General features: G+C 38.8%; 3 protein-coding genes across 3 annotated transcripts; 1 reads left to right on the forward strand and 2 right to left on the reverse strand.

The window, feature by feature from the left end:
- Window positions 1-3506: 3506 nt before the first annotated feature.
- fgb (fibrinogen beta chain) lies at window positions 3507-9987 on the forward strand (the record flags this gene model as incomplete). The annotated part of the gene is made up of 12 exons (XM_080892561.1): window positions 3507-3656; window positions 5351-5469; window positions 5728-5830; window positions 6778-6846; window positions 7061-7175; window positions 7535-7641; window positions 7803-7917; window positions 8043-8162; window positions 8252-8374; window positions 8479-8573; window positions 8916-9106; window positions 9448-9987. 12 exons carry the CDS (start codon window positions 3507-3509, stop codon window positions 9677-9679), a joined length of 1539 nt encoding a protein of 512 aa, XP_080748687.1. The 3' UTR covers window positions 9680-9987.
- A 5690-nt stretch (window positions 9988-15677) lies between these two features.
- Window positions 15678-23660, reverse strand: fga (fibrinogen alpha chain). The gene is made up of 8 exons (XM_080897230.1): window positions 23417-23660; window positions 21614-21715; window positions 20914-21097; window positions 20381-20526; window positions 19507-19605; window positions 18490-18651; window positions 17032-17668; window positions 15678-16583 (listed from the first exon to the last, which is right to left on the reverse strand). Exons 1-8 carry the CDS (start codon window positions 23567-23569, stop codon window positions 15883-15885), a joined length of 2184 nt encoding a protein of 727 aa, XP_080753356.1. The 5' UTR covers window positions 23570-23660; the 3' UTR covers window positions 15678-15882.
- Window positions 23661-29124: 5464 nt separating this feature from the next.
- On the reverse strand, window positions 29125-36037 carry LOC308404924 (uncharacterized protein). The gene is made up of 4 exons (XM_080895222.1): window positions 35798-36037; window positions 34347-34467; window positions 32729-33265; window positions 29125-30819 (listed from the first exon to the last, which is right to left on the reverse strand). The coding sequence occupies exons 2-4, from the start codon at window positions 34447-34449 to the stop codon at window positions 29492-29494; spliced, it is 1968 nt and encodes a 655-aa protein (XP_080751348.1). The 5' UTR covers window positions 34450-34467; window positions 35798-36037; the 3' UTR covers window positions 29125-29491.
- Between the last annotated feature and the right edge of the window lie 36052 nt (window positions 36038-72089).

Here is a 72089-nt window from a genome sequence, read left to right on the forward strand (position 1 = left end):
TCTACCGGGTACTGTTGGTGCGTTGACATCATGAGTGGAAAGAAGATACCGAATACAACAACACCACCTGATACCCCACCTGTTAACTGCAGTGAGTGGCTTTAGCAATGTGTACCCACATTACACTAAGTCATTCAAAAGCAGAAACCTGTACAAGACAAGTAAAAACGTACAATATAATGAACAGATCTAGCACACAAAATGTTAAAACATAAGTATAACTGTGCTTTTTTAATTTTGTTGATTTGGACTTTGTTTCTTTTTAAAAAATTGTTTGTTTTTTAAGTGATAGGGGACTCAGACTGCCCAGATGGCTGGTCTCGATTTGGTGACCAGTGTTTCAACTATATCAGCACCCCAAAGACATGGACTGAAGCTCAGGTGAGCTCTCATAGAGATGATGAATACAACATACTATTCATTCAATTGTTCATATGTATTGTAATGAATACAAAATGGCTCCCACCAGATTTTTTGTCAGTTCGATGGCGGCAACCTGGCATCCATTCACAGTTATGAGGAAAACCACTTTGTCCAGTCTTTGACCAGAGGGGACACCGACAACTTCCCAGAAACCTGGGCTGGTGCCACTAGCGCCGTCCATGTATGGATATATTTTTTTTAAATCAGTGTTATATAATCCATGCCTGTACACTTAGTCAGGATTGAAATCTGACAACTTCAGTGGAAATTAAATAGTTGCAAACTTAAACACTACCAAAATCCCACCTAAGATATAACTATGCAAGTTAACTATCTGTATTTATGTATGTTTGTGTCTGTCCATAGCCTGGTTTTTGGATGTGGATTGATGGCTCCAAGTTTTACTATGAAGACTGGTGCGATGATGACGATCATGATGATACAAGTGAAGAAGACAGCCATGACAACACAAGTGAACAAGACAGCCATGGTAAATCCAGTAAGAAGCACAGTCATGACGATACAAGTAAGGAAGACAGCCATGGCAAATCCAGCAAGAAAGACAGCCATGACGATACAAGTGAGGAAGACAGCCATGGCAAATCCAGTAAGAAGGACAGCCATGACGATACCAGTGAGCAGGACAGTGAAGATGACGATGATGACGACCATGACAACACCAAGAAGACAGCTAGCATCTGCATGAAGATAAATTGTCATTGTAATGCTATAAACACACATAAATACACAGACATGTACACATACCAACAAACTAATACGAATACAGATAAAGTTAGCCTGCTGTTATTCTTACTTATGTTCTAAGTGGAGATAAAAATGTCAAGGTGGGTTTTACATTACTTTACAAACTACAGTTTACAAAAGAGTGTAACTAGATAAAGGTGTTCATTTAGTACACCTATATTGGGGGAAAACTAGCCAGTAAGTACACATGCATTGCTGGGACAGTTAGCACACATATATTATGAGTAGACTAGTCAAAAAGCACATCTGTATTATAGTGACACGAGTTAGCACATGTGGTCAGTTAAGATATCTACATCTCAAATACACTGATCACTTAGAACATATACACAGCAAGGACAATATATGGATTGGCTTTACCATTAATGTATTTTATTTACACACTTTTTGTACTTTAATATCCTAAAGGAAAATCAAAGCCATTCACATCCTTTGAGTAGGTCTAAGGTTGAAGTTTTTAGAAACATTTGGAAAATAGCTCGGTCAGATTCACCTTTGCCAATGTATTGACATAAGAGCAGCCACATATTCAGTCACAAAGAGTCTACAAAATGAGCCTGACTGATAGTAGGATCAGCTAAAACACACAATTTATAATTCCAGTTTGAAATTCTTAAATTCACATGTGTTTTTCTTGTTTTTGCAGATAATCTGAAGTGGTGCACTGCAACCTGCAATGACGCCTTCCCATTTGTTTGTTCGAAAAGGATCTGAACTCAGACCAGATTATGAAAAACCAAGAGTCTTGACTATACACACTACACGTGACAGCCCCACAAAATTTGTTTCTTACTCGTTTTATGTTTTTAAACGTAATCAATAGGTATTAAAAACATCTTTAGGGTAGTTTTTGTTGTTCAACCAGTTGTTTACTGAATTTGGCTCAGTTCTAGATATAAATCCAAATCATTTGTGCATGTGAACTTGGATCAAATTCTTCTAATAATCTATTTTTGTATAATCAAGCATGTTTCAATTACTCTAAGTATAAAAAACACAATAAAAACAAAGCAACACAAATGAATTGTATTTATTGTCACACAATAGAAATTTGGTCCAACTAAACCTAATGTCTTTGAAAACCTACATTTTAGGGACATACATTGATCAGAAAATCTGCACTCTGAGGACACTATTTGATTGACATTCCTACATCATACATACACTGATTACACCTATATTGTGTCAGAAAAAATCTTTTCATACAGTGATATGTTACCATATTTGTTTATTTGGTTAAGACACAAACCATTCAGTTAACACACTAACATCATGGAGATATCTATTAATTCCCAAGCCTACTGTGTGGGGATGCTGATCAGTCTCACCCAGCAGCTACTATAAAACCACCTGTTTACAATAATAATAACTTTAAAATAACTTAGATTTCTATAGCACCTTTCAAGAAACCCAAGGATTCTTTGCACAAGAGTATCTAGTAGTTAAAAAGGCTCGAGGTTAAGTTTTGTTTTGATGAAGAGGTGAGTTTTGAGAAGTTTCTTGAACGACTCCAGTGAGTCTTCCAAGAAAGGTATTGTGACTCTTATATGGGAGAGTTGCAGTGGGTGGGGGCTGCCACACTTTAGTACAAAGTAACTACTACTAAAAATTAGGTTAAAGAACAAAGGTTTTTAATACATTATACTTTGTCCAGCAGCACACATTTGTGCACGCATGACTCTGTGTTGATTTTAGTGATTTCATAACATTGTACAATGTACCCTTTTGGATTTAAACAAATATCAGTTGTTTCAACATCCTAACCTCCAATCAATGCATGACTCACTGCAGGTTCTTCGGGAAAACCGTAAAACTGTTCTCACTGTACATTTTCTGCATTTTCCTAATGAAAACAACAAAAGTAAACAGGAATCAAGGAGCGCTGGAGACAGTTCCCAACACTAAACACTCTTCACACTTCAAAGAATACGTTATATAATTTCTCCTCTTTAATATTATGTTTTTGATATTAAAGGACAGTTAAGGCCACTACGTTTCTAACCAATCTGCCACTCCTGAAACTAAGAATTTCAAATGTTATTTTAAAGCAATGATGCTTTTGCTGCTATCATAACATTGTTCTGAAAAAGTTTCACTAGATAGAAACAGCTTTTTAAAAACACAAGTTACCACATTTTGTGGCATTCTGCCTTTCGGCCCCTTTGCCCTTTTGTTCATTGACATTCCCCAGACTTACCTAGTGTGGCAGTGACTAAGATTGGGTAAACTGTCCCAACAGTTACGGAACAGATCAATACAAGTGGGGGAGGACGCCTACGCATGTGCAGAGATGGAGGATAAATATGTGGTAAAATCAAATGTCTGGGAGAGAAAAGGCAGTTTGGACAGTGTGTGACAAGACTAACTTCATAAAGTACACCATGAAGATACTGCTGTTGGTTTATCTGTGTGTGTATGTCGCCTGGGCACAGGACCTTGAGTTTGATAACGAAGAGGATGATGACTTGGTGAGTATGTGTCTAAAGCGGAAACGTTTTTATATCACACATTTTTTTGATTAATTCCTTTGATGAAAGGACATAGTCAATAAAATATATTAAACTTACTTTCATGGTGTATCAGTTAGTTTTTAAAAGAGTGTACACTGTGTAAAGAACTATGTTTAAAATTTCAGCTGTGTTATTATCAAAATATCTACCTGTCTATCTGTTATGTTATTTTATGAAATACATTTCTTCACAGATTGGGTCTATTTTTACTGAGAAATGCTAGACTTGAAAAAAAATGCATTGCTTGTTTTGTTTTATTTTTATTCATGTATCTATTTTGATTGGGTTTATCTTTTATTTGATTTGCACATATGAGAACTTCTCAATTCTAATTCTCAATGGACAAATGGTGCTAAAACATAGATTACACATAATTTAAAAAAAATAAGATCTACGTTAGGAGCTAAATTTGTTTGGGAGAAATTGAAACATGTTTTTGAAATAATTTCAAGTTTTACTTTTTAAATACAGTTCTTACCAAATTTGTCTGACCACCACCGAATGTTTTGAGGTTTTATGCCAGTTCTGCCCTAAATTAAGAGTAGTAGTACTGGTAATTACCAGAATCAGAATTTTTATGTTTATCGTATGATTAATCCACCAGTATGCGTAAAATCTCTAATCAAAATTGTGTTGTTAATGCTAAGATATATATTTTTGGAAAACAATATTGTCGATAGTAATATTGACATCCATGAGTTTTCCAATTTACTGTTTTAGAAAACAAAATATAAGGCACACTGTTATTTTATGATCAAGGTGACAAGTTACATTTATATACTTACAATACTGAAAAGAGAGCACTCTATATGCCATAAAAAGAATGGCATAAACAAGTTTTTGATGTATTTATAAAATATTTTGGTCAGAGGGCCCGGTGGCGCCAGTGTCCAGCAGCCTCGCCTCTCTCAGTGCGCCCCAGGGCGACTGTAGCTACACTGTAGCTTGCCATCACCAGTGTGTGAATGTAGTAAAGCGTTATAAAAATACAGACCATTTATTTGTGCTTCCTCATTTTTGTGACGTGGTCTAATAAATGTAGCATTTTTTTTAACATGATTTAATTAGCACGGTGGCACGGTGGTTAGCACTGTTGCCGCACAGCAAGAAGGTCCTGAGTTCAATTCCTCCATCAGGCCTGGGTCTTTCTGTGTGGAGTTTGTATGTTCTCCCCGTGTTTGCGTGGGTTCCCTCCGGGTACTCCGGCTTCCTCCCACCGTCCAAAGACATGCAGCTTGTGGGGATAGGTTAATTGATTAATCTAAATTGTCACTAGGTGTGAATGTGAGTGTGAATGGTTGTCTGTCCCTATGTGTTAGCCCTGCGACAGACTGGCGACCTGTCCAGGGTGTACCCCGCCTTTCGCCCTATGACAGCTGGGATAGGCTCCAGCGCCCCCCACGACCCTGAAAAGGATAAGCGGAAGCGAATGGATGGATGGTTTAATTAACCCAGATCTGTAACAATTTGAAATAAATAATCATATATGTTTATGGAATACATTGTTTCTTTAATTTTAATATTTTGGTTGTCCAGCATAGTTTTATAGTATTCTCACTGCCATGATTTAATTTGAAATATGTCTTTAAAACAACATTTATGAAATGAGAGGAAATTTGTTACTCACAGCAGTTTCTTAAAATCTTCCACAGGCAACACCGGAATCAAATGGAACAGCTGTAGATGCTCGTGGTCACCGCCCACTACAAAAAGGCAGGGAGACCTTCACTGGAAATAGATATGCCCCTCCTCCTGTCAGCAGTGGTAGCAGGTAAGGCTTTTTTTTTTTAATAAATGAAATAAAAACAGTGAAAAGAAACAAAATCTAACGCAGCCATCCTTATGATATAGATGAAATGAAATGAAATCTTATAGTATAAAATTGGCAATAAAATTTCGTTAATAATAAAATTTTGTGAAATACAGCAAAGTGTCATGATGTGGTCTGCGGTGCCACTGTAGGGGATACAAATAACAAATAATCGCCGGTATATTTGTGTGTGTTTTTTAAATTATTTTTTTCATTAAGGTATCGTGGGCGCCCCACTCCTGCTCCAGTTGGTGGCCGACAGATGCAGGAGAAAGTTGAGCAGCCCGAGGCAGGAGGATGTACACATGCTTCAGAGGAGATGGTAAAAAAAAAAAAAAAAAAAAAAAAGATAATAGTAACACACATACAATTAAATACAGGCCAGTGGTCTTAGGTGATGTCAGGACCAGAATACTTTCCAAGAGGAAATTATGTGGTCACAGTTGCTCCAGTACAGCAAGAAAAGTTCCTAACTAAACACAATTGATTAACACAATATATTGCGTAGTTACAAAATGTAACAAAATAGGTTTAATGGATACAAATAGCTCTAATATGAATATCCCAGTATATTGCACAACTATATAGACATTAAATCAAATCAAATTCAAATTTTATTTGTCACGTACACAGTCATACACAGTACGATATGTAGTGAAATGCTTGGACAACTGCTCGTGACCTAAAGAAAACAAAAAAGGAAAGGCTATGAATAAGATAGGAAATAAATATGAAAAATTAAAAAGGGTAAAGGGTAAATTAAAAAGGGTAAATAAGGTGCCCTTATTATTTTACTGTCATACTGTACTTTGATATTTTCTCTGTAGAGGATGTGCAGATAGTGAGGATATGCAACTATTTGGTCCAACTAGTTACTACAATGAAAAGTAAAATGAAAAGTAAAAAGTGCAAATTTTAGTGTTCAGTTTATTATGAATGTACAAATAAAATGCAAAGTCTGCCACAATTAGTTGATCAATGTTTGCTTCCATGCAAGCTATGGGATAACCGCAGAAAGAAAGCACCATATGCCTATTTGTGACCAGGTTCACCTAGCTGAAAACAAGCAGTTTCCATCAAAATCAATTGGTCTGTGACTGGGGTGTTCTTGGGAAACCTTTAATTGCTGATGTTAACTGTAGTTTTTTATTGCCTTTAAGTTACATTAATAAGCTACTTTGAAGTCAGAAAATTAGAACAAAGTCAAAGAACATGTATTTTAGTGACACAAGATAAGTTAGCTTAACTTGTTTTGCTTTTGTCCATCAGGGTGTTTTGTGTCCCACTGGCTGCGATCTAAAGACCACGTTGCTGAAGCAAGAGAGAAATGTCAAGAGGGTAAATCAAACTTGTGCAATCATTTAAAGGGCGGTAGTCATCATCTTTGAGATCTTTCCAAGCAAACATTAGCAAAAATGTTTGCTGCTATGATTAGCAGAATAAGGTTTGGTTTGGATATGAGTTTAAACCAACTATGGGAAATCATTACTTTGTGAAAAGACTAAGTTCAACCTCCTGTATTTGTTTTATTTTTTGCAACTGTTTTACACAGAGCATTGACGAACTCAAGCCTCAGGTGAATGATTTGTCCCAGTCCTCCAACACTGTCTTCAACTACGTCAATGGCATTTCCAACTCGCTGAGGGAGAGGCAAAGACTATCCAACGGTGCGAAAGAAATTTGCAATATAACACTGAAAATGTAAAAAAAAAACCAACCCAAAGATTATTTATAACTATGGCCTGATTAAATTTATTTGTACTGACATTACAATATATCAATTATAACTAATTGCCAGTAATTCTGTGAGTGTTACAAGTTAATAAATAAAACAAATACAATGAAATACAGTGAATCACATCTAATTAAATACAAAATTTTTAGAAAGCAAGCAAAAAAAGTTTCTATGGTAACCATTAAACACTGTTGGTTTATAATAGTTGTTTCATTAAAAACGCCTGCCTTAAAATAATATCTGAAAATGTGAAATGCTGAACATGTTTTTTCTGTTTTCTTGTGCTCTTAGACAACAGTAGGGTAGTTAGTCAGTACACCGACCGAGTGGAGGAGCAGCACACCTACATCAAAGAGATAGTGGATACTGTGTTCCCTTCCAATATCAGATTATTGCAGGTAAATACAAAGTGACATAGTAGTATACATATAATAGTATAATTATAATGATACAGTGTGTCTTTCAAGTTTAGGAACCATGTAGAATTTATATGATAGAAAATGAGAACAAAAACAGTACAATCAGCCTTGTTCTAATTTATAACATGTCATGACTCCAGGGGGTCCTGGACAAGATCAAGCTGAAGATACAGAAGCTGGAGAAGGCCATCCAGGCCCAGAGGGATGAGTGCAAGACGCCATGCAAGACTAAATGTCCCATACCAGTAGTTTCTGGTAAGAAATGACAAAAAAAGCTAGAGAGAGGCTACTTGCTGTGAACTCAAACACTTAAGACTATCATGACCTGAATGACTTAGAAGCTCCACAGATGTTAAAGCTTTTTCTTTTGTTTGTTTTAGGTAAAGAGTGTGAGGACATCTTCCGTCGGGGAGGAGTAGATTCCCAGATGTATATGATCCAGCCTGATGCCTTTTACCCTCCATACAAGGTTTTCTGTGATCAGGCCTCCCAGAATGGAGGTGAGACTTTTCTTTGATCATTACTGTGATTTAATGGTTTTCAGTTAAGGTTTGTCTTTTTTACATTTCCTTTTTAAATTTGTTCCCAGGATGGCTTCTTATCCAGAATAGGCTTGATGGCAGTGTTGACTTTGGTCGACGCTGGGACGAATATCGCCGTGGATTTGGAAATATTGCCTTTGATTCTGGCAAGGGTCACTGTGCGACTCCTGGTAAGAGAGTTAAAACACAAGACAAAAATGTACTGTAACCCTTTCTTAATGGTTACACTTATTTCTGGTCAGCTACTGTAATATACCTTCTTACATGCCTACAGGTGAATACTGGCTGGGTAATGACCGTATCAGTCAGCTGACTAAGATGGGCCCAACTGAGGTTCTCATCGAGATGGAGGACTGGACAGGAGCCAAGGTGAGTTTTTAAAGGGATTGGCAGGTCCAAGAAATTATCATAGGACTAGTGAAAAAGTTTAAGCTTGATAATTGTAGACTCCTGTGAATTTTAAATGTAGAAATTTGTTTATTTGATAATAAAGCAAATTGTGTACAGTTTTGAATAGTTGATCTAAAAAAAAGAAGCAATTTCAAAAAAAGTTTTTTTGAATTTAGGAAATTGTAATTTGCATTAATGGTTAGGGTCTAATAGTTAATTATCAGGAAGACATGAATGCAATATTACAGTGTTTTCACCTACTCCTTCTAATGACTATGTCAGTTAGGAATTCAATTAAAACTGGTTTCTGCTTTTAATCAGGTCCATGCCCAGTACAACCAGTTCACTGTCCAATCAGAGACATCCAACTACGTGCTTGCTGTTGGTGGTTATTCTGGTAATGCTGGCAACTGTTTCCTGGAAGGATCTCTTGAGCTCTTTGGTGAAAACCGTACTATGACCATTCACAATGGCATGATGTTCAGTACCTACGACAGAGACAACGACAACTGGTAGGTATCCTAAAAAAAGTAAATAATAAATTATTACTTAAAATATAAATACTAGAATACTAGCTGTAACAGCTAATTATCATGTTACTAAAATGTAAAGAAATCAAGCCCATCTTAGCATTTTGGATGACCCACAAGTTTACTCAGTCTGTTAAATATGTTCAAAAGGATTTTGACTTTGGCTTTAACACCCCTCTATAAACTAAATGTGGCAGTAGTTAATACATCTACCAGCATCTAAATGTAATGTTATGTAATAAATGTAAATGGTAATAACTCAGATTTAGAATTTTTCAGAAATTTCACATTTTAACTTTACTCTTCTTGTCCGTACCAATCAGGACCCCTGGTAATCCCACCAAACAGTGCTCCAAGGAGGATGGAGGTGGCTGGTGGTACAATCGCTGCCACTCAGCCAATCCCAATGGGCGGTACTACATTGGAGGAGCCTACACACGACAGATGGCCAAGCATGGCACAGATGATGGTGTGGTGTGGATGAACTGGAAGGGCAGCTGGTACTCGCTCAAGGCTATTAGCATGAAGATCAGGCCTTACTTTGCCTCCAGATAATCCAAGAGTGTCGATGCACATAACATATAAAAGAAGGTGCCAAACTAAATGGTATATGACATGCAGATTTACAAATAACTAACACTAAGTGTCAACAAACTGTAACGAGAACTAAAAAAACAAGGCTAAAGTAATGCAGGAGCAATGCAAGTATTAAAAATATGTTGGGGATGTCAGATAAACTTGTTACCAACAAAAGTAAGAGAAAAAAACCTAATTAGTTGTGAGTAAATATGCTGCGATCTGTCCTTTTTTGTTATGTGTGACAACTATAAGGATGAGTTGATGCAAACTGTCCTCGACTACTCAATAAACACATTGAGGAACATATTATATTGTTTGTGTTGGTTATTTCACCTAAGAAACAAAAATGTCTTTGCTATTTAAATGTTCTTTTGCTTAAACACTATGAGCACTTCTGTGACATAAATAAGACAAATCTGGTACCACTGGAATCACCTGTTCATTTTTGCTGCATACCAAGAAAACTATTAAAGGATTTATGTGACAATGAATTAAATGTAAAAACATTGATTATTTAATTTTTTGCAAGTTTTGGAGTTTAAAGTTTTGATTATAATTGACAGGGATGATATCCAGTCATCCAGTAAACTCAAGTAAACATAAATATAAAACAAAATTGGTTATCAGAAACTATTTAATAAAACAGAATAAGGATACAATGGATAGCAACTTGTAACCATTCAGACAGCATTTTCACTTACACAAATAAAATTTAGTAAGTTGCATAAAGCAATGACTGCACAGCGAGGGTAAAGTAATAGTTTTATTGCCTAATCATGGAGTTTGTGAGGTAAATAACAGATGACCAAACAGGAGTGCATTGTCTGGATAATGAATGGAGGTAACAGGAGAATTTCTCAGGTGCATTGATAAGGCACAGAATTAGTAATACTGTCTACTCCCATCATCCTTTGAAAAAAGCACAGTCCACCTCTTCAATGTAATAACACAAGCTAGCTTTTGCTTGTGGGGTCTATTCTCTTGCCTGACAAAGCAGATGCTGTAAGGCAGTTCCACTGCCAAAAGTGGGAGTGTACTGTGGGTGTGTTTAGGGAGATGTCACAGTAACATCCACTAATACCTTGACTCAAAGTTTCCCAGCAGAACACAGACTGCATCATTAACGTTAGTAGTTTAACTATATTTAAATTCACCAAAAGGCTTTTTCCCCCCATTGTTTTTAATCAAAAATGCCCCTGGATTGAACTGTAAAACAGCATGTCATAAATCAGAGTTATTCTTCATGTTATCTCATCTATTCAAATGACATACCACCGAAAAATATGGAAAAGACTAGCCCACAAACTACTCACATTGCTGATCCAAATATAAACTGAAACGATAGCTAAACTTTGCAGATGAAACAAAATAATGGTTATTTAAGTAACAAGATTACAATGTGCTTCCTTGTTTTCTGTCAGCCCCATATTTAATTAAACCTTTCTACATGATTGTGATCATTTACATCCTCTAACTCCTCCAGTGGCTCCTCCAAAATGATCTGATTCTGTTCAATGTCCTCAAATTGGGTCAGTAGTTCTTTCTGGACTGTCGGGATCGTCTTGTATCCTTCAGCTGGTTCTGGGACTATGTCTATAGGCTGGAGCTTAATATGTGGGATGCCTGCAGGAGGTAAAGGTGCTTTGGCTCTTCTGTTTAGAGTCTTGTCCATGTCTTCCATGTGAGTTCGAAGGATGTGATAGTCGGGATGATCAATTTCAAATGGCAGCACAGACTGGCAAGACCCACGACAGGCTCGTAGCTTCATGTCAATGTCCACCTGGCAACAAAAACAAGTTGAATAAGCAGTTATTCAAGCAACAAACACCATAAAGAACAAAAAACAAAGTAAGAAAAAGTATTACAAAAAATATAAATGTATCAGGTTGAACATAACTTGTCTGAAATGTGTTTCTTTGCAATAGAGGACAATAACGCCATTTATGAAATGGCATTCCATAAATACTAACTACACTGAGTTGTTTAACGTGTCAAATATAAAATAAAATGTTTTAGGGCATTAATTTAAAACATTGCAGCAATCAGTGTCAGAAGAATAAGGTAATCAACAAGTCTTAAATGTAAATACAGTCAAACAATTGCACAATCGACCAATCAATAGTATTTGTTTATGTCTTACCTCTGTTCGATATAGCTCCTCTGTCTGTTTCTGCAGTTTGCTAATCAGTTTTTTTTATCTGTTGGGACAGACTGCTTGATCGTTTCTGTAGCGTTGTGAAATTTCTGCCCAATTCTTCTGCTTGTTCCACGAATTTCAGCTTAAACACTAGAGATGAAATTCTGCATTAGTAACTCAGCATTACTTTAGTAAGTATTTACGAATTATTTTATCCACAACCACAAATCCAAACATCCCCAAAGAGTCTTAACTGTATCTGTTGATGATGACTCGCCGGTTAAAGTTGTATATGTGAGTCATTGTAGTCATGGACTTCTCTGTTGCATCTTCATACATCTCTGCTGTTTTACACACCTCCCGCAGTTTTCTTTCCACTTTGTTTTCCATCTGTGAGATCAAACCTTGGAGTCTGCAGCCAGACGGGCATTTAGAAAACTTTGGAGAAGGACAAGAGAACAGGTCAGGTTGGCAGTGCATCATAGTAACAGGTCATTCTGAGTTATCATGCATCATAACAACAAAAAAACCCCATCTTATTTACACTTTGCGTTTTAGATTTTTCAGAGTAATGCTAGTAAAGTGGTAGCACGGTGCTGGGTTGAAATAATTCAAATAATTAGACAACTGCTAATTAAGCCATGTTGTAGGACTGTCCTTCATAACAATCAATTGTTATCAGTGGTGCCAGAGTATTCATGAATTATACTGATAACACTTAGTTCACGAGTAACTATTTATTTTAAGACAGATTACAAAGAAAAAATTGAAACGTTAAAGAAATCTTTCCAAATTCTTTACCAACTTTGAAATTTAGTCTACATCTTGCCAGCTGTTGGATGTGTGTCAGTGCATGGGTTACAGATAAAATAAACTGGAATTGATTGAAACAATTACATTATTGACATTTTTCTCAAATTAACTGGCTTAATGGTTAATGTGGTTATGTCCTTTTTTGGGAAGAAGAGGGGGTGTTTTGTTTTTATTCTAGGATGTGTAACTGTAATGATAACCCCACTGATCTCAAACAGGGAAGGATATCAGAACAGATGTAGTTACTGCTTAAACAGCTTAAACCTTTTGACTGATGTATTTTAGATTGCGATCCCTGACAAATAAAAGCAAGATAAAAAGTACTTTAGGTGTGCTAGTTTAAGTTTTCAAGCAATTGTGTAATAATACGTAAGTCGACTGAAAATGTTTAAATTCTACCAGTTATCAAGAGCAAATCCTGGATTCAATTCAAAGTTTTTGTAGATGTCATCTGTGCGCTTTGCACTTCAGCTAAAGGTGGCTGCTTGTGTAAGGTGATTTTCTGCCTATTGGTTTATGAGACTGAGCAAGTCAATAAATGCTGGTTTGCTGGTTTTCTAACATAGTGACCTCTTTCAGTATGGCTGGTCACCTTTGGCTAAAGCTGACGTGTGGTGGTCAAGAGTACTGGACACCAAAACCCAAGTGCCCTCTTCCTCTCAAAGAGAGCACTTAAGTTGGTTTCCCTCATGTTTTCTGTGAATTTCTTTTAATTTAAGCTCAAGAAACTCAAATTATTTTCACATCCTGATATTACAATGGTTTAAACTAGCAAATGATTTTCTTTATAGTACTCATCAATAGAGTTGTATTTATGTGCTTGGATGCTTCTTACCCAGTCATCATCTAAACACAGCGGGGTCTCTAGTTTTGCTTCACATTGCTGCTTCCTGTACATCTGGGTTGCACTGGGGGACGGTCGGCCATCTTCATTCTGCTGTTTGAACCTGATACACACTGCAGAGAGGGAAAAAAAAGTCCACCTTCAACTGTGCTCTAATTCAAATAGGACAGTACAAACGAAATGTGATTTGCGTGCACTGTCTTGTGTTTATTTTGTGTCACTGATGGAACTTGTGGACTGTACAAAGATCAGTAACTTCGGGGTTGTTATTTAACATTTCCACATGAAAAACAAGCACAAAATCAATAATAGTTATGAAACTGTGAGGTGAAAATGGGCTCTATGGATAAAAAGCATAAAAGATAACTTTCCAATGTCCTTATCACCAGGCCAGAGATAAAAACAATGACCATAAAAACTTATTACATAAAAAACACAAGGATGTTACAGTTAAAATGTAATCTTTATGTAGATCCTGTTGTTATGTTGCATACTAATCTGCGCTAGACCACATTGGTGCTTTTATTTTTAATGCCCTCTATGGGTTATATACAGTATCACAGGTATTGCTAGTCACAGTTGGTATTTAAATAGTTGATTCTTATAGAGAGCTTTTCTACTCTCTTGGAGCACTCAAAGCACATTTTCATTTAAATCAATTCAAATAAATTGTATCCTAAGAGTGCCTTGGTAACTTTTACAGTTGTATGTCTCATTTAATTGTTATTTATAGGCAAATAAACTGAATGTGCCATTTTTATACTGAAATTTGAGCTTTCACACTGAACAAAAACGAATTAACTGACATTGAAGAACCATTTTTTTTTTTTTTTGTTCATGTTCGTAAGTAAAATAACTGCTATCTGGCATCTTAATCATAATCTAAAGATGCGCTTTATTATATGGTAAAAAATACATTTTAATAAATAATAAAATGCATTTTAAAAATGATGGATAATAATAGTTATATTTTAGCATTAGAAATATAATTTTGATTAGAGTTTGCACACACTGATGGATTAACCATTAAAGATTCTCGTTATTATAAATACTTTTAATTTAGGACAGCTTTACCTTACAATGTGAAGTGCCTTGAGGCAACTGCTGTGTTATTTGGTGTTATATATATATTATATATAAATAAAACTGAACTGAATTGAATTTAACAAAAAAAATACATTAAGTGACAGCCTAATAAATGTATTAGGTCATCTATATGTGAGATTTTTTGTTATTTCTTTTAAATGAAAACAACGACTTTGTTCCTTTAGAAATCTGAGGACTCTTAACTCAGTATTTTGAAGCACAGATCAAAGAATGTGATACTGTTATAAGTTTCAGGGTTTAAAACAAAGGGATACTCAGATCTCCTTTATAGAATGACTTGTGCATAACATTTTAATGCCTTCTGAATACTTTTTCTTATTTTCGGTAATAATACTTAATCACTATCTTGTTTTCATGTTTTCACATTCATGTTTTTTAATCTTGTAATCTTTATGTAGTTCCTGTTGTTTTGATGCCTAAATTCAGCAATGCACATATAAATTTTTAAAGTTTTGAATTATTATTACCATTAGTAGTAGTAGTATTTCTTGCACTATATCATATTGTGTAAGAACTTTTTGTCACCAGTTCCTTGTGTACACACATTCGACAATACTTGCTTTGGCTACTTCTTGCGCGGAGTTCAATTTGCATGTTATGTGTGCTAACACGTCATCATCAACCCAGCAACTCTAAGAAGGAAGGAAGACAACATAACAATAAATACAATTCATCAAACACAGAATGACTTAGCATGGTTAACTGCTTTACTTTTCAGCGGCAATCTTTGACACTACAAACTAGATATACCCATTCAGAATATTTTAACATATATTTTGTATTACTCACATTATGAAATAATATATCCTTATATTGCGCTTTATTTTTAAAATATTAATAGCAAAGTGAGTGCCAGTTATACATACAGTCTATAAGACCATATAAATACTCCTAATACCCAGTTATTTTACATGTGGTTTATTACTCTGCAACCATGTGGTTTAATATTTTGATAGATTTTGTACATATTTTCTATCTTTAAGTTTCAATTCAAGTCAATAAGATTAAATTCAAGTTATTTATTTAGCGGGAAATGAGAACACAAACCACAGTGAGTAAAGTGAAGACTGAGTCTTTATTGATTGAGCAGAGTTCAGTGGTTGAGAAACACGAAAAACATTGGGTCACTGCAAGAACATTGGACTGGTAGTGCTAACAAAAGAATCAATACTGTTTACACAGCATGCTCACAAACAGAAAGTACTTATTGCACAGATAGATTGATTCTACCTTTGGTTTTTGTCCTCTGGTTGTTATCTATTCACCTGTTTTTTCAAGTTAAAAAGCAGTTGGTCGGATAAACATCCGAACAGTTTTCAGGCTGTAATTTGCTGGTTTGTATGTCACCCACACAACTCCATTCTCGGTTCCATGTGGGATGTTTGTTTTGGGGTCATATGTGCCTTTATAATAAATACCGTTTAAATTAGCTGACTGGCAGTTGTTGTACCACCACCCACCCCCATAAATCTCTGCACAATTATGCTCCGATCTATCGTTATCTTTGTCGAAGGTGCTGAATTTCATTCCGTTGTGGGATAAATCAGATGCTTTTGGCATTAATAGAGCATCCCCAGCATCCCCGCTGTATGTGGAGACATGCAGCGGGTACCCCTCCGCCTCTGATCCTACCCGTATAGTGTACTCTGCACTGGCTACAGCACCTTCCCAGTCCTCTAGTTCAACTTTCAGCATAGTCTCACTTTCATTACTTAGCAAGTGGAGGTTATGGTTGCCTAACCAAAACTCGCCTTTGCCCTGAGTGTCCACTGATCCAAACCCATTGCGGTATTCAACCCAGCTGTGGTTGAAGCTGAGTGCACCACTCTCTCGCTGCTGGACTAACAACCACCCTCCCATAATACCCTCCTGCTGGCAGTAAACATCCACTACTGCCTCAGAGTCGGTGCCGCCAGGTTTGATCTTAAACAGGCCATTTGTTTCCCCATTCAGATGGTTCTGGTAGATTTCAACGCAATCTGTAAACAGAGAGGGGCATACCGCAAACCGCGAGTTAGCGTGGACTGGCTAAAATGGACACTTCATCGACAAAAGCTAAACTTGCTGGCAGTCGATTCTTCGTCTCCTGATCTCTATGTTAAACACTCTTTTGTGGCAAATAAGTCTGTGGCTAGCAGGACGGATGTGGGTGGTGATATTTGCAGGATTTTTGGAGAGTTTGGTTAATCGCTAATCAGGAATTTGTTGATTGGTAAACTATCAATGAGAAATATGTTTTTATCAAATGTATTATATGGGAAATCTTAAAATATTTAAACTCCAGAAACAAACAACAAAAAATGCTGTATTCACTTATCATTTTGGTACATAGGGCTAGCTAGCAAGCTATCTGATGCTAATGCATGCTACCTAGCTAATCATTTTCTTCTTGGCTTTGTATATTTTACTCCAGGTCAGTTTCAGTACCTTTTCCTACATAATCCGCCTGGCGTTCGATTCGTGATGTGACCTTCACACTCCTGGCGTGAAAATCAGGAACATCATCTTCTGTATTGTCAGTCAGAAACGCGCCAAGGTCGAGCCCGACATCAGAGTCGAATGGATCGCTAAACCCAGTTTTGGTATTTCCAGAGACGCTGCCCTTAGTGCTGCTGAGATGTACGGTCTTGGTGGAGCCAGTAGAAGAGGATGAAGATGTATGGCTGAGAGAGGGGAACAAGGAGCTTATCCCACCCTTGGTGAAGTCTCCTGTCACCTGGCATCCGGGTCCTCCTTCTATCACCTCCTCTGTCCTTTCCACTGGCCCATCGCTTGTATGAACCACAGTTGTTCGGGTTCTCTTGGTGCAGGTGATGGTTTTGGTGGACACATGACTTGTACTGGGTTGGCCGAGGCTATGCGACCCTCCACCCAAACCAAACGTGTCCGCGTCGCCACGACCACTAATCTCAGTGATTGATCTAGATGATGTGGAAGAGGTGGACGATGAAGATGAGGAGGATGAGGATGTAGACGAAGAGAAGGAAGTACCTGGGACCTTGGAAACAGTTGCTGGGGATGAGCTAGAGCCTTCCTCTTCCAGGACCAAATGGACAGTCCTCACCTAGAAAAAGAAAAGAGAAAAAAACTCTTAAGGAATATTGGTTCAGTGAAAGTACTTTTTTATACAAATATAGAGCAATATTAACAGAATTTGATGAAATGATAGATCCTGCTCAAGAGGGAGAATGGTTTCCAACTTCCGGAAGGTCAGTAACTCAATAGCTGCTTCTTGCTTGAGAAGTCCCTGACATTTTTTTCATGGTGCCATAACAATTCCCAATAAATGTTTGTGTAACATAAAAGCCTAAAGTTTCCAAACATACAGTACAGTTAACCAAATAAGAACCACAAACCAAAAGGAATCAAATTTTAGGGTATTTAAAATTAAATTGAATTGAACTAAATGCTGTCAAACGTTTTAAAAAGACTAAACTGTCAATAACAAATGTCAGTTGATATCAAAATTTGATATGTCTGCTTCCTCTGGGTCTTAGAACTCCACTAGTGGGCAATCCAAGGGGACAAAAAGTGCTCCAAAGTAGCATAAAACAATCAAACACTAGCTCACTGGTGCAAGATGTAAACAATGGGAAGCATTTACTTAAGATTTTCATCAATCACTGCATTACCGCTTAGAGTTAAGATTAACATTTTAGCCACATGGTAAAGATGCATAGTTTTAGAAATGAGGCGCTTAGCTTTCAGGAGAATGTCAACTAAAGGCAATTTTGGCCTTATCTCTCTCCTATTGTAAGATTTCCATTTGAAGTACATGAAAACGCCATAATAATAGTTATTTTTGAATATACCTCTAAACCTGAAAAGTTACCAGCAACGTAATGCTTGTTAAGAGATGAAATCTAAATGTGACGGCTCTCTTACATCAGGGAACTTGTCTGCAGTCTGCTGTCCTGCTGCTCCTTCAACGGCCCCGGATTTGAAGTTGCTATCCACAACCATATCCCTTAGCGGCCTGCTCTTCATCACGTACAGCGTCCCCACAGTCTCGACATTCTGGGGTGCCTGGGAGTCTAACTGCTGGACCTGGAAAGACAGACAGAAAGAGAAGTTCACAACCTAATGTTGGGAAAAATTCAATTGTCAGAAGAATGACAAACACAAATCTTACACAAAAATATCTTTTTATTAATTCTGAAAAAATTGAATATAAAAATGGTCACAACTAACTTTTTCTGTATCTTTGAATTTATTACCTTTCAAAAAACAGCCAATAAAAACTTTCTTTTTGGTTGTTTTATTTCCAATGTTATCTTAAAATAGTGTATTTCTCACTATTTATTCTCATGTTTTGGCTTGGTGGGATGAGCAGGTGACCAAATCCTGTATGATTAGAGTGGCCGACCCGAGTTTGAGTCCGACCCGCAACCCTTTAAACTTTAAACCACTTTTAACAGATGTAAAGTAATAACTTTATTTTGGTGACAAAAGTAATGGCAAACTGCAAATGGGTGAAAACTGTGAAGACTCATTGACAGTTATAGCAAATTATTTAAGTTCTTCATGTCAAGGGTGGCACAAGTTATTAAGTTTTGGGGGCAATTACAGTTCTGCATAGAGCCATGTAGGTTTGGGTAGCTTTTAAAAATACTTCTTTTTCCATTTAAAAATAGGAAAAAGAAGTTTTTTCCAAGGTTATCTCTAGTGGTCAATAAAATGGGACAGATATGCAAAAACCTAAGAAATTGTGAGAGGTGAAATTACTTGGACTTAAAATGTATTTAAAACAGCAGATTACTCGAGATAGCTGGTGTTTCACTGTATGCAAACCCCACAATTAGTTATTTATTGACTCACTCTGCTGATTGGCAATTTAATGAGCTTGTTTTTAATTTATTCACCCTTAACTGGGTGGATAGATGTGGTCGCTTGAATTCTCACCTGTTTATTCAAGGTGACATAGCTTTCCGTGTCCACTTGGTACTCAGAGTAGCCTCCACAGGATCCTTTGCAGGAACGAAGCTTAATATCAATATCCACCTGAAAGAGGAGATCAAGTTTTTAAAAAAAATGTGAAACCCAAGAGTAAAAAAAAATTGTAAAAGTAACTTGTAAAAAAAGTGGTAGTTTTAAATATATGTGAACAAATTCACTCTGCCATTGTAACATATCTTTACAATAAAAAACAATATTTTACTGCTTCTCACTGTTACACAGGTGCCATAAAAAGATTTTACTTTAGTTAATCGGACCTTTTGATTAATTAATATTCAGAGTTTTGTCAGAAGTTGAGCTACATTCGCAGTACAAATCTGAATATATCCATGTGTAGATATTTATTATACTGATTTATGTTGATTTATTGTGTCCTGCCTTCTTTCCCTCACCCCCAACTGGTCACGGCAGATGGATGTCCCTCCCTGAACTTGGTTCTGCTGTTTCTTCCTGTTAAAAGGGAGTTCTTCCTTCCTACTGTCGCCAAGGGCTTGCTTTAAGGGTTCAACGGATTGTTGGAGTTTTCTCTGTATTATTCTAAGGTCTTTACCTTACAGCATAAAGCAACTAGAGGTGACTGTTGTTGTGATTTGGCGCTGGCTAAGTGCTTTTTAAAATGTTCTTATTTTCTTTCTTCTAGACTTCTGAAACCTGTGGCTTCACTACTGTTGGTTACAGGCATTTCAATATTTTTGCATAGTCAACTATCCTCAGTACTTTAAATTCTTTCTTCTCTAGTGCATTTGTAAATACTTTTAAGGATGTTCTTGTCATGTTTTTTATGCAAACATGTATTTTTGACTGTGCTGGCTTGGTATACCTCCAGTCTCTGCATCTCTGTGACCTGGTCTTTGACCTGATCCCTCAGGGCTGCCAGTACAGTCATCTGTTTGTCGATTTTAATCTTCATGTCTGTGATCCTCTGACGAAGAGTCTGAGCCAATTCAAGGTAGTTGTTGTCGCCACCTAGTAGAAGAAAACAGGAAACGTTTAGTTTAATAAATGGATGGATTGATTCTTACTTTTGTTTAAATGCATTTTGTCAGCTGTCCGGAGATGGGAGGGTTCTGCTGGATATAAATAATTGAGATAATATTGGGAATAAAACCACATGATGGCTTCCACAAACTGGTGCGCACTCCCATGTCCCATTTCTTTCCGCTAAATATCTTTTAAATATGACTGTGTACACCTTTAAAGCTGCTTGTTAGGGTTGCACTTTTGATCAGTTTATGCAGATATTTATTTAACTGTGAAACAACTTCCAGGTGTCCTATAACCACCTAGACTGGGTTCCTGTAACCATTAAACTCTTGACTGGGAAACAGAAGAAGTGCACAAAGCCACACTAACCAGCGTCAGTGGTTAGCTTTTCTTTCAAGTAGGTGTAGGTCTGTTTCGACACCGTATCAGCGGAGCGATGTTTGGCCTTGTTTTGATCCAGCAGGCTGCGGATTTTCTCGATCTTCTTCAGCATATTGTGATCGTATTTCTCCATCAGACCCTGGATCCTGCAGCCTGATGGACATTTAGGGCCCTAATGGATGACCAAAGAGAAGACATAATTATTCCTTATTTCTGTGTCACATGAAAATCAGAGTCATTTAAATATAGAACAACAGGTTATTCTAATAATTGGCAGTACAACCAGAGGCACAAAAGCTCCAGTCTGGCCCGGATTGTACATTCTGTAGTGTATTTTCACAAGTTTAACCATTTTTCCTACCCATAAAGACCTCCCTCATGGTCATTCACAATATAACATTTATTATAGATTTCTGTCAATTTAAGCATTAATTATTGCAATCGGCTCGTGCTGACAGATTTCCTTCCCTTATTATAGCAGCATCTCTTTACCATATATAAACACTAAGACATAATTTTGAAATCTTATCGATTAAGTACATAGTTAGACTTTTGCACTGACAGAAACTGGAATTTCACCAGTCCAGCTTTCTTGTAAACATTGAATCTTAAAATTGCACACATTAATTGAGGTCAATAAGAACTTTGCCTAGCTTGAGCTCTGAGAGACAACAGAGAATCTGCATACCCATTCAACGTCTGTGCAGAAAGGCCATTCCTTCTCAGTGGCACATTTTTCACTTCTGGTGCCCTGCTCCACTGGACGAGCTCCCCTGGGATCAACCTGGGCCTAGACGAAGACAAGAAAGTCAACATTGTTTTAGTTAGGGCAGAAAACATAGCTATTGTCTCTGGTTGTTCTTGGTGTACAATGGATTTTTGAGGGGTGACTATGCACATATAGTTGCAAGCAAAGAGTCTTTGTGACAGAGCAGCTATTTTAGTCCATTTGGTCTACAACAAGGACTTTTACAATGAAACCCTACTTAAACAAAACCCTGGTTAAAGGCTTGGTGATACATTCTGAACTTCTTTGATAAAACTAACTAAAAATCTTAAAAACAGATGCTGCACATCAGACATGTACATTATAACACGTATAACCAATTTCAATTGAACTGCTCAAATTAGGAGGTGTTTCTTTGGAATAATATTACTGACTAAAAATATTTAAATTGTTTGCTTCTTACCCACAAATAAAGATTTTATTAATAATTTTTATAAAGTAAAATCCACAATTACAATAATTATATAAGCAGAAATACTTTTCAAATTTATTTATTGCAAATTTATTTTGAAATGTACTCAATTTTATACTGTTATTAGTACATAATTATTTTTCTTATCATCCTCCTAGGACCCTGGGGTGGCTGTGGCTCAGGTGGTAGAGCAGATCAACTACTGATTGGAAGGTTGGTGGTTTGATTCCTGGCTGCCCCAGTCTGCATGCAAAATATCCTTGGGCAAGATACTAACCCCAAGTTGCCCTCCGATGCGTTCATCGGAGTGTGAATGTGTGTGAATGCTTATTAGTTGCACTTGAGTTTAGAAGCGCTTGTATGAATGGGTGAATGAGGCATGTTGTATACAGCGCTTTGAGTACTCTGGGAGAGTAGAAAAGCGCCATATAAGAATCAGTCCATTTACCTGACGTCCACATATGTGGACATCACATTTTGGGTTATTTAGACCAAAATACTCAATTTTGCTCTACATGGGCCTGATATTCACTTACGAGGACATTAAACTGCTACTGTTCTGTCGAAATATTAAATGAATATCCTCATATGTGGCTATAATTTTTTTAAGAGAAAAAAATCAGGTAAAAAAATAATAATCAGGTAATTCTTTGTTTTTACATTCATCTGGCCCCAATATGCTCAAATATCAAAGAGAAATTAAAAATGCATGCCGTGGAAAAGTTTGGGTCTTAGGAGGTTAAATGTTGCATACGAAAATTTTAGGTCAGTGGTAGTTAATCAGTCTGCAGTATTTAAATAACTGGCTTTAAATAATATATATAAAAACTGTAAGTATAAATGAAGCTCTGTTTTGTTAGGTCTGCTAAGTTACACATCCTTTATTTGAATTCTTAAAACAGCTAAAGATAGTGACTGTTTCTTTGATTGATCAGTATTCAGCATTCTGCTCAAGCCGACGTCCACAACTGCTAAATCTTTTGTTACTATATTCATATAAATCAATAATAATAATAATAATAATTACCAGAAATATATCTAATAAACTTAGGTAGTAAAATAAAAGAGTAAATAATGGATAAGACAGTGTGCTCGACATCTTTATAAATAGAACAGCCAAATTCTATGTTCATGTATTCATATCAGTAAATAATAAACATATGTGTGATCAGTAAATACATAATTATTCTTGTTATTTATTAAACAACACATAGTATACAGTAAAATGACAAAGAAAAAAATTTCAGGGCCACATCTTTGTAAAATTATTTAAAAACATCAGAGAAACTCACCAGTGTTGAGGACACACATATCAGACACAAAAGGAAACAGAGTCGCTCCATCGTTCCTGTTTCTGTGCGAAGAGTTGTTCCTGAATGATTTTCTAACGCTGCTCTCTGATCATTTGAAGCCTTCAGGTTCAGTTTCACAAACCGGTGAGTCATCAGCAAACACTGGTCAGGTCAGATCAGAGTTGAGCAACAGCTTCTAATCGATGTGTTTGTTGTACTGTGTGTATCTTTACTCAAAAATAATGCATTCAAACACACACACACACACACACACACACACACACACACACACACACACACACACACACACACACACACACACACACACACTAAAGTCAAACATGCTGCCTACTCAGTTCAGTTGCAGCAGAATTTCCTGTCAGTTCCTGTACATTTTACACCAACCAAATAGTGACAAACACCAACGACACTAACATTGACTCAACTGAACTCAATCAGAAAAGGGCAACAAAAACATTCGAGGATTTTAAAATGATAGAATAGAGTTTCTATTTACTCCCGTTTTACAGCATTACCGCGGGTTTTGTTAAAATATAAATGAATCTCTCCATATTAATATTACATGCGTCAGAAAAATGTCATTTATTTACCACCTTTCAATACAAAGATCACAAAGTGCTTCACAAAAAAATACCAGAGAATAAAAAAGTTAACAACACACAGGTAAAAAAAAAATGCAATGATAAAATGTATAACATTTTTAAATAACAATAATGATTTAGCTTCTCAAGTTAAGGTGTATGTTAACACCAAATATAAAAGAGAAATACAGGCCAGAAGGTAAAATATTGTTGTAGAAGTTAATGAATAAAGGAGCGCATAAAAAGTACCACACAGCAGGCCACGATATTAAAAAACACACCAACAGAGTGGACAGAACCAGTTAAATGACTAGAACTAGGGGATGAGAGCTAGCAACTACCAGCTAGGCTGCTGTGGGGTGTGCACAGCAAAATTTATCATTTATTTCAAAGGCTTTATTTGACTGATTGTTAAGCAGGACACTAACTTATTGATCCAGTACAAAAGTAATAGTAAAAATGAGAAACTGCAGTTTCATAGTGCCAATACAGTATTTTGGGAGATACACTAAGCCAACTACTTACAGTTTTATAAACACGTGAACGCTTTCGATATTATTTCTCTTAACAGGAAAGGAAATAAACCGAATCACAATTATCTTCCCATTAAAATTGTCCTTCTAAAATTCTCATTAGTCTTTTGCTATAACCGTTTCTGTGAACAGATGTACATAAATATGTAAATATGTAAATATGAGGAGAATCACACACTGTTAAATACACACCAGGAACATGGTTATTTATCAAATCAAAAACAAAGTGATGCAGTAATGTTGTGGGTATGGAGCTGGATTCCCTTAAGGTGGTGTCGGAGAGGCGGATGTTGTCCAAGATAAAGACAATGTTGGGTAATACCTCCCACCCACTCATGACATGCTGGCTTGTCACAGGAGCACGTTCAGTGGGAGACTGAGATTACCAAAAAGCACCACTGAATCACACAGAAAATCATTCCTGCCTGTGGCCATCTCCCTGTACAACTCCTCCATCAAACACACTGTAAACACTGCAATAGCTACGCACGTTTTACACACGCTCTTTTCTACTCTGTAATGTTGCTGTCAATATTCTTAATATTTATTTATAACTACATCTGTCAACCCAGGATATTTATTATTTGGTGATTTGTATATATTGTGCTATTCCTTATATCTTAACATATTGTATTGTTAAATAGTCTGCTTTTGTTAATGTTACTGTACTGGAGCAACTATAACCCACATAATTTCCCTGGGGATTAATGAAGTATTCTGATTCTGATAAATGTATAGACAGACTAAATTACTATAGGAAATATCTTTTCTTTCTTGTTTACCAGTGAGGAGAATAATGAAGCAACACCGCCATCTACTGGAACAAACAAAGAATCACTCTTGAGTTTAAGGCTGCTTAAAGAGCAGCACAGACCAAACAAAATGGCACGACTGATTAATAGTAACATATGAAGTGTATTGATATCAGCAGCAGCAATAAGTCTCAGCCAATCTTTCTGATCTGGGTCTGTAGAAGATTAAAGCTTATACTTAGACAAAGAAACAAACAATATGCATGCTTTTATTTTCAGGAAAAGTAAAAGTGGATTGACAAATTAGTGATAGGAAACAATTTAGGATTGAATGTCTCACAAAGACACATAAAACTCTTTAAATCAGTGCAGACAAAGATACAGATTTTAACCATATAAAGAACCCTATTAGCAGAATGTAAGTTCTTCACTAAGTGCAGAAGTACATTATCATCTTCATCTCAACTTTTTACCACACAGACAAGAAACTGTTTTACACACTGTGTTGCTTCACTTCTCATTTACTATCAGTTAAATACCATCGACTTCTTTTGTAAAACCATAAGTAAATCCTGCAAAAACATCAAACACTGGAGAGCCAGAGCCAGCGTGATACATCGAAGTGTGTTAGGTCGCTACTTTTCCTGCTTTATTTCCACCCTCTAATATGTTTTCAATGCTTTGCTTTGTGGCATAATTACAGATCAAGTGGATGATTATTGGATTTAATGACTTAATTTAATGACTCAAATAATCATCAGCAGCCTGCCCTCTCTTCTCTGTCTCAATGATACATGTAGGATCCATTTGTTTCACTTCCCCTGCTGGGTGTCCAATGATGCAGGCTTTACCATTGGGAGGCAGTGGAGCCCCAGTGGTACCTTGTTCTTTGCTCTTGTTTGGCCTTTGAGCTTTCAGGGTTACCTGGATGATTGAGCATGCATCAAGATGTTTCAGGGTTGAGCTCCAGAACTGCATAATCTAGCTCAGCGTCAAAGTCTATGAATGTATTCTCTGCTGTAAAGCAGTAGAAATTTGTTTCTGGCTCAGTCTTAGTCAAATATAGCAAACACTTCTGGATCCTGCTGGAGCGCCTTTCCTTTAAAGGAGCTGCAGATAAATTTGCCTTCATTACTGCAACTGATAATTTCACTGCTATCATGTGCACTGGGTGAAGAGTTTGTGTGACTAGAACTCGTCCCATCAGAACATTGAACAAAGACCAACACAAACTACTCTCAGATTAAAAATGTGATTAAATTTAGCGATAGTTAACGGTATAGAGTAAGCACTTACCTTAACTTTGATGTTTTTCTCAGCCATGTTCAGCGATTCAGATTTATTATGAAAAGAAATACTCATGTTTCCAAAGTCATATTTTCATCTTTCTCTCATATAGTTGCTTTCAGTGTGATGAAATGGGACACTTTGGGGAGCTAGTGGTGTCTCTGAAACCACCTCAAGAAGAAAAGAACCAACTCCTCAGTTATATTAGCTATTTTATCTGCTTTGCTTCCTTCATGAACTTTTACAACTACAGCCAGAATCACCAATTAACCTAACATGGAAGTTCATTGATACTAAAATTAATAATTACACACCAACCTAGAAGATGGTCAAAATGCAGTGTATTTGAATGTCAGGAGTTTAACAACCATCTGCATGTCCTTGTACTAAGATAAGTGCTAAGCTATTACTGAGGTCATAGGTGTTGTTGTTTTTGTACCAGACATTAAAAACCTAAAGCTTCACACTGAACAGCTCAGTCATGTCTTACACACAAAAACAATTCAGGACCAAGTTCAAGACATAGTAAGAAATGACCAAATACGTGTTGACGCATTATGAGTTACCACTTTGGCTTAAAAATTCACAACATTGGCAGTGCAGATTAAAGGTTTACACTTTTACAAGATTCTTGGATTGTAAACTCATGTATAATGGTCTGTTCTGACTTGCAGAGTAGTATGTGGGGAGGGTGTGAATCCCTGGAGAGAGACTGCCAAAAATATCCAAATAGATGAGCGGGAATGGGTTAATAAGTCGAACCCATTGAGACACAAATATGTTGACCACAGCGAAGAGCGAGAATTCAAGAGGGTAAAAAAAAAAAAAGTCCCTGAATTTTATTTAGTTCCATTATCACTGTCACTTCATTAAAAAATTGAAATTACATAAAGGCTCACAATCTGAAGGTAAACAGATAAAACACCCAGCACAAGTTTGAATGCTGGTAACTAGGGCTGCCACGATTTGTCGACTAGTCACGATTACGTCGACTATCAAAATCGTCGACGACTGATTTAATAGTCGACGTGTCGTTTGAAGCTTTGTAAGATCGCAAAAGACGCAGGAATAATAGCAGGATTTAAGAGTGTAATAACAGACTGAAACAGAAGATGGCAGCACTGCATGTACAAGGATGCCAGCTGCCGTTAAACCCCGAAGAAGAAGAAGCAGCTGTGTCCCAGAATTCATAGCGCAGCCCAGCGCAGTTGTCAACAATGGCGGTAGGTAGTTAGTTTTAATATTACTCTTATTCTTCTTTCTGGGTCACAAAATAAACGTTTAACACATTTTCAGGCGAGAATGTAGCTGTGGAAACCTCAAATATCGGCTCAGTTTATCAGGACACCACATATTTTCAAAAGCGCTCCAACGTTTTCGGAGACGTCTGTTACCCACTAGCTCGATAGCTAGCCGGGGGCTAGGCTCACTAGCGCCGTGAGAACACCGGACTCCCGGCAAATTGTTTTCAAACCCACCGCCGTCTTTCGCGACTCAGGTTAAATATATATGAGTCACTTAGATAAATTAAAAATGTTGTTGTTTGGCTTTTTTTTTTTTTTTTTAGTATTTTATTTGTTCCTGAGTAAATCGGTTTGGCTGAGATTAAAGTTATAGTTTTTACACAGCTGAATAAACGTCAAGCAGACAGCTGATTATCAGAAGTGTGAGATGCTGGAGAATATACTCCGGTGTCCTGTTATATTTTAGATAGCAAGGAGTTTATTAAACTTTACCAAAACAATCTGCAAATTTCATTAAAATTGAATAAACTATCATCTTGTCTTTATTTTTAGTTAGCACCTTAAAAGCTTAAAGCTGTAAGCTAATGATAGTTATATAAGAGCAGATGCTGCTGGTGCAATAAGCTGTAGTTTTACGTCCAGTGGATGATGATCTGATTAGTCGACTAATCGCATAAATAATCGGTGACTAGTCGACTATCAAAATAATCGTTTGTGGCAGCCCTACTGGTAACAGTGTTGGCCACTTGCGTAGGTTGACACGTATCACGTTAAAAACATGCACATTGCAAGAAATCCAGTGGCAGCACAGTTTGGGTTACAGCAGATATCACACTGGAGTAAAGGTAGGAAAGCATTGTCTCTGCAACTAGGAGAAGAATAAATTTATAAAGATAGGTGACCAATAGTTGCATTGAATTACATCGCAAGGCCAACCATCTACAAGTAGTTGTGGCAACTCTCAGACAGATTGCAATCTGCAGTTATTTGGAAACCTCTGCCAATCAATCGGAGTCAGTCTGTGTCAATGAGCGCAATGAGTTTCCTTAATTAGAGATACATGACTTAAAACAGGGCAAAAAGTTGATGCCCATTTTGACCAACAGCAGTTTTTTCTTTTTAATTTTCTCTATTATCTATATTATTAATTACTCTGACAACTACAGTGAGGTAGACGTACTGAGAGTCTAGTGTGGTGAAAGTATGATTGTAACTCACTACTTGATGATCAATATCCAATCTGTATTTTACCAATGAAAACTATGACATCCAGACACAAGATAGTTTCTTAGTTCTTTGGTTTTAATATTGACTTTTATTCCCGAAATAGTTTCTTTTTTTGGCATTTCATTTTTTTCATCCTTTTCATTTTGGGACAAATCCCCAATTTAATATATTAATCTGTAAAAAAAATAAAATAAAAGAATACAAAACTGTCCCAAACTATAATTCTAAAAGCATTTTATCATTTAAAGACCAAGGCAGCGAGTTTCTCTCTAACATTCTTCCGTCTCATTTTACATGAAGAACAACTAAAAGAGCTACAGTTAAAGCTTAAAATGGGGTGAAGCTGAGTCAACGTAATCTCATCTCAGCAGTCATCCCTGTTTGTCCTCCTAATCTGCGGCTGCTTCCACTAAAACATCAGATTCAGTCTCTACTTTTTCTTGTTGTGAGTTAATCTGTGATTTGTGAGGTGCTGCAGGAGTCTGAAGCGCTTCTTGCAGAGTTCACACTCAAACGGCCTTTCATCGGTGTGGGTGCGCATGTGCTTTGTGAGATTCCCACTGTGGTTGAACTGCTTCCCACACTCCTTGCACGCGAAGGGTTTTTCCCCTGAGTGGATCATCTGGTGTTTCTTCATATTCATGATCTGGGAAAAGCACTTTCCACACTGAGAGCAGCGATGTGGTTTTTCTGCTGACTCAGCACACCCGTGATTGGCTAACTCCTCCTGATCTCTAAATTCCCGCCCGCACAGGGAACACCGTGGTGGTTTCTCCTCATGAGCGGACAGGTGTGTTTTCAACGTGGACGGGTGACAATAACCTTTCCCACATTTTTCACACTTGTATGGTTTCTCCCCTGTGTGGCCACGCTCATGGAATATCAGGTGCTGCTGCAGCCGGAAACTTTTGTCGCAGTGTGAGCAGTGAAAGCGCTTCTCCCCGGTGTGTATCATTTGGTGCTTCTTCAAGTTGCTCCTGATACTGAAGGCCTTGGGGCAGAGTCTGCACTTGAAGGGCTGCTCTCCAGTGTGGGTGTGGATGTGTGATGCCAGCGATTCCTGCAGTCTAAACTTCTTTGCGCAAAGCTGACATTGGTAGGGTTTCTCCCCTGTGTGGATTCGCTCGTGCTTCCTCAGTTTGAAAAGCTGTTTGAAGCTTTTGCCACAGTGGCTGCAGTTGTGAGGTCTCTCCTCAGAGTGGCTCAACATGTGTATTCTGAGGTCCCCGCGCCTGGCACAGGTCTTGCCGCACTGGTCGCATTTATATGGTTTCTCCCCTGTGTGGATCAGCATGTGCTCCTTCAGAGTTCCTTCCCTGCCAAACTGCTTCCCACAGACCTCACAGTGGTAAGATTTCTCCCCAGTGTGAGTGAGGAGATGCTGCCGCAGTGTGTACAGCATGTAGAAGCTCTTATTACATTGTGTGCAGGTGTGAGGCCTCTCTCGTTGAACCTCATTACTGTCTTTGCCCTCGTGACTTTCACCGTTCTCTTTGTGACAGAGCTCATGCAGCTTCAGCCCGCGTTTAGTGTCAAATGTTAGAATGCACCTGCTGCATGAGAACGTCTCCTGCTCCAGCTGGTCTGAATCTTCTGTGGGTTTTGTTCTGCTGCAGTTGTGCCGCTGGTGTCGGAGGACGTTGCTCTTCCTTGCGAAGGACTTCCCACAGTGCTCACAGCGGTGGTGTCGGGGTTCAGACGCAGCATCCTGTTGGTTCTCTGTTTGGTTTTCATTGGTTGAAGACACGCAAGAAGGAGCTGCAAGGAAGAGGAAAGAAGAAAGTGATGATTACAAGTCACAATGCTCAAAATTATTCCATTAGCGTGTTGAAAATGATGTTTAGAAGAGAAGCTTGAAGGACGTAAAAAAATTGATGTTTTAATTACAATCAATCTGCTTTTATAACAAGACTAATGTCTGACCTTTTGACCTATGGCCTTGAAGCATTACATACTAAAATAGCATGTTTACCCATAAGATGAAATCTTTGGGTTCTATAAGCTGTAAAAACTTGAAATTTGAAGGTATTTTCATGCTGTTTGCAATTTGCGAACCTTTATGCCATCTTTGTGACATCGTAAGGCATTGTGTTGAAAAAGTGCTTTGTACAGTGCTCTCCATGCCCTTTTATAATACATATATATACTTAATATGGTTTCTTTAAATCTTTTTTCAAGGTCAACTTTGATGTTGAGGGTGCTAAGTTTGTGGATGATCCAGAAAAAATTGTGGGTAAGCAAAGCTTTTACTGATTTTTACATTTGCTGTGACCTTGACATGATTTTCACCAAAATTGAATCAGCTCGAGCTATTGTTGGACCTGAGAACTCCTAGCAGATGCAACAGGGTCTTGCACTAAGTTTATAATACTCAAGCTAATACCAATACTACTCGTACTACTACAACTAATCATAATGATACTAATAACAATAACAACAACAAGTACGGCTGGGCAATATGAGAAAAATCTAATGTTCAAATACCCCCCCCAAAACAAAACAAAACAAAACAAAACAAAAAAAACCCACTTTGGTGTAGTACAACATTCAAATCGACCATTCGGTGTTTTACTTCTACTTCAAATACAAAAAAATGACACTACTGTGGTAGTACATCTCTTTCTGTGTTCAACACCAGACATTTAAAAAACAAAAGATCAGAACAAACAAAAGTACATCAACCAATAATTCATGTGACAAAATAAACTAACTGAAATGAAAAAGGTGCTCTTTTGTGCTTATGATATATGAAAATTTTAAAACAAAAAATGGGATTATCTCAAATTACAGAAAGAAAAGTCTAGATAGTGACTATAAAAATGACTGACCAAGAACAGTCACAGGTATCACAGCTGGTTTAACATTTTCTTTGCTGTGTGAGGAGATGTTGACATGTGTCAATGGCTTAATATTGCCATAGCAATTTATACTCGATGGTCACGATAAAGCCATTTTAACCACCATACATGGAAAAACTTGCGATACCTGAAGTATATTCGATATATCGCCCACCCCTAATAATAAGGCCTTAGAAGCTAAACATGCTCTGAAATTCATCAGGAGAATTGCAACTGGTGAAGATTTACTTTCACATCAGTTGAATGTGAACAGTTGGGCTTACTACGAATAAACCCAACTGATGTTTTTTTTTTTACATGCATATGTGAGATTGGTACACACATGTAACATCACAGGATGCACAAAAAACCCTACAAAAACCAAACCTTTTGTAGCCATGCTGTAAAGCTAACAATTTAGGAGGGTAGTGTGGAAATAATATCATTTAGAAATAATGACATTTCTAGGTTTTACGTTAAAGGTTTGATCTGATCAGCGTCATATTTACTCAGTCTAATGCAAAGACCTCACTGATGATAAATTGGAAAACTTTTGAGTTTTTATTGAAGAGCGTGTCTCTTGCTCCATGGGGAAATTTGTAACTCACACATATGTCGTCCAGTACGGCCCAAACTTCTCATGTTTGATGAAGACCTGAACATCTACTCAGCAGTATCTAATAGTCACAGTGCCACCAAGAGGCAACAGAGCAGTAGTGCAAAGCTAAAATATTGGCAGCAAAGCCTTAAAAAAAAACTTTCTGGTGAAAATTTTAAGTTTTAATCAAATAATTAAAAAATTACTAAAACACTAGTTATTAAACATTCACCTCCAGACTCGGGCTCGGGGGTTTCTGCATCTTCAGCTTCCTCTGCTTCAGTGTCCTGCTGTGCCGTCTCTGCTCTGTCTGATAAAGCATCTTCTTCCTGACTTTGCTGTGACATTGCATCCATGTCCTCCTCTGAACTGGCGCCCAGTGCAGCTGTTTCGAGGGACTCTGATAGTTCGGAACACTGTATGAGCCACGCCATCCCTTTGGTGCCGCTGCCGTTCTCCTGAAACACTAACATTTTGCCATCAGTCCGAGCAAGCTCTTCAGGTTTGTTTTCCACCAAGATGTTGTTTTTATTTTCTTCTTCTTCTTTATACAAATGAATCTCTGCTCCGACTCCGCTGTCCTGCCAGACTGGGTGCAGCTCCAGCTTTGAGCCCTCGTACTCTCTCCCCAACTGCTCGTCCTCCTCTTTCAAGTTGAGCTGCAAGCTGCTGTGATTATCGTCACTGTTCAGCACTGGAGTTTTTATGCAGTCCACCAAAGAGACAGACAGCTCCCTCAGAGTGAGGACTGGAAGGTCACCAGACGGGGCTGAAAGGACGTTAAGAAGAGGAAGACACAGAAAACTGATGGATTATTTGCTGACCTCTTCAGGGTTTACTGTTTGAACTTTACTTTAAAAGGAGGCTGAAATAATTTGTTCACATACAGATATGAGCAGTGAGCAAAAACCTTAAACTGTTTTAAAATTCAGCCAATCGCCTGTTCACAGGGCTTTAAAATAGACTCCAGAATGGTGGCCAAGTTTTAAAACTTTTTATAAAACAGATAAAAATCTATGCATTACTTCACATTTTCCCAAAGTCTCTTCAGACTCTATTTCTCAGAAACAGCAGTTTGACAACAGGGCAACATTTGTTACATATGTAACCAGAGAAGACCTCTAAAGAATCATCAGCTATGCATGAAGCTTCAGGCTCATGTGAGTTCAGTCTCTCTCTCCGAGTGGTCATTGTATATGTAAATCTAGACAAAAAAAAGTTTAATTCATGTGAATGCGGATTTTAGCAGATGACTATGTTGCCATAAAAGAAAGAAAAGGCTGGTTTACATTAGTCTTTGTGGGCAGTGTCACAGTTTTATGCCCAAGAAGTAATCTGCCCAAACAGTAAAATCCTGGTTTGCCTGTAACTGTGGAACATCACTATAGGAAATTAAGAACATCGGAGCAGGTCCTCAGGCATGCTGGTACTGATTTGTGGAGCTTGACAGCATGATAAAAATCATACTAGTGATAAAAGCAGTCAGCCCAGACACAAGAAAGGCTGCGTTAGAGCTACCAGCCGAGTGGAGGCCAGTAGCTGTGCAGTTTGTTTTTGGCATTACTAGTGAGTAGTTTGCTTTGTTGAACCATCTCATTGTTATTTTAGCATATTTCTGTTGGTTACTGACTTTCAGTTTAGCCATTTTTTGTTTTTTTGACTATAGCAATAAAAGCATATTATTTATAAAAACTACTGTGTTTGACTTGTTTCTTTTCCCAGCTCTAATTGTTGTTGACTCCCTCATTCCCTTGCCCTTGTTTGTATACTTGATGAGGGTATCTAAGCCTGTGACCAGCACTGTAAGATGTAGGAAGGATCCTGATCTTGTGTTTCTGAATGCTGCTCACCTTCAAGCTCTGCCCTCGGGACCCCCAGAGTCTTCATACAGTCCACCAGGCAGACAGTGAGCTGCTTGCGGCCCAGCATGGACAGACTGCTGACCGACTCCATGATCGCCCGTCAAGAGACCTGAAAGACAGTCAGGTTCAGCATGTTTTGAGCTTTTCTTGCATATAAATATTTTTTGGTGCAGGCCAAAGTTAATTTTGTCAGTGCCAAAAGAAAACCCACTAAAACCCAAATAAAAATATTTTAACTAGTAATTAATTATGTGGGGATTTGTTTACGCAAGTTTAAGTATGTGTCTGTTTATCAAATAGCCCAATAAAATTACCATTTAAGTGGAAATCTCTAACACAGATGCTTTGCCTTTATTGAATGGGACTAATTGTGCTTATGTGTGCAGTCAACCACCAAAAGCCCAAGACAGCAGTACCTTAAACAACCACTTGTTACATTTAAGCCTCTTTGCCACCGGTAGCTACTTGACCCCGGTTCCAAGTGAGCTGAGTTGAGCCAAAAATGTGATGTAACCAGGCTCCATGCCACTGATTGGATGAGTCATAAGAGTGACGCCTCCGGAAGAATCACACTCCTCATTTTTGAAACACAGAAACGAGGGAAATGGCTGCACACAAACCAACACTGTGGTCCAATGATGAGGTGCAGAGGTTTACCATCAGCTTAGCAGCAGGTATACCATCGCCTCGATGTCCTCAACATAACAATGTGTTGTGTTGCTTTGCATTGGTGTCCTATACAAATGACATCACAGGACTTTTGGGACGAATGCTATAACGAATCCTCCCACAGTGAGGTTTAACACCCAGTGTTAAAGGTAAACAACCGAAACCAAGCAGACTTCCTGCTGAAGCATAATTCAGGCTTAAGGCCATGTCATCCATTGTATTCAACATGGCAGCTTCCACAAACCACCAGCCACTGATATGCATTTCAAGTTTATGAGAATGCATCAGCAAGATTAATTAATGCATGTTTATGACTACAAAACTTTTTTTTCCCTATAAAACCAAAAAATAATCATTGACAGCTCCTTTACAATGTCAGTACAACAGGCACAAAAACCTGCAAATATTTAACATCTTCGTCAATAAGAAACGTAAAACATTAACAATCCATCAATAAATATTAATAATAATGACGGTGTTTCGGTGTCACAGTTTACACTGTTTTTATCTGTTTTAGCTTGAGGCACTGCTCTGCTTTAAGCTTCCCGAGTATCTTGGTATGGTTTACTTTACAATAGCCCCAGCTTTAGTTTCCAATTCAGTGCTTAACGTGGCTTTGCGAACTAATTTTCTCCCCTTTAGTTAGCAATTTGAGGCTAACTGTAGCCCAGCTCCTGTTTTACAGCACAGACTTAAACTTCATGTCTGATATCCTGCTCTCCTTACACCGAGCACAAGAGGAAATCCCCGAGCACACAGGGTGAACTCACCAGAAGGAGTTTAGTCCGCTTTCTCCCCCGGCCTAACTCCCGAGCTAAACCGCTCGTGCAGCCCGATTTCCGCTTCGTGTAAACATGAATAAACTTCCACCATCAATTTCTACTTCTGACATGCAGAGCTGCACTCTCCTCTGTTTATAATCTCATCAGGAAAAGAAACTGTGAAGAAGGACGCACAGAAACAACATGAGAAAGAAGTCCGAAACGTGTGTTTGGTGTGTTTTTCCAGCTTTACGCGAAGAAGGGGATGTGCGACCAATGAGCTTTGGGGAAGGGAGGAGAAGGCGGGCTCTTGTGTAGAACTGTAGCCAATCACAGCATGGATGGAGTTCAAACAGAAGGGTCGCGGCTCAGGACAAAATTGATATGAACGCCTTTCTTTACACTGGTCCATGACAGTGATTGGTCTGATAGTTCAGATTATTTCAGGCGCTGTTCCTCTTATCAGATTTAATTTTAAAATTTCACATAATTTTCATCAGTGTTTCAGTCTAATTACCACAATAAATTCTTTTAATTAGTTTATTTGGGCTTTGTTTTCTTATTTCATATTTGTCACATTTCTTGTCTCAAGTGTTCTATTAAACAAAGATAATCCAAGTAAGTACAAAATGCAGATTTTAAAGGATTTAATTTATTAATGGGGAAAAGAATATCAAAACCTGATCCTATATGAAAAATTAGCTGAGTCCCCAAAACGTAATAACTGGTTTTGCCACACTTGGCAGCAAGAACTGCAATCAACTGTTTGTGATAACAAGCAAAGTGTCTTTTGCCTCACTGTGAAAAACCCGCCCACTTGAGATGCCAAACCATCTCCATTCATCCATATATTATCTTCTGCGAGAGGCACGGTTCACCCTGGACAGGTCGTCAGTCTGTTGCAGGGCTAACACAGAGAGACAGACAACCATCCACAGTGGCGGTTCTAGCCTGTTTGCCCCCCCCCCCCCGGGCGACACTCCCTCTGACCCCCCCCCCCCCCCCACACACACACACACACACACACACACATACACACACATAAAACATATTAAGGATTGTACATTAACATAAAAGTGTTGTCGAAATTCACCAGAGAGACACACACACACATATGAAGAGAGAGAGAGTATGCATTGTATGCAAACGTATACCAAACAGCTATCATAATTCATCATACATTGAGAACAGGACAAATCAACAACTGACAATGACTAATTAATATTAAAATCTGTAACATAATGTATTGTTTGGAGTTTAGTCTGTTACTGTTACTGTTTTTACCATTTCTTCTTGGAGCAACTGTAACCCACATTATTTCCTTAGGGATTAATAACGTATTCTGATTCTGATTCTGATCATTTCAGGATGACCTGCCATTATCCAATGACACATCTGCTTACCTGTATCTTTTGCTCGTTTCTCCTCCTCTTCTTTTCTATTTTTTCTAAACTGAGCACCTGATGGCTTTGAACTTTTCTTGTCCATCTTCCATTGGTTTTAATTTTGGACCAGGGGCGGAGCGTGGGGGTGGCTTACTGGGCTTAAGCCCGGGTTGTTTTGTCAGAAGCCCGGGGTCTTTTGGAGTGTAATTTTTTCATAGTTAGATGCCTGGCTGACAACTGTATAAAACAAAAAGTACACACAATATTCGAAGCACATAGTGCACACTGTGAGAATTTACGACTGTGCGTGAATCCCCCCTGATATTGGTATGATCCGAGCTCAGGCACTAAGCGACTGAGCGAGAGGGCGGGCCAGCTGCTGCCTGTGAGTGCGCTGTTGGAGAAACGGAGCCAGCCATACTAAGGAGAGCTTAAGTTTGAGCAGGTACCAAAGCAAATCATTCGTACCGTACAAATAATGTAAATATGACGGTGCATCATGAAAGATTGATGTCAAACTGATTGCTTGACCCATATTACGTTACTTGCTCTTCAAGTGAATCAACAAATGGCGAAATGAAAAGCCGAACAACAACAATGCTGTTTCTTTAGAGAGTCTTAGCTTACGTGTGTTTATTTCATATTTTCAGTTCTTACCCTCCCCGACTAAATCGGTTTCAGTTATGTACTGAAATATAAGAATGGACATTAGAGGGTTCTTTCAAAGAAAAAACTCAGGTAAATGTTATTTTATATATTATGCTTTGTATGTTGTTCAGTATATTTCTATGCAAACCAAGAGGGATTTCAGTACACAGCAGGATATTCACATTTGTAACCAGATATTTACACTTTAGGGAGAAAACATAAAACATTTTTACTGTACAACATCAATTTAGAGTAAACTTTTGTTTTAGATAAATATTGAAATATATTTTGAATTAGTTAAATGTCAGAATAAAGAGAGACAGAGCTGTCTATTTTTATCACTTTGATCAAATTTAGGAGTACATGTACACTAAGTTTATTGTTAATTAATAAGAAACTCCAGACGATTCCATTCTGAGCTGAAGAAGCTTCTGATAGGTTAGTAGAGCCCATGTGGATAAATTGGTGGCACAGCTGTGGATGCATATAAGGCAAAACACAGAGCCTGTTTCTTTGACATGGGAAAATCAAGAGATGTCAACCAAAACACCAGGAAAAGAACTGTGGAGCTCCATAAGTGTGGCTCAATTTGAATACAATTTGGTGCCATTTGCAATTAAGAAATACAGATAGTTTCTCTCTTTACTCTTAAAGTTAACAAATATGTTTTTTATATTTATCAATCTAAAAAAAATAAACATTTAGTCGGATTTGATGTTACAATTAAAAAAGTGTTTGTGTTTTTATGTGAAGAGTGTGTAAATATCTGGTTTCAACTGTATATTTGATGATTGTCAGCACAGAGAGGGAGAGAGAGGAGAACGAGGACAGAACAGAGATGAACAAGAGCAGGTGAGACACACATGTTAGTCAAATGGTTGTTTACCAAAAGTATCACCGTATCATAGGTACTCATGTATCTTCTAGTGTTTCTTTTTAGGTTTGTTATTTTTCAAATTCTGTATTTATTAAGTTTTGCAGGCTTGTTTGCACAACAAGGCTAAATAATTATATAAACTTTTCTCAATCTAAATAGTGGACTTTGGTAGAATTAAAAAATAAGTGTAGTGCAGGTCTATGATGATTTTTAGTGCTACTATCATCTAGTTCTGATTCTGGTTCTGTCTTGGTTAAATACCAAGTAGTCCTGATTTTGAACTGTTGTAGTCCTGTTTTAATTCCAGATCAGTTCTGGGTCTGGTTGAATTGGGGTTTAGTCCTCGTGTCTTGATACAGCCCCGACCTTGTTCTGCCTTGCTGCTTAATTAAAAAAACTAGTTTAAGGTGTCCTGCATGTGTGATATATATTTTTCCCTATATGAAGTCATTCTTTTTTGAACAAAACTCAAAACAGAGCCTATTAATCTTTCAGTCATTTCTACCCCCCCCCCCCCCCCCCCCCCAAAAAAAAAAATAAATCCACAATCCACCAACCCGAGAATCACCACAACATAACCTAACAGAGCTACATCTTAGTTCACAGATTCACTTTGTCTAAGGTGTATTTCTGGGATTTCACACAACCCAGGATTCAAATCATGAATAGATAATGGGCTTGGATTTACAACATTATGAATGAAAACATTATGAATGAAATGTGCTCTATTTGGAGGCAGCAGGTCTCCCTCCCCTTTCCACGGGTTGTGTACTGCATGCAGTGGAGATGACAATAAAGTTTTACTTTGACTTCAGCAGCGAGCAGGCGCACCGAGGGCTCTCGCGCTCACTTTTCGCGTACAGAAAAACGTCGGTGCAAATTATAAGTCCCCCGCCGCCCCGCCCTCTCCTCCCTGTGCCGCAAGCAGAAGGCGCACTTCGCAAACGGAGAGCGCCCTTACTCCCAGCAAATGGGCGATAGAAAACCGATCGGTGCCTATGCCATTCCCAGTATGCGCTGGCTGATGTCGGGGCAGCATGAGTGCGAGCAATTTATTTATTTATTTTTTTCCGATGCCCACGATGCCGCCCCCCACCACGATGCCGCCCCGGCAACCGCCCGTGTCGCCCGTATCAAAAACCGCTACTGACCATCCACACCCACCAACTAACCTGACCCACTTGCTGCATGTCTTTGGACCTTGGGAGGAAGCACAGACCCACACAGGAGAACATGCAAACTGTGGACTAGTGAAATTTCTCTTTCTGGTAGTTGAAAGAAGTTAAATAAATAACATATTTAATCACTAATTTATTTATTTATTTTTACAATGCATCTCAGTTTTTTTTACACGATAAACAAAAAGCTGCTTTGAGTTTAATTTTGCAGGAATAAAATACGCAAAATTACAGAAAAAATTCTAACAACTCATTGTGCAAGCTGTCCTATAATTTTGTTTGTTTGTTCTTTACTGTGAAACCACTGTAAAAAAATGTATATCTATATTTTACCCAGCTTAGATTATGGGATGGGAATTAACTGCAGATGCTAAACAAAGTGTGAAAAGTGCCATCATTACTCTGAATTTGTTTGACAGTATAAACTAATACTGTAACACACTGCGTTATGGATGGGCCTCGGGGTCCACGCCCACACAGTGAATTCACTGCGTTGAACTCTTCTGATACACTTAAGCTACAAGTTACACTAATTCACACAGATTAATAATAAAAACATTAAACAGTCATAGCACAGCTATTGGACTGTAAACTCAATTGAATTATTCTGTGCTGGTAAGCAGCATGACTGAAGACGACACTGAGCGATGACCCAGTGCAGAGCAGTCGTGTCTCTTTGTGTGTCTGTTTGTGTCTTTGAGACTAAAAAGAGTCAATTTCAGCTTCTACAGCCAGTTATAAAAAATGGCCCTTCTGGAAAATTTCAAAAAAGAGCAACGAGGATAATGTGCACAGTCCTACTGTGTGATGAGTTCACTGATCTATTTCTAAATCAGAGAAAATATCTCTCCTGTTACCTCCTCTGCTAGCACAGATATTTTCACAGTTTTATAACTGTTGCTACAATTTACTGAGTATATGTGTGTGTGTGTGTGTGTGTGTGTGTGTGTGTGTGTGTGTGTGTGTGTGTGTGTGTGTGTGTGTGTGTGTGTGTGTTTTTAATAACAAAATATTATTTTATAAAAAAAAAATAAAACCAACAAATAATAATAATACATACCAGAATGAAGACAGGACGTATGTGTCCTCTGAGCACCACTAGATGGAGACAAATGATAAGTTTACTCTAAGAGTGCTTTTTAGTAATGGTTTGCAATCACATCAGTAGAAACAAATGGAGGCTCTACGGATTAAAAAACAAACTGTAGAAAACATGAGAAAAATCAGAGTGGAGGAGGCCTGTTTGCAGATCTCAGAACTAAAGCGTGTGTCTTACTGTGACTCAAGTGTTTCTGGATGAAGACTAAATGAGAAAAAAAGGCTGAAATAGCTTCTGAGCTAGACATCCTGCTGCTCCTCAGGCAGGCAGCTGATAAAGCCTCCAACAATCATACTAAGAGTAACAAAAAAAAAAAAAAACACACACACATGCCCACAAGCTGTGTCCTTCTGTTACGCACAGTGCTGACATCCCTTTGAAGTTTAAACTGTTGTTGCTTTGCAAGTTTCAATTAAGTGACTCAGTTTTTGGAATTTTATTTCTCATGAATGCCTGATTAATATCTGAAGCAATGACACTGGTTCAGGCATCACTGCGTTCACTTCCTTCAGAGCAGGAAGTACAAAGCACAAATGATGCAAAACATGAGAAATATTTGAGCATATGATAAACACCTGTTCATATTTTTAAGGTGTTATGGCCCTGTCCATAATCTGTTTTGGTGGCTGTTGTTGTCTGTTCCTTTAAGTCTTTGCAGGTCCCAGAGTGGATGAGCTGACGGCTGCTGATTGGTCCCCTGGCCATGTGATCTTCTTCAAATCCCTCACCAGCAGTTGTCCCGGGGCAGCCACTGACAGCAGCAGCAGACCTGACCCTGGCCTTCAAAACTTGAGACTTTTGTGCTTGTGATTTGTGCGGCTTCTCTGAGTTTTGTATATAGTGTGTATATTAGCTTTCATTGTACATAGCACATTGTAAATAGCACTGCAACAGAAGGGGTGAGCTGCCGTATTGTTTTTCCTTGCACTGTTTTCTCCTGTTTATTTCAGTTAGGGAGTTAGGTGTAGCGCTTGTCTTTTGTTTGATGTTTGATTTCACATAGGGTTTTAGATAGCACCTCCTCCTGACTTAGCTTGTTTTGTTTGTTATTTTGGCCTTTGTTCACCCTGGAGCTTCATTTTTGCAGTGTAGATAATAAAACACGATTCACTAAGGAATTGGTTTCCCTCTGTGTATGGTTTTGGGGACCAGGGCGGGGCAGTCTTTTCAAACTTATGTTGCGTTCCTGTACCCCTAGACTGGGGCGTAACATAAGGTGTCCAAACATCAATTCAGTCCAGAGTGAGTTTTACAATCGGAAGAAGGAAGAAGAGGTCAGAATTACTGATTTACAATTTATTACTATAAACTGTAAATAAATAATGGAAATACATAATGCTTTCCACTAATTTGTGAAGTACTATATTTAAAGCCTGAAGCTGGATGTGGATATGATGAAGATCAGACTTAGAATCTGGGCTATACTTGTCAATCAAAGGGTAAGAAAACCCTCTTTATCTTACATTTTTAAACTAATGGGACCATTCGAACATCACATTGTATCAAGTAACACTTGAATTAAGAACTGAGTCCATCAGAATATTTCACTGAGCTCACATCGACAGGCCTAATCATAGAAGTGTCATTGTGATCCAAAGCCATTATCAAAGTTCAGATAGCAAGTTTGAAACTTCTAAGTCTTCTGCAGCCCACCCAAACCTCTAATCACACATCTCATCAGACGAGTTGAAGAAGCATTTCGTCCTTTATGGGTTGTTTTATTGATTCATGGCCCAACAATTTGTTCAGGTTCATTCCCCATATAAAGCTTTAATCCTAGAATGTTATATGCACTATCTTCTATCAAGACTTTTAAAATAAATAACAATATTTACAGCTCACTAGCAGTATATTCACTGTCTAACAGTAGGTCATGGTCCTTACTTTAGGAACCACTCAGGTCCAAAGTGCTAGGATTGAATTTACCCAGTTAAAGAAAAAGCTCCTGCAGCTCAGTGCTTTTTACTTTCTTTTCTTCTTCTTCTTCTTTTTTTTTTTTGTGTCCCGTTTGGATCTTTAGCCATCAGAATTGTTGTCTGAAGGCCACGAAAGATGCCAAGCAGATTTACTTTACCAATTGGATCATCATGGCCTTGCCATATTGGTCCATTTGATTGACCTTTATTATACTTATGTATTTATTTGATTTGATTTTTGGTTGTTACAAACGGGACAGACATGACTGGGGGTTAGGACAGGGAGAAAGAATGAAAGAAAGAGAGGGAGAGAAAAATAGAGGGGAGAAGAGACGGTGAGAAGGGGGAAGAAAAAAAAGAAAAACAAACAAAACACCTGGATCACCTGTATGGAGATAAGAAAAAACCGAAGAGAAAACAAACATGTTACGTAATAAATACAGCACCATCACAATAAACTAGCTAACAGTAGATAACAGTAGATACGTAATATTACATGTTATTGTGCAGCACGCAAGATAGACAGCACACAATGTGCTTTGAGGTTGCAGCCAAGAAAGGTGTAGTTTGTCTGTGAACACCCGTGTGTACACCTGTGTGGATCAGCATGCTTGTATTCCAAAGGTTTCTCCATGTAACAATCTGATAGGGAGTGTGGGGAGCCATAGCCCCGTCCCCCAGGGTATGAAGCAGGTATGGAGGAGATCCAGGCACCAGACATTCAGAGACCCCAGAGTACGAGAACCCAAGGAGGACCACCAAAGGGGCAACCGTGCAACCCTCCTGGGAAGAGCTGAGGAAAGCCCCAAAACGAGAGGTCATCCAGCAGCTACGGAGCAGAGGCCAGAGGGGGTTGCAGTGACGTGCCCACGGGCTTTGCCCACCCCCCAGAAGGGTCCCAGCCAGGCCACAGGCGCCAGGCCCTGCCAATCGGCCACCAGGAGTGAGCCGGTACATACATGAGCGCCCAGCTCCAGACACCAAGAACCACCAACACACCAACGTCTGAGGGCATCAGCCACTGGCAGGGAGTGTGGTGAGGGGAGATTGGCCTCCGTACCTCGGAGAGCCTGAGATGTTCCCAGAGAGGTTGAGTCTGAGACCCAACCTGACATATAGACACAGACGAACAGGCGCACGCGGACACAAACATGCATTCCCATCCCCATATGCACAAACAAATACTCGGTACTCACCAACGTGTAGACAGACACAAATAGACACTGTACACACATTCACACTCCCCAAACATGCTCTATATCCCAGGTCCAGGTACCCCTGCCTCCAGAGGGGCAAACAGTACCCGGACCCAGGAGATGTAACCCTTCTCTCTGGGGTGGAGGAAGGCAGATCGCCTACTTATCTGCAGTAGCAGGGAGGCCCCGCATCCCAGACCCCAGTCTGATGGCCAGCACCTCCTCCCAGCCCCCCAGCCCTGACGGGTAACAGAACCGGGGTGAGTGAAGACCCCAAACCTCCCTACGCCCGCTCATATGTAGTGTTGCTGTGTGCTGTTCTAAAGTGCATTTAAAACACAGCAGGGCATGGTGCTTCCTGCCAGAGAGCAGCACGGCTCCTCCCGAAAACCCTCAGTGTCTATGTGCATTTAAAATTGAGGGTAGGGCACCATCGCCAGAGGTGGGTTTGAATACACAGACCATCCGCTGGACACTGTATAACGTGCCCACCCCCAAGGCCCTATATGTATGTGTTATGAGAGTATGAGTAATGTGGATGTCTAGGTTGCGGAATAAAATTGAGGCACAGGCGGCCAGAAGGGGACAGAGCACCTGCACCCCAAGCCCTGCGTGTGTGTGGGTGTAGTGGAGCGGGAAGAGGGAGGCAGCCGAGGATGGGGAGGGCAGAAAAGGAAGGGCAAGTGGCCCCTCCTTGGAGCCAGCTCCCCCGCTGACCGTTCTCTTCTTCTAAAACAACTTTTAAAAGTTCTCTTCATCACTTCTAACAGTTTTACACCTCAGGAGATTTTTTTTAATGCTGTGTCAAAATTTAGTCAAAAACTTTGTGTTTTTCAAATGTTGCCACTTGAAGCTAGTTTTAATAAGAGGAAGCTTTGTGAATAAAAATAATAATATTAATAAACAAATATTTTCTTTGCATGCAAGAGCAAAGTGAACTGGAGTCAAATCATTCCTTTGTGTGCACAAACTAGTTTTGTTATTGTATTAATTAGCACAAATTAGCAGGTACCTGTGTATGGTTTATGCTAATCAAGCACATTAGCATCACCTCATAACTTAGTGCTGCACCTTCTCATTAAAGTTTGGTCACCTTGAGCTCCAAAGAACAAATCAGCAACAGCCAAAAAGCTGAAGATGAGCACTCAAAATCCCCAAACCAGTCAGCGCAGAGCTCTCTACTCTACTGGTGAGGGTGTGAGGGTTAAATATACTGGGCAGCAACAACTGCAATTACAGCAATTCTGTAATTATAAGTAAGTATTACAGAAACTTGTTATTATAGTAACTAGGACACAACATACCCCAAAATAACAAACACACAACACAATAGTCACGAGAACAAAATGTGGAGTTGAGACAGATGATTTAAGAAGGATATTTAAAAAATCTGTTTTATCAGTAAATTGCAGAAACCTGCTGAACACTGTGTTGAGTACAGTGTGACAAAAAACCTCCATTTATATTAAATTGCCCCAATCAATCACAGTAATCACAGTGCCAATATTTGGTTTCCATTGGATTAATTTCATTGACGGGTAGCAAAGCTAAATTAATGCATCAATACAGAGCAAAAGTCATTCTGTAAACTCAGAGAAATTTGCTCATTTAAAGGAAAAGTTCAAACACTCCGATAAACATTTTATCCTCAAAACTAGCAAATAAACTGATCAGATTTCATCTCTTGCAAAAAATCTTATTGGATTCAGCCGCTGCTGAGAACTTAAAAGTGGACGAAACTGGTGACTTTTGCAGCTTTTGTGTGAACATCAGTCACAAAGGACATTGGCCATCTTTCTGTAAGAGAGTATCTGGATGCTACAGAGCTTCATTTCCTTGCCTTTACTTAACTAGGAAGTAAAACTCTTGAGATGAAGAATCTCTTTTGCGAAGAAGTATTGAGCCGAGACCGTATTTCTATCTGAAATGTTGTTTTTACCACTTCCTGTGTGGATTAGACCTCCCGCTGGCTTGAATCCCAGACACTTAAATCAAATTTCAAAATGAAACAGACCAAATCTCACAAGTCTCAATTAGACTGGATACGTTTTGGTTTTAACTAGTTTGGGAGTTCACTTTTACAGAAAACTTGCCTCTCCTTCAGCCAGTTGAATGTTTTAGGGGACATCTCTCAGTAACATGATAAAAATCAGTGAATCCTACTCCCTAAAGATGGGTATAAGTAATTCAGCAACCCTTTTAGCCAACTCTTCTTGAACTTAAAGTAGATCAGTGCTGACTTTGTGCTTCATATACGAAGAGTTCAACTTCATAAGAACCAGCTGTAGCCAATCTGGCCCGACCCTCATGTGGTTATGAGCTCTGCTTTGTTTTGTGTGAATTTAAGGATGAGTCAGTTGCTCTTTGCCTGCTGATGTGAGTTTCTCTTCTCCCAGGAACTGCTTGAAATAAAAATAATTCAGCACAGCAACTTCTTATGACATGCACACCTTCAAAGAAGAGAAAACACTTGCTTTAAGGGAGCCTACCTTAAGAGCAGCAAATTAGCATGCTGCAAACAAGTCCTGTACTTGACATCATGCCAAAAATGATCCAACGGCACTAGAAAGCAAATTCTAAGAGTCTAAAAAGTAAGGCCCAGGATCCATTACAATTTGCATTACTGCAATGTGTGAAGTGCAGAAAGAAATACACACATTTTTTGTTTTTTTATTACTGGTTTGCTGCATTGCGCAAATTGAAGAGAATTGAAACTCATAAAGAAGTCACAAATTAACCTAATTAATCATCAAGTACAAAATGTAACCAGTGCTACTAAAGTGTAGTGGTTAGCACAAGTTGCTGGTTTGATTCCAGCTGCAGACACACATTCTTTTTGAATGATTTGATCTATGTAAAACACTGCCAAATCAAAACATGTGGAGCAACCTACTGTGATAATGAGTGGAGCAATACCATCATTTAACAATGCCAAATTTGAAGTGCTAATGTTTTTTTATCCACATCATGGATCTTATGATGTAATCAACTTTGCTAAATGATTTGAAGTGGCACTTGTTTGATACATCAGAAGTGAGAACTTGGTGAAATTGGAAAAAGTGCACATAATTAATGTGAAGTGCCCGTAAAACGACATGTGATCTTGGCTTGAGCACAGTCTGGGTGAAGACTCAGACGTCACTCTGTGTTAGTGTCACTAAAGTCTGACCAAAATTCTTAGTGTAGAGTAGTGATTCTTATGAATTGTAGATGAATGGACAGATGGATGGACATCTAGCCACTGTTTACCGACTAGTGAATTTGAATCCACAAAATTAAAGTAGGTAAGAGTTCCAAAGACACACACACACAAAATGTGACTAAAAATTTCTGTTAACAGGTTGAAAAGCTTTGAAGTTTTTTGCCCATTCCAACAAAATCTTCCATCACCACCAAGATCAACTGCCAGATTTCACTCCCCACAGTGTCTTCTGTTTTCCATCAGTAAAAAAAAGACACATTTCCTTTTTTTTTTTTTTTTTTTGCATTCTGGAGGATTTCCAGCAGTCATAAAAGGCACCAGTGCAACAGGAAATAACTCAACTAGATATATAATGTTGTAAATAAAAGGTAAAATGTTCATGTGGATCAAAACTTTTGGAGTTTCTTGACAACATCAACACAATCCTCACTCGCCATATTGCAGTCAATGAGATCTGGCACATCAGGAGAAGGGGCTATAATGGGTTTTGGTAGGAAACAGTCCAGGAGGTGTGCAGGAAGATGACATTGAATATAACAATTTTGATTTTATTGACCTTTGCTCAACATTTTTTAAAATTACAACTCATTAATCAGGCTTGATTTGGGAGAAGATCAATTTTTGATGTTAATAAAACCATAATTGCAGATTTAGGCTGCGTCATGGAGAAATGCGAATTACCATGGTTCAATATTCCCTTAAGCGTCTCTGATCAGTATAACCCAGTGGTAATCACTTTGCCATTAGAGTGATGGAGGGCTACATTACACTTTAGCTTCATGTCAAACCAGCACATCATTAGAAATTACTGTAGAAGATTATCCTTTCCAAAACAAATGTTTTACATGCGCTTTTACTCCACAGAACTTCTGTTACAAGCTTTTGTATATGGCAATTTCATAAATAGAAGAAGCAAAGCCAACCCCACCCCTTAGATAAATCATTGGCGAACTGGCAGACTTTGAGATTTCCCATTCAGGTTGCTAGTGAGCCAAGTTTATGTCAGAATAAAGCATCACCTCATCTGCATTTGTGTCCTCAACCCTGAGTAGGTCTAAAATTTGTTGTCCAGAGTGCCGAAATTTGGCCAGAAACGCAAAGCCACAGCCAAATGACATGTCGATGCTATAATTTAGGTCTTCTCCTTCCATGCACTCCACTGCTTCTTGAGTCCCTACAACTGGAGCTTGTTCTGTCATTCCTTTTCTGCTGGGCCTTGTAGTTGCAGATTTTGCTCTTAGGATTCTTGGTAGTGCACTTTTCTGCTTAGCTAAGTTACGTAACTACGGGCCAGACATTTGAAGTGGGTGGGAAATGCCAATCGCCCTATCCCAAGTTGGCATAGCATCAAAATGAATTTAAAATAATTGCATATTACTGCTTTTATATTCACTTATTAATATTCAGTCTCTGTGTGTAGTGGCTCAACGTTTTGATCTCAGTTTCACAGATTCCCCAGTCTACATTTAACACACCCACACAAATATCCACGCAAACAGTGAAGCTTTTCTCACCATGCAAGATCACGTCCTCATCCTGAAACATCAAAACCCTTTTTACAAGATAATACCTCAGGTACAAAACCTGCTCCAACACACATTAAGAGGGCATATCAGCATTTCGTGATGTACTCAGGAAACCTGAGGTTTCCTGAGCACATCCTTTCCTCACCTTCTTCTTTCTCTCTGCACACTGAGAGCAGAGGGGAAGGTGGAAGTATGTGCTAATCAATACTTCAATACTCATTTTGTGCAGCCAAAATAATACCCAGATCTCAATGCACGTTACTTCCAGAGGCCTGCTCTGGCGATCAACCTTTTAAAACCCGTCAGATCACTGGTGACCTATTTGGGGTCGCGATTAAGGTTTGCTTTGGCCACGTTCTAAAAGGACATATTTTCACTAACTAGTTGTTCCCTTTTAAATTATGTCTTATACAATAACCTTTCCAGTTTGAAAAATTATTTTAAAAAATCAGGGCTGACATGAACCACACCCATTTAGGTCAAATCACAAAGTTGCTGGCACTAAACATCCCATAAAAAAGCCAAATCGAACTTCTCTCAACATCTGCCAGTTCATTGATGGTCCATTTAGGTTTGGCTTAGTCTTAATCATTGAGTCTCACAGAGATCTAACCACCAATCCTAACCACTTGGTTTTGGTGTCTGTCAAAGAAAACAGGTTTTAGTATCACTCAAAAAGAGGAGTTGTATCATAGATACATCAACGATTAGATTTTATTCCAAAAGATTAACTCCACTCAGGCTCAAGGGTACAAGACGGCGAGACAGAAAGCCAAACACACATGTATAAAATATAAGGAGTTTGATCTCATGCTGGGTATCACATAAGTATCATTTAAGCAGAAAGAGTAAAGTAGAAGAAGAGTAAGTGGTTCTTGATAATACTTTATCATGGAAATATCTCTCAGCAAAGCCTATACTTGACTGAAGTACACAAAAGCAAAAGTGGGTTTTCGTGTATCAACCAGAAGTGACTTTTGTTTTCGACACATCCAAAAAAGTCACATTTGCGATCAAATGTCATACTCTTTGGCATTACAGCTTTTATGTTAAAAGCTTTTCCATTTGGGTGTTCCAAACAGGAGGAAATACTATAAAATGTGCTGGATCTTAATTAAATCCTAACCCTAGATGAGATGCTAGTGACCTGGTTGATGGTAAAAGCTTAATGGTAAATGGAGTAGCATATTCTTTCTCTAATTGAGGACTTAATGCAATGCATAATACAAGCCTCATTCACCCAGTTGCATACACATTCATATGAGCACTTTTTTCTAAGCACTTTCTCTAACAATCAATCAACTCTGGGTTCAGCATCTTTCCCAAGGATATGGCGACATAGAGACGCCTTCTGATTGGCAGGTAACCCTCTACCCCCTGAGCCACAGGAGCATCAGTGCTTAGAAATAATATCCAACATGTCAAGATTTAGCTTCACTTTGCACACAACAAACAAATGGTGACATATCAGATGCATCGCAGTTTGAAGGTAATGGAAATCAGACATTCATGAAAAACATGATCGAAGATCAGTTTTGATTTTAAATATAAATTCTGAAAAGTAGTTTTTTAAAAGCATTATAATAAAAATATAATATTATGGTGTGTTTCAAAAATCAAATTTTACTGTCTTTGAGGTAACATTGGTGAAGCAACAGCTGATATAGCACAGAATTAATTTAGCCTGCTCAGAAATTAGCTGCACAGATGCTCCTGAAATTAGGCTGTGCTTTGCCAGGTTGCAGCAACAGACACCTTGAAAACTGTAGTTATAGGTATTGTGTGGATGAACTGGATAAACTGCCTTCCATAGATGAACTGACAACTTTGGTGATATTAGTTAAGCAAAGTTTAAGGATGTATGTATCACGGTCAGTCATTGTTAATATTTTTAGGGTCAAACAGATAGAAGATAAGGTAGAAACAGTTTATATACCTGAGGTCAACCATCCAAAGTGCCAGGGGTGATTTGGGATAGAAGAATGGCAGCGAGAGTGAAAGGCAAGGTTTACAAGGTGGTAGTGAGGCCTGCTACGATGTATGGTTTTCAGATGGTAGCAATAACAAAAAGACAGGAGGCCAAGCTGGAGGTGGCAGAGCTAAATGTGTTAAAACTTTCATTGTGAGCGACCAGATGGACCAGAGTGGAAAAAGTTAGACATGAAAAGTGTGGTTTGAAGAAAAAGTTAGAGAGTCAAGGATGAGACGCACAGAGGAGCGATAGTTGGTATATTGGACAAAGGATGTTGAATATGAAGCTGCCAGGCAGCAGAAAGGTCAAAGTCCACAGATAACATTCATGGATGTAAGTGAAGGAGAACATGTCAGAAGCTGATGCTAGTAAACCCTCACCTTGATCGATCTCTGAAATTCCCAAAGGGAGTCTGCTGAAACTATTATAATGGAATAATGGAAGTAAACACAAGGTGATACACATGATGAATGCTTTGAATGGAGTTGGCCAATTGTGAAGGTTATGTCATAGACTATACAACGACTCGGTGTGAGAAAGACTGACTAACTCTTCATAAGTTAATCTTTTCTGATGAAAAACTAAAAAAAATAAAATGACTGAATCGAAATCAGCTCATATTTGTTCCACTTAATTAAGCTTTTCCTTTATCCTTTCTTTGGAGCTATTTTCTTTGCATATTATTATGTTCTATTTGTATTTTTTTTTACTTTTTCTCAAGTTAATTCATAATATCTCTCTGTGTCCATTTCCCCTCTGTTTTCTTTCTTTCAATCGGCTTCTCTTATGTAACTTTCCTCTCTTCTTCTTCACTTCTTCCTCCTCCTTTCGCCTCAGACAGATGCTAATTGCTGCTGATGCATTTTTAATGTTCAGCCACCCAGACCGGAGTCTTTCGATTGTGTGTCGCTGGCCTGTTTGTAGTGCTCTGCAATTAGGTGTGCTGTGTGAATGTTTGTGTGTAATCTTGTGACAGGAAGTCAATTTGTACTCATCTTTTCTCGCTTCAATCTGCACTCCCAGTGGAGGCCTTAATGGCAAAATGAAGAGAGCTGAGTAACAGGAAGCCAGGCGGCAGAGTTCCTCGTCCATCACTGCTGAAAGTTTGTAGTTAACAGCTTTTCCTCAAACTATTTCAGGGTGGCTTCGCTTCATTAAGTGAGCTCGCAGCGTCCTGTCATACTGCCAAAAAACTGGGTCACTTGTGCTTGTTCAAGTTAGTGTGTATGTGTTTGTGTATTTTTATACCCTGGAGTCCAAATTATCCTTCAAAGGGTGGCAACATCAAGATGATGCTCTAAAGTGAGGACATTTTGCCAGTCTTTAAAGGAATTGTTAAAACTGTTAATACTCTGGATCAGTACGGCCTCTCAAAAAACAAAAATAAAAGCAAAAAATAGAAAAAGTCACTTCAGATTATGAAACTAAGAAGAACTCAATGGGATGTTGCCATAGAGACGATTGAGGCATTTTGGATTCATCTCCAGCTTTCCACAGTCAACATTTGTTTCTGTTTTGTCATGATGTAGGAGTGTTGGATTATAAAATCTGTGTGGTTAATCGCTTAAGAAGAAATCAGAAAACTACATACATACATAGAAACTACATAGCGATATCCTGATAGTTCACACTGAGCAGTGATTGGGTGAATGGATGGGCCAAGAGAATGCTGGAAACCTGCTTTTCATTTACAGCATTTTTCAGTTGACATCTATTTCTGTCCTGTGCTGATTTCTGTTTCAGATCAGAACATCTGAAATCTGCTTTTTGTCTAGAAACAGTCAACATTTGTTTCTATTCTGTCCGAAGCTTATGTCTTCTATGTTGTGAGATGTGATGATTCATGTGCTGTGCGCTGAGTTGTTTTTTTTTCTGTTCTCAAACTGAGCTCCCTGTTGGAGCTCAGTCTGGGGGGAGTTCTTTTTTTCTCCTCGTCTTTCCTCATGTTGTGCATTTTCTATGGTTTCGGTTTGGGTTGCTGCTTGTGCGGTCAACCGGCCAGTGCAACCTAGGCTGACCTGTCTCCCCAATGTGATGTTTGTGTATTGTATGTATGGTCGGCGAGGTATCATCTATCTTAATTGCCCCTTGGGGATAAATAAAGTTTTTGGACTTGACTAATAGGGGCAAAGAATAAAAAAACTGGTAAGCCAGTTAGTGTTAACCAGAAATATGTAGTTGTAAGTTTGCACTGAGAGGTTGTCCAGGGAGATGGATCGGTCAAGAGAACACTAGAAATCTTCGTTTGTTTCTGTTCTGTTCTAATAGCATTTGCATCAACAGCATTCTAAAAATTAAGAGGAAGCATAAAATCAAGCCCTAGAGCATGAACGAGAAACATACAGTATACGTTATAAGTTCTCGAAGAAAGGGTCCAGGGGGATGCATTGGAAACCAGCTTTGCTTTTCAGATCATAAAATCTGGGAGGCCCATCATGTTAACTTTAAACATATAACCTGTTTTTCACACACTGCTTCAGCATATTTGACGTTTTGTTAAATAAATAATGACACACTGTAATACTGTATGTCATATATTGTTTATTACAGGTTGTAATTATAAAGTTTTATAATTAAATTGTTTCAGGACCAGATGATTTTTAAAATTATGTCCTAATATGTGAAACCTTAGAAGCAAAATAAGCAAAAGACCGGGTACTTCCTTTTTACCGTGTAATTGCAAGTGACTGGATATTTACATGGACCGTTGGCTTAGCTGGGACATAATTACCCGTTTACTGCTGTTAAATTGTGTTCAGGTCAACTTCCAAGTTGCAAATGAAATAATGCCAAAGATAAACATCAAGTCTGAAAAGATGTTCTTCTATTGGTTTTAATTATGTCAGTGAATGTAAATATAAGTATATGAGAGGAACTGCAAGTCATTAATGAGGCATGGATGAAGAAAGCTTGAAAACATGTTAACATTCTCGGAGGTCGTTAATGAAGTAATCCAAGAGCTCTGTATGTCAGAAGATGAACTATGAAGGACGAGGTTTCATTAATTACTGTCTTTCACACATCGCTGGCTCCTGTGAGTGAAGAAGAAAGGAGATAAATTACAGACAATAGATTCTCATCAGCTTGAGCTGATGTTGCATTTTTTTTTGCATGTTTACCGAGCTGTGTGGGTTTCTGTTGTGGGTTTGCATTTATTATTCTCGCCTGTGGGTGGGAGAAATGATGTGTTTCTACTTGGATATGTTTTTTCCTCCCATGACCATCTGTTTTGCTTTATAGCTGCATAGCAAAATACTCAACACAGTTTTTCATTCCACAAACGTAACTATATGTAATGAATTGGTGTTTAGGGAACTGTGCAGTCTGTAAGCTGAGTTTGAAAAACTTTGATCAAAGCCAAGCTAAATACTCCCACTGTGTTTCTTAAGTTTTGCTAAACTAATTAGCTGCAACAAAAACATAATATTCCAGAAACACGCTTTGCATGATCCAATCAGCTGTTCATAACACTTTCTATGTTGGAATAGACGTCAGTGCGAACTATTGCATGTCCGCAATTACCTGACAAAACTGGAAATGCCATCACTTTTTGCAGAAAATGTTTTATTTTTTTTCCTATAGGGCATTTACAAAGATATGCTTCATGTTTGACTTTATGCTTTTCTGTATAGTTTCTGGGATGCTTAGAACTCAAATTACACCGTTGGAAATAGTTTATTTTGATTCACATGCTGTTTTTTTTTGTTTTTTGTTTTGCAAATTTGCATTATAATATTTATTTTTGTTTTTCCTGCACTATATAAAAATTGATGTATCTCAAAAAGAAGACACTCAAAATAAATTTCTCGTGGTTGGAAACTATTTTGTGCAAGTTTTTTGCATTTACAGTTTTGAGGGATATACCTCTTAAATTTCTCTAACTAGCAATATATTAATATACTATATAATATATAATATACTTAATTCAGACATAGGATTCAAATTTGGGATATAACTGTTGTATTGATGTATAGCTACTTGAAATACTCCCAAAAATGGGACTAGAGCATGTAAAAATATAAAGCTCTGGTGGACTTGGTTCTATGGTAGGTCTTAAAGGGTTAAAGGAAAAAATTCTTATAAATAAACAATTTAAAATGTGAGAAGTAAAACTGATTAAGAACAGAACAAAACTCAAAAGTCAAACGTACTTGCACTGGTACTCAAATGTCCGAGTAAACAGAACTGCCCTTAGCATAAAGAGTCACAGAATCGACTAAACCCGGAGTTGAAGGCAAACATTCTACGTCAAAAGGCCATCTCTGAGTCCACAGGGGAACAAACAGTGGCTGGCCTGAGCTGAAGAGTGAATCTGAAGTAGCTCAGCCACATATTTGGAGCCTGCATGTGCAGCACTCTGTAGGAGAGGGTTCTAAACTTGATCCAGAAACCAACAGTAGAGTCGGCGAAGGGATGCTGGTAGTGAGGCTGATATGGAAGTGTCTGCTTGACCAAGGTTCTCAGTAATTTGACCTTTTCAGCAAGTGATCCAGAACACATTTACAGCAGGAAGAAAAAGATGAAATTCAGTAGTGGCTACTCTTTAATTTTCTTTGTTCAGATGTTTGCTGCAGGGCAGATTATTAGAAGGACCTCAAACAGGACTTATTCTGTTTGCTTCCACCTGTGTATTTTTATTCTTGAACTTTAGGGTAGCTTAGCATAAGTCACCATTCAAAATCATCCTTACTCCAATTAGAACAATGTTGGCTTGAAGGGGGAGGAGCCAAAATGGCTTGTTTCACATAACGATTCTTTTGAACGTTGAATCGTGCAAAGCTATATAGGTGTTCACAAATTATATGGAGTCTGAAATTACAAGAAAACCTTAATGATGATGAACTGAGGGGCCCCACTAAGGCTCTATGTAAGATAAATAAAGATGATTTTTTTAACTCATGCAAAGCTACTCCAGCAGAATGCAACACTAAAAAAGATGGCGGTGAAAAAGAGCAGAATAGGTCCACAGAATAAAAGTGAAAGCATCATCAAAACTACAGTAATCTAAATAGAGGGAGTGATTAGTTCATGACAACATAAACAATGTTGAAGGCTCAAAGGGCATTAAACTCTGAATGTTTATCACAGAAAATCTGATGAGAGACTATAGTGGAATAAGGAGAGGGAGGCAGTGATGTACCTGTTACGTAAAAATAAAGACAGTTAACAGCGATACATCTTGGGACACGAAGATACAACATGAAAAATGCATTTGTTCCTCTCACGGAGCCTCTGAATTTCTAAGCGTCCTGGCTCAGTTATATTATGTTGTTTTGGTAAGTAGAACAGCTTCCCCAAGGAGGTCCCGAGTTCAACAGGAAGAACAGAGCCTGTCTCTTTACATTATCCCAGCATCCAGAGGTCTTACCAGGCTCTGGCCTTAGCTCCTTGACATGTCTGCAGCGTCCCACTGTTTGCATTCTGCCCGGACGAGCTTCTGTCTGAGGACTCTGGAAACACGTCACTGATTCCACAGACAAGTGCATCTGGGTCATTCCTTTTAAAATGAGTCAGTTCTGAGAAAGGTTCCCACCTAACCCCCTCACAATCAGATCAAGCATCCTGGGTACCAAAGCTTGTTTCTGTTCTGTTCACAATATGAAGGTCAGATTTAGCATGGCTTCATTGTATTTTTTAAAGTTAATATTACATAAATAAACAATCTTTTGATTCTGAGGGGGTGTAGGCATGACTGATGGATTTTTCTACCGCATAAGAAACATAAGATACGCATAAGTGCTGATTCAACATCCAAAAAACAACTGTGCCACATTATCCACTAATCCCAGCTTTGTTTTTGTTTGTTTTTGTGTGCCTGTATTAGTCAAACTCCTCAGAAAAATAAAGTATCGTTAACTGATGGATGAGCCACCTTCTTCACAAGCCCAGCTTGCCTACTGACTACATCTATCATCCACCCAAGATCTTTTGTTCATTTTGATAACATTTTGATATGTTGTGCTGCTCAACTATTGAGCAGCACAACATAAGGAATGGGAGAGATTTAGCTTTCTGAGCTACACCAATTCGTTTCCTCACTTTCTGCATCCTCCATCCACCCAAGGGTTGCTAAAAGAACAAATTCACATGAATGAGACAACTTCTGCACAAATAAATACACTTAGTGTTGACTTTTAATCAGTGTATGTCCTTCAAGCCCCATCAAAAGAAATGACCTCTTTCCCGTGGGACTTATGGCAGACTGTTTTATAGACTTGATTCTTGGGTTTTATTTGTCCTCCACAATTATTTTAGCCTTTTGTTGTTTTCATTGGTTATAATAGTTAAATATAAATGTAGTTTAGCATATGTGCCCAAAAGCTGATGAAAACAGTGTTTTTTTACAGTCTGCTGGCTGTGAAAATACTGGGACACCAAATGTGTCTCACCGACCTCAAGCAGCTAAGTACTCACTAATCTAGGATTAAAACAACCCAACTCGTACACACATACACATATAGACAGCTACACAGAGTGTAGTCTCCCCAATATATCAAAGCAATTTAGAGAAACAAATAGTGGGAGCTGCAGGGAAATAAAAGCAGTATGAGAGGAGAATGTTAATGATCACTCTGTGGGATGTCTGGCTTTCATCGGCACCTCTGAACCAATCTTCAAGGGAGTAAAAGGAAATTAAATGCATAAAAACTCATAAAACATACAGTAACTAGACACAGCCTCCACTTTATTGGAGAGCCCAATGTGTATCGACTCTCACTTGGCCATCGCAACATCGTGATTCTTTTCTTTTTCATCCATTTTGCTGTACATTGGTGCTGTAATCAGGACCATTGCCCAGTTGGAGTCAAGCATAAACTCTGGAACAGACAGCCTCACATGTAACTCTGGAATATTTTGGTATACAGAAGAGTTCGTGGTGGACTCAATGACTGCAAGGTACCTAGATTCTGTGGCTGCAAAACAAGCCCCCACTTCACCACCTTGCTTGAGAGTTAAGCTGGATTTGGATATCTGAGTCCTAACTTACATAATAACCAGAGACTCCTATTATCGCTACACCACAACCTCCCACACCATTCAAGTTGTTGTGGTATAGGCCGACCTAACTTGTAATTACATTTCCCAGGAGGTGCACATCAGGTTATGTAGAGGTTTTCGGCATAGAGTTAAAATGGAGTTCTGATAATGGCGTAAGTTACCATGTAGATCTGAAGCAGAGGTATTTCATGTATTATTATGAGGGGTTTGTGCTGATATGCTGGGTTTGACTTTCTGAGATGTAGCTTGTGGATTTTTTGCAGTTTTTCTGATCATTTCATGGTCTGATTGCATTGGTCCTTGTAGTGAATTTGCCGGGACGTCCGCTGTCTTGAATATTTTCCACTTGAATAATCATTCTTACTGGACAAAGACGACTACTTCCAATTGTTTGGAAATGACCTTATAGCTGTTGTCAGATTCATGGGCAGTGGTGATGCCTTTCTTTCTTGTAGCACGAAAATTAATACTTCAGGAAAAGAAACTGCCAAAACTTCTGCTTTTATAGAGGCGTTACACATGCTTATGATCATTTAACAAAGTGCATTTGACTATCGGCACATGGCTGCTGTTAATTGTTAGTGAAGCAATAAGAAGGGGCTTCATTTTCCACACACTGCTTCTTTTGTTTTCATTTTTGCTAAAGAAATATTGACACAGTGTAATATTTAATTTCTTGTTTCATCTGAGGTTGCATATGCTTAATTTCAGTGACTGTATTATTTTTCATATTGTCCAGATATGTAAAACCACATTTTATCAAGACTCTGTTGACAATAACTAAATTAATGCCACTGTATTTGGTTGCAATCACTTGCCTTATACAAATTTTTAAACATCTTAGGTTAAAATAAAATACTGAAAGAAACCCAAAGCACTTCATTAGTATCCAAATTCCGTACTGCAATCATACTAAACAATTTAGTCCAACTATCAAGCAGAGAAAATCACTGGTAATTCTTGAGTGGCTTGAAGTAGAACACCCTAAAAAAACCCCGAAGAGCATCTCTTCATCTCCTCATGCAAAGCATGTGGTGCAAATCTAATGAAAATTGCATGGGTGCTGAGAAATAGGACAGTGATTTATCCAAACAAAAAATGAACCTTTTGGTGTTTAACAAAAAAGTGGCTACCGATATTTTGATTGCACCATCCCTAACAACACGTTTAATGAGAATCAAAAAAACAGAAAGACACCAACAATCTGTCTTACCAACCTCTTTTCCCCTTGCTGCTAAACTGTGTTTGAATAACTTACATGTATTTACAGTACGAGTCTGGAAGAAAGTTTAAGCTGAACAGCGGGTGTCTTTGCATTTTCAGTGTCGTGCCTGTGTGCCTGTGTGGCTTACATTACTCAGCATGAGGCTCAGCAGGGTGCCGGCTTCTGTAAGAAGCGCTTGAGGTCTGGTGTTAACAACATCATCAGGGAGCGCTCCTTGTATAATTTAGATGAAATCTAATTGCTTGGGATTTCTGTTCCTACCGCCACAGTATTGAGAATGATCTTTTTAAAAACATAGCATTAGCTTGTTTGTTCACAGACCTTTTTAGTTTGACTTCCTGTGGTGCTGGAGGCCAGAATCAGTATATGACTGCATAATAGCTATGGACAGTCAAAAGTGGATGCAGCCACACATAAACCTTTTGTTATTAAAGGACTGTGGAAAGGTCTTGAGTCACCTCATTTCTTTGGTTTCCAGCACATTTTTAAAATTGAAAAGTCATAATTTATTCTGGTTAGTTTTAGTTAAATCTATGAAAAATGCCAAAGATATCACAGTCTGACATGCATCAAAAATCCCAAGGAGCTATTAGGTAAAAATGTGGCATACCTGAAAATGGTGTGCAGTGTGCCCTTAAAAATTTATCTTATCTACAGCAGATGAACAGTATTTGAACGTCATGTTCTTACAGCATAGGAAAAATCCAACAAAGGACTCGAGAGATGTATCTGGGCCTTTAGTTCAAATGTGTACTGTTCACTGAAGCTTAATCAGAAATGGTCTTAATGAAAGGATAGCTGTCAAAAAGCCATTCTTAAAGGTTAGGTAGGTTTGGATGGCATTTTTCTTGTAATAAATAAAATCATTTAAAAACTGCATTTTGTATTTATTCAGAACTTTAACTTTGTCTAATATTAAAATTTGTTTGCTGACCTGAAATATTTAAGTGTGACACAAAAAACTAAGCAATCAGAAAGAGGGCACACACTTTTCATATTTGTAGCAGACTGTTAAAGAGTCACTTTGAATGAGCTTTAAAGCAATGGTTCTGGCACTGAGAGCCACAGATGCACTAAAACATTGTTGGCTTTCATCTGCAAATGGGATTTGTTGACAGCGATGAAGAACAATAACCTCATTCTTCAAGGAACCTTACTCCTGAGACACACCTGAGACCACCGGTGTATAGCATCACCAGCGAGGATTAATGTGAAACCCCGCACTGAAACTGGGAGGGAAAAATTCAGAAGGGAAAAAACACAGCATGCCATGACCTGATTTGAACTGTAGCCATGCTTCCATGTGTCTAATTTGCCAAATGAGGAGGAAAGAGCAAAAAATGCGATGTTAATAATTCATAGGGAGATGGGAGAAAAGAGGAGTGCTCCCTAGCCTGAGTGTGTTTGGTAGTTCCTGAATTTTTCATCAGTAGTTAGTAAATAATTTTCTTGCCAGCTCTTTTGTCAGTCTGACTGCTGTTATTAACAGTCCAGAGCTGCTCGACACTCCTCTCCACCTGGACGTTACAGTCACATGGTGGCTCACTACAGAGCATTTTACAAAGATGAATCTGCTGTTTTAAAATCAGTGGGAAAAGCCAAACATTTGAAAGAATTTACATGATCGAACTACATGACCATGAAATCATATTCTGCTGGTATGTGATGCATTAGGGCTTCATTTCTACCACATAAATGTCTCAATCATGGGATAATTTATCAGGTTTTGGCAACTCTGGTGGCTGATTGAATGTGACAACTCATTTCAGTCAGAACAGGTCGGAGCTGAAATGTGTTGGAGGGAAAGGCACGTAGCAGCTAAAATAAAAGTTTTTAGTGTTTTTTTCCCCATTTACTCTGTTTTTTACTTCACAGTTGCCAGTTCGTTTGGTTTTGAATATCCCAGATGAGAAACCACAGTAGACATGGGCAGCTAAACAGAAGCTGAATCAGTGTCAAGAATGGTAATACAGTCTAAATGAATTTACCCAACAAACACAAACACCCTGTTGTTATGCATTTCTGGAAGTTCCTGGAAGAATATTTAAATCTAGCAGCAAACTGATTTACTAACATTTGTGACACACAGTTTACTGCTAATTGCCCCAATATGTTTTTTTTTTTTAAAGAGGTCTTATTTTTGTGCTTAACATGGTAAAATGTAAATCAATAAAATGTGTTTAGAAAAGAGTCCTACTTTTTAACATCAACCACACCTGTGAGTGCTATTTGGTTACACAACACACCCTCACACCGTAAAACATTAACATGGCCTTCTTAAATACTACGTGCCACACAGCAAGCCATAAAATAGTCATACAGTAAATGCACCAAGTATACATGTCCATTCCAATAACTCCAAATTGTCTCAGTTTGTGGAAGCAGACAATCTGGAGGGAGGAAGTGGACCCAAGTGCAGACACATGAAAATGAAACTTGATTTTGACGAAGGGCGAGCAGTTTATTTTAGGATGGCAAAACAGTACAAAAAGGCAAAACTAAGCTAGAACCTAAACTTGGTGAGCTAAATATAAAAAACTTTGAACAAGAACCTGGATGCCTGATGTGGAAAACCTGAAACACGAAGACTTGGCGTGAATTCATAGACCTGGAAACATGGCATGACATAACAGGCAAAACTAATGAATGGACAAGGAATGAATGAAAACACGCTGACTAAATGCACACAGGAAGTGATCAGGGGAAGTGGAAACACATGGAGAAACAGCTGATTCGAATGAACATAATGACGCCACAGGGGACGTGAAACTAAACACACTGAACATAGAACACCAGACCTCTTCACAATAAAACAGGAAACTTAACGGGACACAGACATGCTACGAATGATAGACTAAGACACATGGACTTAAGATAACTAAATGACACTTAAACATGAAGCATAAACATCAAAATATACGAAAATTCAAAACACTGGGTCAAACGACCCAGGACCATGACACAATTAGCTTATGTGAATCCTAGCAGGCAGCTAGCAGCTGCTTAATGGCCTAGTGTAAAAGACGATTATTTTGAACCGTAAATCAAGCAATATATTTCAGCAAAGTATAGGAAGAAATACCATTGAGCTGGAAATGCTAAAAATAGCCAAACTGAGGAAAACCTTAACAATAGGAAGTGAAAGGAAAAGTGTCTTGATGTATCCTAAATCCTCTAGGTTAGGAAATCCCAGAAAGTTGTTTTTCAGTGAGAGAAAATTCACTCAAAAACAATTTCCAGGTGAACAGAATCAAGTTTCTAAAAGGAAAAAGGGAGTCAAAGGAGTGCAAAAAAGAAATAAGGTAGCTGAGTCACTGTTCTAATACTCTGGGTCTCAATTAACTGAAGAGTGATGATTCTCTGTGCAGCAGTCCCTCTGCGTGATTCACAAAAACATTGTGCTTTGACGTAAATGACATGCTGGGATTCAGATAACCAGGGCGACGCCTCTCTAGCTTAAAAATCCCCAAATGTCTGTTTCCTGCTTGTTAAGAATGCCGTGATCCGTGGAGGTCGACAGGCCGATTGCGAGGTTTCTAATTGGCAGCACAACCATGTCCGTCCAGACGTTGTCTTTGTCTGGCCTTTGAAGGTCTGATGATTGTTTCTGCCTCTGGGAGGCAATTAGTTCCACCAGGAGCCCAGAAGGTCACCATCTATATTAAATGAGAAATTAACCAGCGACAGTGATAATGAAATGTGTGTGCATGTGTCCGTGGGATTAACTGAGGTGTAGAATTGAGATTCCCATGATGACATAAGGTCACCTTAATGAGGATTAACTTGTGCTGTGACACACATAATAAATCCCAGTCATGATGTAATCTTTGAGTTTTACTTTATTACTATATTGTCATCTTAATCTGTCCAAGAGTGAATGCTATTAATCCCTATAGGAACTTGGGTTGGTATGATACTTCATATTTAGCAGTTTGATAAAGACTCTACAATACCAAAAATCAGACAACCCGCTATGAGCAAGTACTTGGCAACAGTGAGAAAGAAAAACTCTCTTTTAACAGGAAGAAACCTCCAGCAGAACTAGGCTCATGGAGGAGTGGCCATCTGCCCTGACTGGCTGGGGTTGAAAGGAGGGAGCCATGAGAGAGCCAAAGACTGATAAAAACTAATGATTAAATGCAGAGCGGTGAAAAAAGTAAATGAAGAAGAGACACATGTCATCGAAAGCCCCGGCAACCTAGCCCTATTACACTGTAACTAAGGAAAGATTCAGGGTCACCTGATCTAGTCCTAAGAGTAAATTATGTGGCACTTTCTTTCAAATAGAGCCCATGCTTGAAATTTAACTTAAAAACTTTTATGTACCAATATAAGTAAGACATAGAGAAAATTACTGCTCCTTGTTGGAGTACTTTAGCAGCATCCAGTTTGGGGAAACATTTGTTAACAGGCAGACTGATGCTGAGCTAGAAGTCAAAGCTTTGGGTATATCAGAAAGTCTACATCACTATAAATGGGTGTGAACTATGAGTAGCAGGTAGAAATACTAGCACTACAGTAGCACTGGCTTAGGTGAAGTTTTATGGAAACAGTTGTAGATGAGGGGAGCCAGCTGGTTTTATTTTCACTTCTAATCAGAATACCTTACGTCCAGATGAACAGAATCAACTTTTGGAGATTTACTTTCCTGGATGATTGAGAATGCATCAAGACGTAATAATAAGGCTATTTGTGATAACTAGTATATTCAAAACACGCTAAAGAGGTTAGAGATCTTGTCTAGTCTAGTAAAGAGAGGAATGTTTCTAGCAGGTTGCTAAACCTTAATCTATGTGACAGAAAATGGTCCAGATCCAGGTTTTGATCATTTGTGGAAGCTTCATTTCCCAACAAAAGCTTTCTGAGAGATGATGAGGAGTTCTCCAACCTAATACAATCGTATTCCTCCTAGCGTTATTCCCGCTCTGCGGGGTCTGCTTTTCTGCAAAGCCGCCTCCATTCGGCACGGTCAAGGGCGTTGTTCAGGTTGGTGCCGATCTTCTTCACATCGTCTTTATTTCAGTCCATCCATCGCCTTTTTTGGTCTGCCCCTTGGTTGCCGGCCTTGGGGACTGAGTCGCAGTGCTGTTCTTGCCACCCTAATATAATACCTTCCATTATTTTCTGCCAGGCCACAGGCACATGCCATTCTCTTTCCACACACAGTTGAAAAACTATCAACCAAGAGAGCCAAACAGTACCCAGAGCTTTCAGTTTTCCACTGAAGTTATCTTTGCCAGAGCAGACCATGTTTATGTTCATGGTGACCCCTGCCAGAGAAAAGGGCAAGGCCAAGTCCATCACTAATAGCATGTTGTTCTGTTTCCTCATATTGTTCACTGTACCACCTCCTTACGTTTCTAGTTGAGGGTAAAGTTTGACCTCAACTAACACAGTCTGGTCATTTGGCAGGGCTGTAATGGCAGTTGTTGCTCGAGGGAACAAAAGCGGAAAGACTAGAAAAGTTTGAGTATATTAATTTCAGGGGTAGAAACATCAGCATCTGAGATGGAACAATGAGTCATATAAGTAGGCGGAAAAACTCTGTCAGAGACAAATGTCAGAAAGAACAAAACAGGGAAGTGATGACAGGGAGAGGCGAAGATGATTAGTGTTTACAGATGCATTATAGAAAGATGTCCCAGAGAAAAACGAACACTTAGAGACAGGTATGAAGAATTGACTCAGAGAGTGACTGAAGTGTGTCTATTTTAAACTTTACTGTCTCTTTCTTTCTCTGATAACTGTGCCTTTGACAGAAGGTTTAGTTATTGAATGTCTGAAAAATGTACATTTTCTTACATGTACTCTTTAGGATGTAATATGTTCCCAAAACCTTAAAATGAGCCCGAAAAGGCCTTGGAATATCTTTACTTGCCCCATTATTTTCACAAATACTCTTAAGATGTCCTATTTTGGCAGAATGACATGACTTTGCAAAATTCTTGTGGTTGAGTAATATGGACAGAAAATCTTATCAGTGGTTCAGGCTGCTGTGTGTGTAGTTTAATTACTGTTGTTTTTGACATTTTTTGATTCTTTTTCCATTTTTGTTGTAATCCAACCATCCACAAGCTGGAGACCCGTCCAGCTACCATAGTGCGAACGGCATGGTACACCCTGGGCAGGTCACCAATCTGACACAGGACTAGATCCCAGAGTATATTTTTAAAATATCATATTAAAATATGGTTAATGTGAAAATGGTATATGAAATTTCTAGTTTTACATTTCTCACTGCTGACATTTCTTATTAGCTTGTAGATGATTTGTTATGTGTTTTATTTAGCACAATAAAGTAAATACAGGTATCAACACTGTGGTGGGTTGTGGTCGGGGGCAAACACACCTGAGCTGCATTGGCTCATGATGCCTCCCCCTGAAGGATTGAGCTGGGTCCTGACTAGGTTGTTGCTTTTGGTTTGTAGGGTGTAGCTGAAAAGCTGCAGCCACATGTAAATTACAACAACTTGGAATAAAGTTTGTAAAGCAAAGAATGTGGTTTGGTTTATCATTCGCATGCAACATACACAAATTGAAAGTTTTCCATAAATAGCCCCCTCCCCTGACATAAAACCCACTCAGTTTTCCAAAATTGTCTCCACTTCCACTCAGTGATTTCTCAGTGTTTCTTTATTTACCACTATACGTCTGACTAATGCATAATTTTCTTCTTTATCAGCTATAAAATATGTGGTCAGAAAGCACACACAAAGCAAAGCAGCCACATGGATGATCAGTAAGTGTGACATAAAGAATAAATCATTTGTTAATTTAATGACCATAAATTGCTGTTGGCATCGTCTCTGTGGGCTTATGCTAGCTTTAAACTCCAGTTTCCTCTAGAATAATTTGAACTTTTCAACTCGCTGCTAAGGGAGGAAAAAATTGCCAAGGCAATACTGAAATGGGGGAAAAAAGATGGAGGAGAAAGATAGGAAAAAGATAAAAATAGAAGACTTGGGAGTGAGGAGGATAAAAATGGAAATGATGAAAGATGAGTGATGGAAGACTCTGGGGTAAATTCAAGCCCAACAAAGGCAATGTAAGCACTGCTTTTTGATGTCTATTTTTTATCCGTCCATCAGTCTACGTTTGCATCAATAAATAATCCATTCCTTTATCTATTAATCTTTGCACATTGATTTCTCTGTTCCCTATTCATTTTCCACATATATATTTCCATCTCTTTATCACTTTATCCTCTAGCCATCCATCCAAACTAAAATGATATGACTATCTTTTATTTATCATCTACTCATCTGCTTCAAGGTTTGTGTTGTACGTTCAACTTTATTGTTATTTGAGTTGCTGTTGCCTTCCTGTTAGCTCAAAGCAATCTGGCACTTCTCCTCTGACCTTTGATATCACCAAAGCCTTTTCACCCAGATAATGGCTGCTCACTGGCTTTTCTCTTTTTTGAAAACCCTTGAAACTGGTGGTGGAAAAGTCCCAGTAGAAAAGCAGTTTTTAAAATAGTCAGATCAGCCTGTTTGGCATCAACAACCATGCCACTTTCAAAGTGACTTAAGTTACCTTTCTTCCTAATTCTGATGCACCGCTCAACCTTCAGGAGGTTGTCACCACAGACACAGTACTTGAACAGGCTTACATAACAAACTGTAAATAAATATGTAGCATTTTAAATTAATTGATATCATCTGTGATATCATCTTAAAATGAAAACAACTGAAAATGTCCAAAAGTAAAACAAATTTTAACACACAAAAATCCTCGAGCATACTGTGACCTGTATCCCTCTGAGATTAGTATGTATGTATGTATGTATATATGTATGTATGTATGTATGTATGTATGTATGTATGTATGTATGTATGTATGTATGTATGTATGTATGTATGTATGTATGTAGATATATATATTTTATATATACAGGGAGTGCAGAATTATTAGGCAAATGAGTTTTTTTTCCACATCATCCTCTTCATACATGTTGTCTTACTCCAAGCTGTATAGGCTGGAAAGTCTACTACCAATTAAGCATATTAGGTGATGTGCATCGCTGTAATGAGAAGGGGTGTCGTCTAATGACATCAACACCCTATATCAGGTGTGCATAATTATAAGGCAACGTCCTTTCCTTTGGCAAAATGGGTCAAAAGAAGGACTTGACAGGCTCAGAAAAGTCAAAAATAGTGAGATATCTTGCAGAGGGATGCAGCAGTCTCAAAATTGCAAAGCTTCTGAAGCGTGATCATCGAACAATCAAGCGTTTCATTCAAAATAGTCAACAGGGTCGCAAGAAGCGTGTGGAAAAACCAAGGCGCAAAATAACTGCCCATGAACTGAGAAAAGTCAAGCGTGCAGCTGCCAAGATGCCACTTGCCACCAGTTTGGCCATATTTCAGAGCTGCAACATCACTGGAGTGCCCAAAAGCACAAGGTGTGCAATACTCAGACACATGGCCAAGGTAAGAAAGGCTGAAAGACGACCACCACTGAACAAGACACACAAGCTGAAACGTCAAGACTGGGCCAAGAAATATCTCAAGACTGATTTTTCTAAGGTTTTATGGACTGATGAAATGAGAGTGAGTCTTGATGGGCCAGATGGATGGGCCCGTGGCTGGATTGGTAAAGGGCAGAGAGCTCCAGTCCGACTCAGACGCCAGCAAGGTGGAGGTGGAGTACTGGTTTGGGCTGGTATCATCAAAGATGAGCTTGTGGGGCCTTTTCGGGTTGCGGATGGAGTCAAGCCCAACTCCCAGTCCTACTGCCAGTTTCTGGAAGACACCTTCTTCAAGGAGTGGTACAGGAAGAAGTCTGTATCCTTCAAGAAAAACAATGATTTTCATGCAGGACAATGCTCCATCACACGCGTCCAAGTACTCCACAGCGTGGCTGGCAAGAAAGGGTATAAAAGAAGAAAAACTAATGACATGGCCTCCTTGTTCACCTAATCTGAACCCCGTTGAGAACCTGTGGTCCATCATCAAATGTGAGATTTACAAGGAGGGAAAACAGTACACCTCTCTGAACAGTGTCTGGGAGGCTGTGGTTGCTGCTGCACGCAATGTTGATGGTGAACAGATCAAAACACTGACAGAATCCATGGATGGCAGGCTTTTGAGTGTCCTTGCAAAGAAAGGTGGCTATATTGGTCGCTGATTTGTTTTTGTTTTGTTTTTGAATGTCAGAAATGTATATTTGTGAATGTGGATATGTTATATTGGTTTCACTGGTAAAAAATAAATAATTGAACTGGGTATATATTTGTTTTTTGTTAAGTTGCCTAATAATTATGCACAGTAATTGTCACGGTTTGCCGGGGCAAGCCGTGTGGAATATGAAATAGGACCCAAAATGCGGCAGCTCTGGTGCAGATGAGTGTTTATTTACAGGGGTGTGAGTACAAACAGCAGTGGCGACAAAACATGAAACCGGAAACCTAAACTGGGTAAACTAATAAGACAAACCAGAATGAGGACGCAGGGAGGTCCGGAGAAATACATACAGGGAGAGCGAGGGGAAACAACACAGACGAACCAGCGATTACCAAGACAGAAAATACAACTTAAATACACTCAGAGAACACAGGGAGATTACACACAGGTGGGAGACACAGCTGGGAGTGATTAACATGACGAGACCAGGGAGGCAAACTGAAAACACTCACATAAGACGCAGACCTTCACAATAAAACAGGAACACACGGGGGGGAACAGGGTAAACACCAATTAGAGAACAGAACCAAAATCGCGAAGAGAAAACACAAAACGCTGGGTCAAAAGGACCCAGGATCATGACAGTAATAGTCACCTGCACACACAGATATCCCCCTAAAATAGCTAAAACTAAAAACAAACTAAAACTACTTCCAAAAACATTCAGCTTGGATATTAATGAGTTTTTTGGGTTCATTGAGAACATGGTTGTTGTTCAATAATAAAATTATTCCTCAAAAATACAACTTGCCTAATAATTCTGCACTCCCTGTATATAAGATCAACAGGACCCTGAGAGCCTTCATCAGGAACTCAATGGGGATGTGGCGTACAACACTAGAGGCCAACTCCAAGCCCATAGCACAAGTCCCCATCAAGTGTGGGAAAGAGCATCTACAAAGGAGATGCTCTGTCCCCACTGCTGTTCTGCATAGGCCTGAACCCCCTCAGTGAGATCATTAACAAGACTGGCTACGGATACCGACTACGAACGGAGCAGTTGTCAGCCACCTCCTGTACATGGATGACATCAAACTGTATGCCAAGAGTGAACGAGACATCGATTCACTGATCCACACTACCAGGCTATACAGCAATGACATCGGAATGTCGTTCGGACTGGAGAAGTGTAGTCGGATGATAACAAAGAGAGGGAAGGTAGTCAGAACAGAGGGGATTGAACTACCAGAAGGCAACATTGCAGACATAGAGGGCAGCTACAAGTACCTGGGGATCCCGCAGGCAAATGGGAACCATGAAGTGGCCGCTAAGAAAGCTGAAACCAGCAAGTACCTGCAGAGGGTCAGGCAAGTCCTGAGGAGTCAGCTGAATGGTAAGAACAAGATCCGGGCCATCAACACGTACGCCCTGCCCATGATCAGGTACCCTGCTGGGGTAATAGGCTGGCCAAAGGAGGAGATAGAAGCCACTGACATAAAGACAAGAAAGCTCCTTACCATGCATGGAGGGTTTCACCCCAAGTCCAGCACCCTGAGGCTGTACGCTAAGCAGAAGGAAGGAAGGGGGCCGGGGACTGGTGAGTGTCAGCACCACAGTCCAGGATGAGACAACGAACATCCAAGAATACATCACGAAGATGGCCCCAACTGACCGAGTGCTCAGTGAATACCTCAGGCAGCAGAAAACAAAGAAAATGGAGGAAGGCAATGGATCATCATGGAAGGACAGGCCCCTGCACGGTATGTACCACCGGCAGATAGAGGAGGTGGCTGATATCCAGAAATCCTACCAGTGGCTGGACAAAGCTGGACTGAAAGACAGCACAGAGGCACTAATCATGGCAGCACAAGAACAAGCTCTGAGCACAAGATCCATAGAGGCTGGGGTCTATCACACCAGGCAAGACCCCAGGTGCAGGCTGTGTAAAGATGCCCCAGAGACAATCCAGCACATAACAGCAGGGTGCAAGATGCTAGCAGGCAAGGCATACATGGAACGCCATAACCAAGTGGCCGGCATAGTGTACAGGAACATCTGTGCCGAGTATAACCTGGAGGTCCCGAGGTGAAAATGGGAGACGCCCCCAAGGGTGATGGAGAATGACCGAGCTAAGATCCTGTGGGACTTCCAGATACAGACGGACAAAATGGTGGTGGCTAACCAACCGGACATAGTGGTGGTAGACAAACAGAAGAAGACGGCCGTAGTGATCGATGTAGCGGTTCCGAATGGCAGCAATATCAGGAAGAAGGAACACGAGAAGCTGGAGAAATACCAAGGGCTCAGAGAAGAGCTCGAGAGGATGTGGAGGGTGAAGGTGACGGTGGTCCCATTATTATTGTACTTTACATTATTGTACTTTATTGAGCCCCGTGGGGAAATTGCTCTCTGCATTTAACCCATTCACTCCAGTGGTAATCGGAGCACTAGGTGCAGTGACTCCCAAACAGATCCCGGGAACAACATCGGAGATCTCTGTCCAGAAGAGCGCAGTCCTGGGAACAGCTAAGATACTGCGCAGGACTCTCAAGCTCCCAGGCCTCTGGTAGAAAAAAAATATATATATATATATATATTGTACATATTACCAAACCCTATGCTTAGTTAAAGATTTATGCAAAGTAGTAACATGTGCCTTTGATCATCCATCCAAAAGCTCATCAATCACTTCTCTGTAAGCCCAAAAAATTGTCCTGTTCAAATCGTAGACTGATTGCATGCACAACTTGAGAAGGGGATGTACTGAAAGATTATTGCACAGACTGAGGAGTGAACCGATGTACTAAAAGAAAAACAAAAAATGTTCTCTTTTTTCAAATCTGAGACCTGGTAAAATGTCTGAAATGTCAGAAAAGTTCCTGGTAAAGCTGTTCTGTGTAAATTAATCTGAGAGTACAATCTGTTGTTTTCCATTTGACTGAAGCCAATAACTGAGTTCTCATTTGTTTTTGCATTACCCGCACTGTCACTCAATAACCACCATGGGAAAGTCAGATGAGAAGAGCTGCACTTAAAAATCATCATAGATTTGAGGGCGACAAGCCATTAAGTTCAGGACATTGATTTCTGGATTGAAAATCTATATTATTTTTTATTTTTTTAAACTCTGCTTTAGGGACTTTGAAAGGTTGTTCCAGGCAGAGGTCACCACTGCTTTTTATTAAACATGAGATCGATGCAAACATACAGAATAAAACAACTAAAAAACAAACACACTCCTGTCATTTGAGTTTGACATATGCTTATACTGACGCCCCAGCCATGCCCCAGTCTTCAACCAAAGGACATCAATCTCTTTCCCAGAGTACATTTCCTCTAAAGATTGAGCCCAGATGTCACATTAACCCCGAACATGAAAAAGAAGTCCTCAGAGGTTTGTTTTAATCTTTCCTCACAAACTAAACTGCAATCAATCACAGTCAGCTCTGTTTATACTTCCCTGCATTTCAGTTTGTGGCTTGTATGACTGATTTAAAAGAAGTCACAGAAACAGAAAAGAAAAAAAAGAAAAGGCTTACAATTCAGGAGGGAGAAAAAAATTTGACTCCAAGACAAATCACTTTGCTGTTCATGTCTTTTCATGAAATAACAAAATGAAAACAAGACTGGCTTTGCTTGAATGGACGTTAACTATGAAAAACCGCAGACCGTAGAAAAAGAAAGTTTGACACATTTATCCAAAACATAAGCAAGAGTGACAAGAAACCTACTGTATTAAAAAGAGAGGCACAACCAGCAAGATATCAACAAAGTCAAATTCAAACGCAGGGCAAATGTGAGCCTAATCAGAATCAGAATCAGAATGGGTTTATTGCCAGATGTTGAGGTTTACAACATTAGGAAATTGCTGCGGTGCTTCAGTGCAGACAATAAGAATTAAAGTGCTATGTCGAAAGAAAGATATGTGCATGAGATATACATGAGATATATAC

The sequence above is a fragment of the Rhamphochromis sp. 'chilingali' genome (assembly GCF_963969265.1).
Source record: "Rhamphochromis sp. 'chilingali' genome assembly, chromosome: 1".
Taxonomy (NCBI): domain Eukaryota; kingdom Metazoa; phylum Chordata; class Actinopteri; order Cichliformes; family Cichlidae; genus Rhamphochromis; species Rhamphochromis sp. 'chilingali'.

Bases quoted from the DNA above. Each gene is read 5' to 3' on its own strand.
- LOC308404924 (XM_080895222.1), bottom strand. From the start codon at position 34,449: ATGGAGTCGGTCAGCAGTCTGTCCATGCTGGGCCGCAAGCAGCTCACT. The intron at 33,266-34,346 runs GTGAGCAGCATT...ACGTCCTTTCAG, and splicing joins CCCGAGGGCAGAGCTTGAAG to CCCCGTCTGGTGACCTTCCA. The intron at 30,820-32,728 runs GTGAATGTTTAA...TCTTCCTTGCAG, and splicing joins CCCCGAGCCCGAGTCTGGAG to CTCCTTCTTGCGTGTCTTCA.
- fga (XM_080897230.1), bottom strand. From the start codon at position 23,569: ATGACTCACCGGTTTGTGAAACTGAACCTGAAGGCTTCAAATGATCAG. The intron at 21,716-23,416 runs GTGAGTTTCTCT...GTCTTCGTCTAG, and splicing joins TATGTGTGTCCTCAACACTG to GCCCAGGTTGATCCCAGGGG. The intron at 17,669-18,489 runs GTAAGAGAGCCG...TTCTTTTTCTAG, and splicing joins CTGCAGACAAGTTCCCTGAT to GTGAGGACTGTCCATTTGGT.